The sequence below is a fragment of the Petromyzon marinus genome, chromosome 40, assembly GCF_048934315.1.
Source record: "Petromyzon marinus isolate PM22_M1 ecotype Great Lakes invasive population chromosome 40, UKy_Petmar_22M1.pri1.0, whole genome shotgun sequence".
Classification (NCBI taxonomy): Eukaryota; Metazoa; Chordata; class Hyperoartia; order Petromyzontiformes; family Petromyzontidae; genus Petromyzon; species Petromyzon marinus.
This window is the reverse complement of record NC_133706.1, coordinates 8698846-8770934: the sequence shown is the minus strand read 5'-3', so window position 1 is coordinate 8770934 and position 72089 is coordinate 8698846. Positions and strand designations below refer to the sequence as shown.

General features: G+C 47.4%; 1 protein-coding gene and 1 long non-coding RNA gene across 2 annotated transcripts; both read left to right on the top strand.

Annotated features, from left to right (window-relative positions):
- Positions 1 to 15022: 15022 nt before the first annotated feature.
- LOC116950610 (uncharacterized) lies at positions 15023 to 37737 on the top strand. Its single transcript, XR_004404050.2, has 2 exons — positions 15023 to 17085; positions 34635 to 37737. It is a non-coding gene; the product is annotated as an uncharacterized LOC116950610 (long non-coding RNA).
- Positions 37738 to 54144: 16407 nt separating this feature from the next.
- Positions 54145 to 71781, top strand: LOC116950615 (transmembrane protein 161B). The gene is made up of 13 exons (XM_032968524.2): positions 54145 to 54532; positions 57844 to 57947; positions 59603 to 59689; positions 60738 to 60832; positions 61696 to 61852; positions 63147 to 63298; positions 63782 to 63842; positions 64628 to 64771; positions 65165 to 65281; positions 65990 to 66080; positions 67028 to 67111; positions 68355 to 68451; positions 68760 to 71781. The coding sequence occupies exons 1-13, from the start codon at positions 54530 to 54532 to the stop codon at positions 69083 to 69085; spliced, it is 1518 nt and encodes a 505-aa protein (XP_032824415.2). The 5' UTR covers positions 54145 to 54529; the 3' UTR covers positions 69086 to 71781.
- The last annotated feature ends 308 nt before the right edge of the window (positions 71782 to 72089 follow it).

Below are 72089 nucleotides of genomic sequence, written 5' to 3'. Positions count from 1 at the left end.
GTTTCCCCTCCTTCGACTGCCGCTCCGTCGCCAGTCTCGTAACCGTCTTCCACCCTTGCTCCTATGGCCATGATTTGTTCTGCCCAAGCCAACGTGCTTTTATTAACGGGCAAAATAACGCTTCTTTGTGTGTGTGTGTGTGTGTGTTACGTGTGTGTGTGTTACGTGTGAGTGTGTGTGTGTGTTACGTGTGTGTGTGTTATATATGTGTGTGTTACGTGTGAGTGTGTGTGGGGAGCGGTAGTGTAGCGGTTATCGCGCTGCGCTACGAACCCGGCGCCCCGAGTTCGATTCCCGCTCACGGCCAACACCCAGTGACATTATCGAAACCGGTCCTCGGCCTCCCCTAGGTCGACTCAGCCTCAAATGAGTACCTGGTGTGGTGTGTAGTAAACATCGCCACTGAGGAGACAAAGGTGGCCGGGCGTGGTGTTGGCCACCCACCCCCTCGTGTGCCGTGCCGGCTTTCATAGTTGCGGCTCGCAAACAGCACTTGCCCCAACAGTCTGTTACAGGCTATACGGGTGATCTTTGGCTTGTCTGATCCATGTGTTCTTCTTGATCTCTCTCTCTCTTTTACTCTTAGTGTAATTCCCACCCATGCGCTGCTTGTCTCAGGCAATGGCTCCGTCTTCTTTGTCAGTCAGCGCGTCCCATCCACGCGTCCCATCCACGTGTCACGCTAGCGGGTTCATCGGCACCGAACGCGCGGATCACGCTCTACCCACGTTGCTTTAGGCGGCTTTTAATTTCGGAGTTAACACTCCCACGTGGTCTCGTTTGCTTAGTTCATTTTGATCCCGGCGTGCCTACAATCATTGCCCTAGAGAAATATATACAGTGAGGGAAAAAGTATTTGATCCCCTGCTGATTTTGTACGTTTGCCCACTGACAAAGAAATGATCAGTCTATAATTTTAATGGTAGGTTTATTTGAACAGTGAGAGACAGAATAACAACAACAAAATCCAGAAAAACGCATGTCAAAAATGTTATAAATTTATTTGCATTTTAATGAGGGAATTAAGTATTTGACCCCTCTGCAAAACATGACTTAGTACTTCGTGGCAAAACCCTTGTTGGCAATCACAGAGGTCAGACGTTTCTTGTAGTTGGCCACCAGGTTTGCACACATCTCAGGAGGGATTTTGTCCCACTCCTCTTTGCAGATATTCTCCAAATCATTAAGGTTTCGAGGCTGACGTTTGGCAACTCGAACCTTCAGCTCCCTCCACAGATTTTCTATGGGATTAAGGTCTGGAGACTGGCTAGGCCACTCCAGGACCTTAATGTGCTTCTTCTTGAGCCACTCCTTTGTTGCCTTGGCCGTGTGTTTTGGGTCATTGTCATGCTGGAATACCCATCCACGACCCATTTTCAATGCCCTGGCTGAGGGAAGGAGGTTCTCACCCAAGATTTGACGGTACATGGCCCCGTCCATCGTCCCTTTGATGCGGTGAAGTTGTCCTGTCCCCTTAGCAGAAAAACACCCCCAAAGCATAATGTTTCCACCTCCATGTTTGACGGTGGGAATGGTGGTCTTGGGGTCATAGACAGCATTCCTCCTCCTCCAAACACGGCGAGTTGAGTTGATGCCAAAGAGCTCCATTTTGGTTTCATCTGACCACAACACTTTCACCCAGTTGTCCTCTGAATCATTCAGATGTTCATTGGCAAACTTCAGACGGGCATGTATATGTGCTTTCTTGAGCAGGGGGACCTTGCGGGCGCTGCAGGATTTCAGCCCTTCACGGCGTAGTGTGTTACCAATTGTTTTCTTGGTGACTATGGTCCTAGCTGCCTTGAGATCATTGACAAGATCCTCCCGTGTAGTTCTGGGCTGATTCCTCACCGTTCTCATGATCATTGCAACTCCACGAGGTGAGATCTTGCATGGAGCCCCAGGCCGAGGGAGATTGACAGTTCTTTGTGTTTCTTCAATTTGCGAATAATCGCACCAACTGTTGTCACCTTCTCACCAAGCTGCTTGGCAATGGTCTTGTGCCCATTCCAGCCTTGTGTAGGTCTACAATCTTGTCCCTGACATCCTTGGAGAGCTCTTTGGTCTTGGCCATCGTGGAGAGTTTGGAATCAGACTGATTGATTGCTTCTGTGGACAGGTGTCTTTTATACAGGTAACAAGCTGAGATTAGGAGCACTCCCTTTAAGAGTGTGCTCCGAATCTCAGCTCGTTACCTGAATAAAAGACACCTGGGAGCCAGAAATATTTTTGATTGAGAGGGGGTAAAAATTATTATTTCCCTCATTAAAATGCAAATCTATTTATAACATTTCGATTTAAAGATTTCGTGACTGCAAGGATTCATCTTCTTTGGTTCTTTCGGTAAAGTCACGTAGAATGAGAATAAAATAACTGTCGGGACGACAGCACTGTCGTCCCGACAGTTCTGTTCTTGCACCTGATGAAGGCTGCTTGTGTTGTGGCCGAAACGTCGTGAGAATTTTATTGTCTTATTTTATTTTATGATTTTATTATCATTCTACGTGACTTTACCGAAAGAACCAAAGAAGATGAATTTATAACATTTTTGACATGCGTTTATCTGGATTTTGTTGTTGTTATTCTGTCTCTCACTGTTCAAATAAACCTACCATTAAAATTATAGACTGATCATTTCTTTGTCAGTGGGCAAACGTACAATATTAGCAGGGGATCAAATACTTTTTTCCCTCACTGTATATGTGTGTGTATTTTATACATATGGGGGAGCGGTAGTGTATCGGTTAGCGCGCTGCGCTACGAACCTGGCGACCCGGGTTCGAATCCTGCTCACGGCCAACACCAGCAGTGACGATTATCTAAATCGGTCTTGGGCATCCCCTAGGTCGACTCAGCCTCAAATGAGTACCTGGTGCTGTGTGTAAACATCGCCGCTGGGGAGACAAAGGCGGCCGGGCGTGGTGCTGGCCACCCACCCCCTCATGTGCCGTGCTCGCTAACAGCACTTACCCCAACAGTCTATTACGTCTATACGGGGGATCTTTTTTATATATATGTGGTGGGGGAGCGGTGGTGGAGCGGTTAGCGCGCTGCGCTATGAACCCGGCGCCCCAAGTTCGATTCGTTCCCATGGCCACCAACACGTTGCGACAATGTAACAATCATTCCCTCTGAGTCCGGTAATTTAGTGATGCATGTATTTTGTTTTGCTCACATTGAGTATATCTTTGGCCCCACACTGTAGCCTTCTTTAGTCGGTGTTTCTGTCATTTGCTCGAGTTCGTTTCGATGTATGTGTACATATGTTGAACTTCTTTCGCACCGTACGTAGCCAACCGCGTTAATCGAAGGTGCGAGTTAGTTATAACGTCTGCATCGTCATCCACATAAGAGACGCTTACTCTCTCCTACAATTATCTTTAAGCTTGTAACTTCTCAAATGCAGTTGTCGGGAAATATTTTCTCGTGTCGCAAGGCATTCGCCTTGATGGGAAAGTTATCTCTGTTTCTTCACTTCGCTTCTGATCTGAGATGCTGCCACTTTGAAATCTCTGCTTAATCCTTATACCTGCTTTTAATATTATATATATGTTTCGAATTAAATTCTTTAAGGCCCCGGTTTGCGACTGTTTAGTTTCCACTGCATCGGCTTCCACTTAATCTCGTATATGTTGATATTTTACAACAGCCAATCAATAAAAAGGCAATTTTATATTTATTAGTTATATTTTCCTGGAATCTGATTGGTGGTCTGCACGTGGTCCATGGTAGAAGAACCTTTATTAAAAGCAGCGTAGGTAACATCTCGAGTTTAATTGGCCTATACTATATTATACAGAGCCTGCCCTATTCTAAAACACAATTCTTAATATGCTATGATGAAGGGCCATTGCCCAAAACTTCGCAAATTAGATTTTTGTTAAATTAAATACGTGGGCAATTATATTTATTTATTTTAAGGCAGTGGTGTTGACTATTGTGTTGATTTTTATTTTGCTGTTGATGTTATGACGATTGTTTTAAGCGGTAACAGTTATATACTCAGTTTAACACGTAGGTTTTCGCGACCAATATCCATAATACTGCTTGTTGGGTTAGATCTCGTAAATATATTTCAGCTCTATAAGCTAGTTGTAATTGCTGGCGAAACGTCGTACTTAGATTGTAAATGTTGAGGCTTTGCTCTACAACACACAACGGGTGTAGTCGTAAATAATTTTCATGTTCTGTTTACGTCACAAACCTTACTAGTTGGCTGTGTCGGGTGGTGGCGGGTTTAACGACACATTTATATATTTACGCGATCTAAAACAAACAAAAAAACCCTGTATTGAGTTATATCCTCGCTGCACATTTTACTGAAGCAATGTCTCGTACTGCCTGCTTATATATCGACTTCTAGCTCGAAACACTCCCCTGGAGGCGAATTACTGGGTTCGCTGATGGTCGGAATCGTGTACTGTATATACGTTGTAGCTTCTCAGCACGAGCACTTCGACTCGTCCAGAAGTTGACCATGCCCTTGATGATTGACACCGATCAACTTACCGACTGGAGATGACGAGGGCCCAAACAATACAATGTTTGTTCTGGAATGTTCCTAGAGACGTAGAGCAATCCCTCGCCAGGGTCAGATCCCTCGAAAGGAAACATTTCACATATGTACGCTTGAATCTTTCAGGTATAGGCAAAGCAATCGACTGTACTCATGCCAAATGACAACCGTCTAACCCTTACGTAGAACATGATCATAATTTAATATCAGTCACGATTGCCTCGATGATGTGATCATTATCATCGTCATTATCATCATCATTATCGGCAGTCGTGATCTCTCCACTGCTGGATGGATGTTTGTTGTATGGTCACAGGGGCGCTCCTGGTGGCTCATCTCTCTATGTCTGTTGAACGGTTTGACAGCAGAGGTCTCACTCCGAATCAGTCGGGCGGTATTATCTTTTCATCGGCTGCGCAATGCTGTGTGAAAGCTACCTGGTATGTCGCTCCGCACGAAGCTTCGGGTCTTCTCGCCTGCAGTCATGCCCTCCATTATCTATGCTTGTGAAACGTGGACCCCTCTAATGGAACATCTGCGCGGGTTAGAAACATTCAGGCTGTCGTGCCTACGATCCACCCTGGGTTTAACCAGGCTGGATTGTGCGAGGAGCTCACAAACCATTGAAGATCTGGACACATTCCCGTCGGTGAGCTCCTCCGGCAGGCGAGGCTGCGTTGGCTGGGTCATGTAGCCCGCATGCCCAGCCACCGCATGCCCAAACAGCTTCTGTTCGGCCGGATCGAGGGGGCTAAACGGGCGCGGCACGGGCTGGAGAAGGGATGGAGTGATGTGGTACGGGAGGATGTGGAGCTGAGTGGACCTGCCGATGACTGGTACCAGCAGTGTCAAGATCAGCCTCTGTGGAGGAGGCTCGTGAAGGACGCTGCTACTGGGCAGTTGGAGGCAGTCGCCCTCCCGCAACAACGGAGGGCGGAGGAGCGACGCTCACAACAACGAGCGGAGCAGCTAAAATGCAGCCAGTTGACAGAGTAGGGGGTACAGCTGGTGCATCTACCGGTAGTCATCTCAGTCAGCCAACCCATGCCACCTGGGCCTGTCCCGAGACACTCCTGTCAGCGAGCCTTCGACACTTCACGTGGCCTCAAAGTGCACCTAGCCTGGCACAGGCGCCGTGGTCATGGCCGCCGTCACGTCGTGGCGAATGTCGCTGGGTACTGGTGTGTTGGGCTTCTTTCGCACCGTACGTAGCCAAACCGCCTCATCCACCGGGTCTCGCGATCCAACGATCCACTCGGTACCACCTGAAACACGGGCGGATTGCTGGCAGGACGCTCCACAGCCACACGTGTTCCCGGAATACGCCTGCCTGTGCATCATCACATTGATGTACGCACGTACATACAAGCACACACACACATACACACGTATATAATATATATTGTCTACGGTGCTGTATAGGCTTTATGTACGTGCTGCTTTTTGTGTTTCGTTTGTTGTCATCCCCCCCCCCGCACCTCCGATTAGCAACGTACGGTGCGAAAGAAGTTCAACATACCTTGGTTAGTTTGTCGTCCTTCCCCCGCACCTCCGACTAGCACGGTTTGCAACGTACGGTGCGAAAGAAGCTCAACATACATACACACACATACAGAACAAAGGCGTTGTAAAATTATAATTGTATAAACGCATATACACATCTATTAATATATAAAAAGATAAAGATCCCCCGTATAGCCTTAACAGACTGTAGGGGCAAGTGCTGTTAGCGAGCACCTATGAAGGCCGGAACGGTACACGAGGGGGTGGGTGGCCAGCACCACGCCCGACCGCCTTTGTCTCCCCAGTGGCAATGTTTACACACCGCACCAGGTACTCATTTGAGGCTGAGTCGACCTAGGGGAGGCCCGGGATCGGTTCAGATAATCGTCACTGGTGTTGGCCGTGAGCGGGAATCGAACTCGGGGCGCCGGGTTCGTAGCGCAGCGCGCTAACCACTACACCACCGCTCCCCACTATTAATATATATACACACACACGCACAACATGGATACGTTAGATCATATGTCTCCTGCATATATTCGTATCTCCACATACAAACAAAGTGAAACGACGTTCGTCCACATCCCAACGGCTTCAAGGTCTGGTGGAAGCTTACAATGTCATCAGCATTGCATCAGTCTCAGCAACAATTAACCGGTTTTTAAAATATATATTGTTGAAGCGTCTCATCAGCAGAGTAAGACTGGCGTCGAGTCAATGTTGCTGAACTGTCAGATGTTTATAGGACTCATCATCTCGTTAAGAGTTTAAGAGTCGGCTCGCTAAATTGTACAAGTCACAGTGCAAAAATAATAATCATTGCCATCCTCGTGGAGAATATCAATAAATATATATATTTCAGCAGACAATTATCCTTCATAGTATGTTTTCTACACTTAAAAACAAATAAAGTATTTATATATACAGTACAAAGATTCCCCGTATAGCATTTACAGACTGTTGGGGCAAGTGCTGTTAGCGTGCATCCATGAAGGCCGACACGGCACACGAGGGGGTGGTTGTCTTATATTTTACACACTTGCACCAGTTACTCATTTCAGGCTGAGTCGATCTAGGGGAGGCCTATAATCTGATCAGAAATTCGCCACTGGTATTGGTCGTAAGTGGGAGTCGAACTCAGCACGTACACAGACATGCACAAACATAAAATCATAAATATAGCGTTTCTTAATTATACATGTAGATCGTAAATAATGGTGCATAACTATAAAGACAAAGATCCCCTGTATAGCCTTCAACATACTGCAGGAGGAAGTGCTGTTCGCGAGCACCTTATCCACGCCATGCACGGCACGCGAGGGGGTGGGTGGCCAGCACCACGCCCGGCCGCCTTTGTCTCCCCAGTGGCGACGTTTACACACTGCACCGGGTACTCGTTTGAGGCTAGGTGAGCCCCAGGACCGATACAGATAATCGTCACTGCCCTTGACCGTGAGCGGGAATCGAACCCGAGTGGCACGGGTTCTGAACTTTTGCTCCCCACTCTTTAAACAAAGATCCCCCGTGTAGCATGTAACAGACTGTTGGGGCAAGTGTTGTTAGAGAGCACCTATGAAGGCCGGCACGGTACACGAGGAGGTGGGCACACCCGGCCGCCTTTGTCTCCCCAGTGGCGATGTTTACACACCACACCAGGTACTCGTTTGAGGCTGAGTCGACCTAGGGGAGGCCCAAGACCGATTTAGATAATCGTCACTGGTGATCTCGTCATCAACATTCGTCATGATCAATCTACTGCTGAATGAATGCCTCCTAAATCTGTCGAATCGTACATATTTCGGTGTAACAATATATTTAATAAAACCAGATACAATATTTTCTTCACATATCCGTCTCTCTATGCATAGGCAAATAAAAAGGAGCTTTGACACATCCCATCAGCTGCCCGGCCTTCTGGGAATGCGTTATTTCAGCAGCATCGCTTCAAAACCAGCAAACTGTGGAGCGGCTTCGACACTCAAGCGTCTTTCTTTGGGGGGTTAGATCGTGTAAATATATAGATGTGTCTGTCGTTAAACCCGCCACCACCCGACACAGACAATTAGTAAGGTTTGTCACGTAAACAGAACATGACGATTCGTTACTAGTACAGCAACACCGGTGTGTTGGAGAGAAAATCCACAACATTTATAATCTGAGTTCTCCACAAATCTGGCTGTGCGCTTGACGATGCCGGCTGCAATCACTGGCGAAACGTCGTACTCAGATTGTAAATGTTGTGGATTTACTCTCCAACACATCGGTGTGTTGCTGTACCAGTAACGAATTGGCACGTTCTGTTGACGCGACAACCCTTACTAATTGGCTGTGTCGGGTGGTGGCGGGTTTCACGACACGTTTATATTTTAATCGATCTAACCCCCTCCCCAAACCCCACCCCCCCCCCTCTTATTATGGATAATATTGGTCGCGAAATGCTCCGACGTGTTCGGACTGACTCGTGTCTCGTCGGCAGGGCGTCGTCCTTGAATCGAGAACTAAACGACGCGCACCGAATAGGCTGACGGGATGCGTCAAGAAAATAGTTTTTTGTTTGTATTTTCCGACCAAGAACCCTCTGCAACGGGCAATAGGAGACGGCTGTAGTAAAACAATGACTGACCATGGTTGATGATGATGATGTTAGAACAATGTTCGAACAAACACGTCTCGCATACGGCACGTGTGATGACAAACTCGTTTCTTCAGAACTGCTCTTTGTGTTTCGTTTGTTGTCCTTTCCCCGCCGCCCACACCTCCGATAAGCAACGGTTGACTACGACGTACGGTGCGAAAGAAGTTCAGCAAACTGTGCGTAATTCACGCTCTTCTCACGAACCGCGTGTACTAGGAGCACTAAAATAAAATGGCAAGATAATGCGTATTGTGATTGTTAGGGGATTTTTAAAAAAAATATTCTCTAGGATTTTAATTATTTTGCGGCGAAAGAATAACATTAATTATAGGGAGCACACATTGAACATATGTTTTTTTTTAATTAACCGTGAGGTCAGTCTTTTGTATTCGTTACTGCCACCGGTTTGGCATCTCTGTCTGCTACTAAACCTCTTTCGAGCTTCCCAATTCGACTCAGTGTTCATTTGCTACACGCGAAATCCGCGTGTAACCAGTTACCCAGCTAGCTTTGGTGGCAACGGCCCGCAGCAGCCACGAACAACAAGCGAGCTACTATATATTCTTGGTTCTTTCGGTAAAGTCACGTAGAAGGGAAACAATAAAATTATAAAAATATAAAACAATAAAAATTCTCACGACGTTTCGACTGCAACACAAGCAATCATCATCAGGTTTTCACATTATTTTATTGTTTCCCTTCTACGTGACTTTACCGAAAGAACCAAGAATATGAATCCCTGCAGTCACGAAAGCTTTAAATCAAAAATTTAAGCGAGCTACTGTCGGGCTGGAGGGCAAGAAGAACCCGGCCAGCAGACAGCCAGGAAACTTGAGACATAGATCATTTGTAATCCTGCAGTATTTATTATACGGAGAGACGGCTATGATAATTATTTATCTGGCCGCTGACTAATTGAATGGTGTTTTGTGCTCAAAACGTTGGTGGTCATACGAATAGACTGCTCCCTGCCATGTCCGTTCGTTCGTTTCTCAATCTGCTTGTCCTGGTTTGAGAGTCGCGGGGGCAGCGTGTTGAGTCGTGGCGGTCCAGACCTCCCTATCCCTGGCGACGGGGCTCTAGCACTACTACACTATACACTACTACTACTACACTATATACTACACTATACACTACTACTACTACACTATATACTACACTATACACTACTATACACTTCTATGAACTACACTACTATACAATACACTACTATACACTACACTAAACTACTATACACTATTATACACTAAACTACTATACACTATACGACTATAACTACACTATACACTACTATACACAATACACTACACTACAATACACTACTATACACTACACTACTATACACTATACACTACACTATACACTACTACAGTATCCACTATACACTACACCACTATACACTACACTACTATACATTACTATACACTACACGACTATACACTACTACAGTATACACTACACTACTATACACTATACATTACACGACTATACACTACTATACACTACTATACACTATACACTACACTACTATACCCTATACACTACACTACTATACACTACACGACTATACATTACTACAGTATACACTACTATACACTACTATACACAACACTATACACTACACTATACACTACACTATACACTACACTATACACTACACTATACACTACACTACTATACACGGACACTCGCTCTTCCTGGGGACTTCCCAGGCCAGCCGAGCGACATCGCCCCGCCAGCGTGGTCCTGGACCGGCTCCGGGACCTTCGCCACGTGGGACGACGCCGCTTGCTGCTGCCCTGTGGAGATGCAGGGGGAGTCTACCGGGGGGGGGGGGGGGGCATCCTTACCGGGTGCCCGAACCACCTCGACTGGCTTCCTCTTCGATGTGTAAAGAATACATTGTGTCTGCCTTATCGGTGTTGTTCATATTATCACCAAATGAAGCGAACGATAACTTGGATAGGTGCACGTATGCAGGATGTAACGATGTGATTTCAGTTCGTGGTTAGTGCTTGTCGTGGTTAAAACTTGACTTCGGTTGTGGCTGTACAATGGTTGCACGGGTTTAGCGAAAATACTGATACACGTGGTGTTGAAGGTGACGTAAACATTGCTGTTGTTGCTACTGTCACATTGTTGTTGATGTCTTATTGTTGTTAATGTTGTTGATATATCATATTGTTGTTATTGTCAACAACAATATGATATATCTGCAAGTCGTGGATGTTGTTATAATGTTGGTGATGTATCAAATCGTTTTCGGTGTCCATATGTTGTTATATTGTTGTTACAGATGATTTCAAGTAGACCCAGGCATGGCGTAGGTGTATATGCGTGTGTATAAGTGCACATTCTTCTCATCATGCACACGCGTAATAACAACAGCGACTTTGTCAATACACTATTGGATGAGGACCTCACTCACCGCGCTCGACGATTCGTGGAATGGTATTTGACCATACTTCACCACGCTGGTCAGCGCGGGCTTCGGTGAAGACGTTACGCAATAGTTATTTATATATATATACATACACACGCCTGTGTATACTAATTATATAAGTTAGACAAAGATCCCCCGTATAGTCTTAACAGATTGTAGGGGCAAGTGCTCCTATGAAGGCCGGAACGGTACACGAGGGGGGGAGGGGGTGGTCAGCACCACGCCCGACCGCCTTTGTCTCCCCAGTGGCGATGTTTACACAGCGCACCAGGTACTCATTTGAGGCTGAGTCTACCTAGGGGAGATCCGGGACCGGTTTAGATAATCGACACTGATTTTGGCCGTGAGCGAGAATCTAACCCGGGTCGCTGGGTTCATAGCGCAGCGCGCTAACCGCTGGACTATTAACTGTTAGTGTGCATATGTACACACACACAGTTAATATTCATACGAACTGCCACTAATGCAGACGTACAAATGCACGCACTTACAAAGATCCAACGCGCGCACGTGTTCATTGAAAAAGGGTTAATGCCCGAAACGTCATTTCCATACATTGTACGTGTATTCTGCTGCAAGGCGATGTTTGTCACGGGCGGAGTTAAGTTTGCATCTTCGTTATCATCAGCCATGGTCACTCCACTGCTGGGTGAAGGTCTCCCCAAATCCGTCGCTATCTCTCGCGATCCTGCGATGTAATTCCATTCTCGCGTATGACGGCAGCATGTTCAGAAGCCAAGGTGCCAATGTCGATTTAGGTCTGCTCACCGCGACGAGAGGGCTTCGGGAGAGAGAGTTCGTGTAACGTTGCTATTCCTCCTTCATCGAAGGAGCACATACTAAAGTTGGCTTACGATATTGACCATAGTTTGGGTTGCATGGCCACAATCGCGCTACTGTGGCTTGTCTTTGTATGTACGTATGTTGAACTTCTTTCGCACCATACGTAACCAACCGTGCTAATCGAAGGTGCGTGGAAAGGACAACAAACGCATCTCCATAGGTCTCTATATCTCTACGGGTTTACGATATGGTCCATAGTTTTGGTTGCATGGCCGGAAACACACCACTGTGGCTTGCATTTAATCTATCTCTGTGTCTATTTGGGTTTCTCTGTGTCGCTATGAGTCTCTGTTTCTCTATGGGTTTACTATATGGGTCCATATTTTGGGTCGCATGGCCTCGATCGCACTCATGTGGCGCGTGCCTTCAATTTTCGGTTCGCGAAGGCGATGTGTCCATCGGCCTGGCGTCGATGGACACATGTGGTTTGATGGTTCCACCACCAGTGTCGTCGAGGAATGTCAAAGATGGGGGGTGCGAGGTTTAGGTCTCGAATTAGGTAAAACAAAATTCTGGAGGTCTACGCTGTTCCACTGAGCAGGTGAGATGCTAGGATGGTGACAGCAGCAGCAGCGTTCTTCTGGATCTGGGTGAGATGCTAGGATAGTAACAACAGCAGCAGCGTTCTTCTGGATCTGGGTGAGATGCTAGGATAGTAACAACAGCAGCAGCGTTCTTCTGGGTCTGGGTGAGATGCTAGGATAGTAACAACAGCAGCAGCGTTCTTCTGGATCTGGGTGAGATGCTAGGATGGTGACAGCAGCAGCAGCAGCAGAAGCGCTCTTCTGGATCTTGGTGAGATGCTAGGATGGTGACAGCAGCAGCAGAAGCGCTCTTCTGGATCTTGGTGAGATGCTAGGATGGTGACAGCAGCAGCAGCAGCAGAAGCGCTCTTCTGGATCTTGGTGAGATGCTAGGATAGTAACAACAGCAGCAGCGTTCTTCTGGATCTTGGTGAGATGCTAGGAGAGTAACAACAGCAGCGTTGTTCTGGGTCTGGGTGAGATGCTAGGATGGTGACAGCAGCAGCAGCGCGATCTCTGCACAAGGGATGGGATCGGAAGTCGATTCGGCGGCAAGAAACATTGTTGAAGTCTTGGCTGATGAGTCGGTAGCTGCCGTAATAATCCGCACCTGTTTACGAATCTGCACACGTGCTCGTGAGGTTGTACGTCACAGCAGCAGAATCTCGCATATCCGCAACCGTCGCTGTATCCCGCACCTCCGATGATCACGGTTGGCTACGTACGGTGCGAAAGAAGTTCAGCGTACATCCGCCCTGACCAATAAACCGTGCGCATCTAGTGCCGTATTTGTCAGAGGTGATGTAACTCTCATAGATGTTCGCCAATTTGACTTTTTCCGTAACAAATCCGCCGATAGCTCCGACCCCAGTGGTTCGTGTATGTACATCCAGACACGCGTACAAACCAAAATAGATTTCGCACATGCTTTAATCACATGTATCCTTACACACTACACACACACACAACAAACACGCTTAAACCACACAATACAAGTAATACAACACCATGCACGCATTACTTACGTTAGACATACATGCACATGCTCAACCAGATATAAACATATAATCACACTAAGTTAATATATACTCACACTAACATCACATACACACATTCGAACATAACATACACAGATCACACATGGCTTCAACAATACATCACATATACACTTATACAGTACTCATAACACATAAACACATCAGATATACAAACTATATCATATATACTTAGAACACATACACACAATAAATCACATACACATATACTAACTCACACATATATATACACTAACTTCACAAGACACATTTTATATTCAAATACACACATTTAATGACACACTCACATTAAATAAAATAGTACACACACGAACATCACGTAAAACACATGTTAGTCAGATACACACATACACATTAATTCACACATACACATTAACATTACATTACACACATACGTAATCCAGACAAACAGCATACGTATTAAAGCACATATACATAAACTACACAAACTATATACACAAACTACCATCACATATCACGCATACATAAAAATCACATACACAACATCCACGTATATTAGGACACAAAGACAAAGATCCCCCGTATAGCCTTAACAGACTGTTGGGGCCAGTGCTGTTAGCGAGCACCTATGAAGGCCGGCACGGCACACGAGGGGGTGGGTGGCCAGCACCACGCCCGACCGCCTTTGTTTCCCCAGTGGCGATGTTTACTACACACCCCACCAGGTCGCCGGGTTCGTAGCGCAGTGCGCTAACCACTGCACCACCGCTCCCCTGCACACACAAACACTTAGGGGTACAGACACCACGGCGTCCCATTGAATTATTTTAGACCGTCCAGCCAACTCGAGGCCAGTCCCCATCCACCCAGACCCCCTCCACCCAGACCCCCTCCACCCAGACCCCCTCCACCCAGACCCCCTCCACCCAGACCCCCTCCACCCAGACCCCCACTACCCAGACCCCCTCCACCCAGACCCCCTCCACCCAGACCCCCTCCAGCCAGACCCCCACTACCCAGAACCCCACTACCCAGAACCCCACCACCCAGACCCCCTCCACCCAGACCCCCACTACCCAGACCCCCTCCACCCAGACCCCCTCCACCCAGACCCCCTCCAGCCAGACCCCCTCCACCCAGACCCCCACTACCCAGACCCCCTCCACCCAGACCCCCTCCACCCAGACCCCCTCCACCCAGACCCCCTCCACCCAAATCCCCTCCACCCAGACCCCCTCCACCCAGACCCCCTCCACCCAGACCCCCACTACCCAGACCCCCACTACCCAGACCCCCACTACCCAGACCCCCACTACCCAGACCCCCTCCACCCAGACCCCCTCCACCCAAATCCCCTCCACCCAGACCCCCTCCACCCAAACCCCCTCCACCCAAACCCCCTCCACCCAGACCCCCTCCAGCCAGACCCCCTCCACCCAGACCCCTCTCCAGCCAGACCCCCACTACCCAGACCCCCACCACCCAAACCCCCTCCACCCAGACCCCCACCACCCAGACCCCTATCCCAACCCCCCACGGCCCCCTCTCCGCTGACACAGACCAGACGCGTCTGTGCCGGGCGATTCTCATGCAAATCTGGGTCCCTGCGCGCCGGGACAGCCGCTTTGAACTTGATTCTTACTGCTACTACTGTTGCTGCTTTGCTTTGCTTGCTGCTACTGCTTCTGATGCTGCTGCTGCTCGTGGTGGTGACTCGACAGCGAATGCGGTCATTTCCACGGACACACGGAAGAGCACGATCACTGATATCGGCAGCAGAGGCAGCAGCTTCAACGTCAGTTACGCAGCATCGCGGTGATTGTTGTCGCTGGGTAAGCCACGTCGGGTTTGCGTGCTGTGCGTACGCACACGGAGAGCAGAGGTCCCAGATAGATCGCAGTACATGGTGGATAGGTTTAAGGCACACGTGTGCATACACACACACAGGGAGAGGGACATGCTTAGAGCACGTGTCGACATTAAATCACGCACATGTGTTGCGTACTGAAACACATAGGCCACCTAAGATCAGATGCAGTAGATACATAGACACACACACTTAAAGCACATAATATACTCATGCTAAGATCAGATACACACGTAACAACATGTATTCATTACATACAGCACGTACTTAATACACGCATACTTAAAGAGTGTACACACGCTTAATTCACATATACATGCTTAATCTCACGCAGACACTTAATCCACACATACACATGCTAAATCAGATGCATACCATACTTGAGTTACACACGTACTAAAATACACATATTTTAGTACGTGTCTTAAGTACATAGATACTTAAGACATATACACATACTAAAATCGCATCTACACATATAACACCTCATGCACGTTTGCAAAAATCATAAATACTTTAAAGACATACTAAAATCGCATACATACACACACTTAAATAACATGTACACACAATACTTAGAAAACAAATGCACTTTAATTGACATGCACATACTAAATTACACATTGTAAAAGAGCATTGCATGGAGAACACGCACATACATATACACACTGAACCGCATATATGGTCCCATAGACACTCGCTCCATTTTCGCATACATATACCTACTAAAGATGCACTTAAAATATATCTTCGTGTGAAAAGTGTGAATTTACACCGCAAGTGTGAACTTACACTTGTAAAATTAGGTGAATATAGATCATAACCACATACTAAAATTGTGATATATACTTAAGTCGCTCACATAGACTGAATTCACAAATACATACGCGATATCAGATGAACATCAACGTTAAACATGCATACTTACTACGAAATACTCTCTAAATTCACATTATGCACTTAAATCACATTTATGGACACATAGTAACTTTACCGTATGTACACACTAAACAACATTAACACACGCTTGTAGCACATACACCACTGATGAACCACACACACGTACTAAACGTATATACTAAACAACTCATCAACTTTAAACTAAATTGACAAGTATACACACATGCTCAAGTCACGTTCGCGCAAACCCTTAACATTACACGTACACGTACGCATTGGTAAAATACTAACACGGCCAGATACACACATATACTTTAACTCAATGAATATGTGAACACATAAGCACACATATCCACAATTACAGAGACACATTAAATAACACATATACACACTAAATAATATAGTATACATACTAACTTTGATATGCATAGGCTGCACACGCGTTATTGAGCATGTACGCAGACACCCAGCGAACTTACACGCATACTTCTGGATTATCGATCACTTAACTTAAGACGCATTCATATGATCATATATAACTTAACTCAAGGCACATACGTTAATTTACGCGCAAATGTATGCATTGCTACACTGTCACTTATATCGCTTCTAAGATATCTACATTGTTATACTATAATGCGTAAACACTCGCACGCACTCAACCCATTCGCAGTGCTAACGCGGAGGATTCAATCAATAGCAGTAGGATCTGATACAGTATATACGTTCTATAGTGATTGCATACGGTCCTAAACCAGAAGTGCCTATCAAAAGTCCACCTTCGAAGGATGTCTCCTCTGCGGTCAAACCCTGCACAAGACTTCACCGGCTTTGCAAGGTAATGATCGCCCCGTGTATAGACTGTCCAGCGATGTATCTGCAGCATATCGCTGCATGCGTATTTGCACAACTTCATTCGGAGATGTGTCACTCAGAACGGACGCGCAAGTCACATCAGTAGTGTATCTAGACTCAGTGTGTGACATCGCCTCGACGACTTGTGGCCGAACTCGTGCCGATTATAATGTTCTAAAAGGGCTGGAGAGCCGTGAGTCGCTGGTGTTTATACCATATTCCAGAAGGGCTACAGAGCTGAGTGACTGATGGGTAATTCTAATGATGCTATGGAAGGGTTCTAGAGCTGAACAACGGATTGTAAATTCCTGTTGTGCTCTAGAAGGGCGAGATAACTGAGTAACCGATGTACGTTCTAATGATGCTCTAGAAGGGCCCGAGAGATAGGTGACTGATGTAAGTTGTAATTGTGTGAGAGAGAGAAAAGTGACTGATATAAATCACAGCTATGTTCTAGAAGGGCTGGAGTGCTGAGTTGTGTCAATGTTATTGTTCTAGAAGGGATAGAAAGCTGAATGGATTGCGTGCATCATAATCTTGTCGAAGGGGTAGTGAGCCGAGTGAATAATGTGCATTATATTGATGTTCTCCAAAAGCCAGACAGCTGAGTGATTCGTGAAAATTGTGATAAATGTTCTAGAAGGGCTAGAACGCTGGAATTTGGCACAAATATAGTCTGATTCGGGCCTACAAAATGAAGGCCCTGAGATTGATTCATTTCGTTCAAAGGGCAAGTTCAGCGTAAAGTTCTACTTGGGGGTTCTAACCCGTTTTAAGTTTCCTGCTAAACACTTCAATATATTATCAGCGAAAGCAAGAGAATTCGTCTCCCGCGGAGTGTGGCTCTAAAGCCGTCGACGACGACGACAAAAAAAACACCCGGACCGAAGTCCCCTCTCGATCACGAAGCCGTGTGCGTACGATTCATCACAATCATCACCACCACCACCACCATCATCATCACCACGGGCCATGATGAATCCGCAATTGGTTTGAAGGCCTTCCCCACACCGCGGCAATTCGTCTCGCTCTCGAGAGACGAATCAATCCGTTGAGCGAAACAAAAAGAACCCCCCCCCCCCGCCTGCTGATTTCGCAGCTCCGTCTCCTTGTTGTGTGAGGCTCGTCACACTCCGTTACCCCCCCCCCCCCCCCCGCTGCACCACCCACACGTCTTGAGCCGTGCGATTCCCTCTTCGTTTGTGACAACTTCGCCGTTAGTTGTCGAGACCGGTCCCGCCGGAGCCCGTGTCGTGTGTGGGAAGGGGAGTTGTCTTCTTAACAGTCAACAGGACGATGTTGCGGTAACTTGGGGGGGCGGGGGCACGTCTACTTTAAGGCCACGTGCTCCCCCCCCCCGCCCGCCAGCCGACGGCCCTTGGCGTCGTATAAATAATCTGTTTCTAAAATTCCAAAGTGTGCCCGAGTCTCTCTGCTCATTCTTCAGATTGCGTTCCCTTTTCTCTGTCACTCGTCACCCCCCCCCCCTCTCCCCTTGCTTCTGATCCAAGACGAATCATAGCAGCCGCTACACTTCACTTAAACTTTCTTATTGACACACATTGTCATTGTTTTATTGTTCTATATATATTTTTATTATTATTGTATTGTTTCCCTTCGACGTGACTTTACCGAAAGAACCGAGAATAACACATTGCGATGTTGCTTGTCGGTAACTTTAACTGCGGTTTTCCATAGCGCCCACTCCTACCTGCTCTCGGCGTCGTTCCGCTTATTTATTTTGAGTCACCACTGTCGCAAGTGTCCGTCGTCTGATGGTCTTTCCCGGTTGTGTCCCTGCAACACTGACATCTTAAGTTGCTTCAGCAAACTTTCCCCGTAAACAAGCCAACGTCGGGCGAACGTTGGCACGCGGTAGGAACCGTTGGACCAACGTCGGGCGAACGTTGGCACGCGGTAGGAACCGTTGGACCAACGTTGCGCCAACGTTGGGCCGAACGTTTACGGGGTTTGTTGTGCGTGACTTTTGTTTTTGCTCAAATTTATGCTGAACCCCAACTTTCGCAGCTTCCTTTATTTCTCAGTTCTTTAACCCATTTCGTGTCCTTCAACCCATGTACGCCGGCCATTGTTCTGATGATGATGATGGTGGTGGTGGTGGCGGTGTCATCATCAGGCAATTCTCAGATGCTTGATGCTTGAATACCTTAGCACTTCCTGTGCCTCTGTTGGTTGAACCCGGATGCTTTCTTTCTTCTTTCTGAAATCGCCTTGGAGTGTCGCTGTGAATAACCCTGGCGAAAGCAGTGCGTGTCCCATCGTGCGACCGTCCTTTGCGCATGGTAGTAAGTTGTTCTCATTATTCGTCAATATTTGTTACTCGGGCCTTGGTTGGTGGCTGGTTAAGAGCTTGGATAACTCCATAACAAAGAGGTCTTTTTTTGGGGGGGGGGGGGTTAGATCGCATAAAAATATGAATGTGACGTTAAACCCGCCACCACCTGACACAGCTAATTGGTAAGGTTTGTCACGTAAACAAAACGTGCCAATTTGTTGCTACGTCAGCACACCGGTTGTGTTGCAGAGTACACCCAGAACGTTGACAGTTTGTTGAGTACCGTGACGTTTCGCTGGTGATTACAACAACCAGCATCATCAGGCGACAGCCACAGTTGTGAAGAAGTCCTCCTGCGCCAGCTTGGATGGCTGCGTCCGATTCTACTGCACTCTGGCACTCGACAGTGGCCACAGATTTGAAGCTTTCGTGACTGCAAGGATCCATACTCTTTGGTTCTATTTAGCTACGTGACTTTACCGAATAGAACCAAAAAGTAGTGGCCACAGACAATATTAATTGTAAATCATCAATTGGTCTTTTTTTTCTGACCCAGATGAACGGCATGCGTGCCGGGTCAATGGTAGAGAAACCTTTCTTAAAAAACAGCTTTGCTCCTGTGGTTGGCTGCTCTTTAACCTTTCAGTTATTCTGTATAGAATTTTGCTGGCCGATTTATCTACGTGCGGTAACACGCTAATGGCCTTTTACTCATTCACGTTTACTGTGTTTGTCATCGTTGTAATACCGTACAATAAGAATAGTCTATTTTCAGTTCAGTTAAACTATTTATATGTAATAATGTATGTCCGCTAATTATGTTCCAACAACTGGTCCCGCTTCTACGATGATGTCCAAAGTCGCACGATCTGGACCTGGAGCCGTTCCCTTTCATCGTACCCTCTGTAATGGACAGTAAATATCACACGCGTGTACTATATTTATGATTCACACATTCGTCAATAAGACTGCGGCCTTCAAAGGAAACAAAATATACATATACCCGGCGACGTTTCGGGCAATGGCCCTTATTCACAGCAACATACTGTATATAATAGGTGACGCTCTAGGCAATAGCCAGAAGGACCATTGCCTGAAACGTTGCCCATTTTAAGCGAATGTGTTGAGTTGATTAATTGTGCTTTGTGGACCACTGCCAACGCAGCAGCAGCAGCGTCGCTACATAATGTTGCCATACCTCTGATGCACTTTTGGCATCAACTACATCTTACATTTAAACGCGTCAACAAAAACATTGCTCTTTAACTTCGCGTGAGCTCTTGCCACCGGGCACCGCCGTTAAACTCGGGCGACAGTGCAAGGTGGCAGCGGCTCACGGATAATCGCCAAGAGCCACGCATGGCACGTGCCAATTAATTATCTCGACACATTCACCATTGCAAAATATAGTCTGTTGAAACGCAGACTATTTTATTTAAATTGAGTGCATTTTTTTTTCGTATTCGTACATGTGTATGGGTTATTGAGATGCAACCATATTTGTAACCTTTATCAAACGTATATCGATGGAGAGTTAGGCGTATATATCATTAAGCGTTATAGCCGACGGAGGCTCTAAAACCATATATCCACATCTACATTACTATATCTATATCATTGTAAACTAACAGATTCTAAATTACACGGCATGTTAAATCATCGCGTGTGCTGCTGCTGGGTATATTCCGCACCCTGTAGTGTGGTTTGCTATGTCTAGGTTATGCACACTACGGGTATTGCATTGTATGATACGGACAGATGCTATAAAATGCGCGCATATGATTATTATATACATGTATCGTACCGCATTTATAAAGATCCCCCGTATGACCACAACCGACTTTTGGGGCACGTGCTGTTAAAGAGCACCTATAATGTCCGGTACGACACACGGGGGGGGGGGGGGGGAGGGGGGGCAGAACCACACCCGACCGCCTTTGTCTCCCTCGTGGCTATGTTTAGACACCGCATCAGGGTACTCATTTGAGGCTGAGTCGATATAGAGGAGGCCTAGGACGCGTTCAGATAAGCGTCGCTGGCGTTGACCGTGAGCTTGAATCGAACTCGGGTCGCCGTGTTTCGTAGCCCAGCGCAGCTAACCGCCGCATCACCGCTCCCCATCGCTTATACGACGCCACTGCAGAGACTGCATATATTATTGTTGTTGTGTGGATATGGACTTGCTCGAGTCAACAGCGGCGTGTGTGACGTATGGCAGCCCAAGCAGCGTGGCTGTGTCACGTGCCCCCAGCACCCAGCACATTGAAGCTGGAACCCGTGTTTTTTTGTGTGTGCGTGTGTTTGGTTGGCTACGTACGATGCGAAAGAAGTTCAACATACATGCACACACGCCAATGTAAATAGACACCGCTTAATCAAGCACCCATGAACAGCTACATCTGATTTATGATTAGCTTTTTTTTGGGTTACATCGTGAAATGTAGAATGTATTTACATTTGCATTTATTCACTATAACCCTCTGCCACCCGACATAGGCAATCATTTTAAGTTGTCAAGTCATGGGCGAATATTTGCCGATTTATTTATTTGGTTTTATCAGAATATTGAAACATAAGCAACATTTTGACAGTTATGTACGACGTTTCGCTCTGTTTGGATCTGATTTTTATAAACTATAAAACTAGAAACTATTTATTTTATTTTACCAGGTAAGGCCCATTGAGCTGTACAGCTCTTTTTCAGAAGCGACCTGGCCACAAATGATAGCTCAACGAAGTGGCTTATCACGTGGACATGTATAGCAGCTAAATACTCTAAACGCGTGATGTTGATTCTAAATGTCGAGAGAAAAAACCGGAGGGCCAGAGAAAAATCCACGTGACTACGGGGAGAGGGAGACACACAAACTCAAAATATACAGTAGGCGTCAGGGTTGGGATCGAACCCACGACCTTCTGTACACCAGGCAAGGGAGATAACATCTTACATATTCGCTTTTTTATTTGCTTCGTTGCTGTAGATACTTTATTTTTTATTTCGTTGTTTTGCTTTTTTCATTTTCATGAACGCGGATCACCCGTGCCAATGAGACTCGTATCCTGCTCTCTTGAATTCTCTCTCACCTGGTCGAACCAAATTCACTTGAATTGAACCCATTCTTAGCACCCAACGGCCAGCACACAACAAACCAGCACCTTTAACATCTGGCCGCGTTGTCGAGATGTTAACTACCTCGCCTGGTATGCAGGAGGTCGTGGGTTCGATCCCGACTCTGACGCCTGCTGTATATTTGGAGTTTGCGTGTCTGTCTCCCCGTGGTCGCGTGGATTATTCTCCGGGTCTTCCCATTTGCTTCCCTCCACATTTAGAAACACGCGTTTAGAGTATTTGGCTGCTATAAATGTCCACGTGATAAGCCACTTCGTTGAGTTATCACTTGTGGCCAGGTCGCTTTTGAAAAAAAGCTACATAGCTCAGTGGAGCTTGCCCGGTAAATTTTAAAGTGTAGTTTAGTTTTAGTGTAGTTTAACCCAGCATACATAGTTCATGAACCGTGTAACCTAGCTCCCAGTACATTGAACGCAATAACCACCAAGCTTGAACCAATTATCCAACACAAGCATCCAGCACACTGAACCGAGCAGCCAGCAAACACGCCGAGCTAACCAGCACCCAGCATCTTTAACTCAGCTTGACGGAGCAACCAACTTATGTGCATTGAACCAATAAACGAGCACCTAACACCCAGCACCAAGACCTTGGCCTCAGCACCCAGCAACTATCACAAGTACCTATCACTCAGAATCCAGCACCTATTACCCAGCATCCAACACCACCATCCAGGACCTATCACCAGCACCTATAATTTATCCCCTATCACCAATAACTATCACCCAGAACCAGCAGCTATCACAAGTACCTATCACTCAGAATCCAGCACCTATTACCCAGCATCCAACACCACCATCCAGGACCTATCACCAGCACCTATAATTTATCCCCTATCACCAATAACTATCACCCAGAATCAGCAGCTATCACAAGTACCTATTACTCAGAATCCAGCACCTATTACCCAGCATCCAACACCACCATCCAGGACCTATCACCAGCACCTAAAATTGATCCTCTATCACCAGCAACTATCACCCAGAACCAGCAGCTAGCACAAGTACCTATCACTCAGAATCCAGCACCTATTACCCAGCATTCAACACCACCATCCAGTAACCAGTACCTATCACCAGCACCTATAATTTATCCCCTATCACCAATAACTATCACCCAGAACCAGCAGCTATCACGAGCACCCAGTGCCTATCACCAGCATCTATAATTGATCATCTATCAACCAGCGCCCATCAGCTAGTACATATCACCCAGCACCTAGAATTTAGCACCTATCACCCAGCACCATACATCCATCAAATATCACTTCTCACCCAGCACCCAGTACTTAGCGCCTTGCAACTATCTCCTACCACTCAGCACCCAGTACCCAGCACCTATTACCTAGACACTATCTCCTACCACACAGCAGCTATCACCTGCACCTATCACCAGCACCTATCACCTAGCAACTGTCTCCTACCACTCAGCACCTATCACCTAGCACCTATCTCCTACCACTGGGCACCTATCACTCATGACCCAGTACCCAACGCCCTAACCCTAGCTCCCAGAACCCAGTCTCTACCATCAGCACCTTCACTCCAGCACCCAGCAAGCATCATACAGCACCTAACCCAGCACAAAGCACTTTACACTTAGCATCTATCACCTAATACCTATCACCCATTACTCAACACATATCACCTATAACCAAACACCCAACACCAAGGACCTATCACCCAGCATCCAGCAGCTTTCACAAAGCACTATCAACCAGCACGTGTCAATCAGCACCCATGAGCTAAGCACCGATCACCCATCAACTCGCACCCATCACCGATCACCCAGAACCCAATGCCTTGACCCGAGCACCCTGGACCCATCATCGATTACCAGTGGCCATGACCTTGACCCTAGCACCCAGCACAGAACACCTAGAACCGAATCCTAGCACCCAGTGCCCAGAATCAGCACCCAACACACAGAACACCCAGTACCTATCACCCAACACCCAGCATCTTGACGCCAACACCCAGCATCTTGATACCAACACCCAGCACCTAGACACCAACACCCAGCATCTTGACCCCGGCACCCAGCACAGAGCCCAGCAGCCAGCACCTTGACCCCGGCACCCATCGCCACAGCGCGACGCAGACCGCGGACGAGAGAGAGAGAGAGGGGGGTGGTGGTGGTGGTGTGGAGGGCGTGGGGGAGGGTGCTGCGAGCGAGCGTGAACGCGCGCGCGCGCGTGCGTCGCTCGCTCGCAGCACGCAGGTAATAGCAGTAGGTGAGCCGCTCTGCGCGATCTCGCTCAATGAGTCACCTTACACACGCGGAATGGCATCGTGCACACGCGCGTGCGTCTCTGTGTGTGCGTGCCGTATATGCATAGCAGGCTGCGTGTAGGCGTATGCAACGCTACACATGCAACGGTATGCGCGTAACGCAGGAGGCCTGCCGACGTGCGTAATGCAGGGCCGGTCAGCATATCCGTCGTATCGGTAAGTGTGCAACAATATTCACGCGCCGTGTCTGTGCACTGTCGGTTCACGCTGCGCGAATATCTGATACGCGCGCGCGGTCGCGGTCGTGTTTGTGTTTGTGCTGTAGGGTGTCCGACTGTGTCACCGTAGCTCGATCGTTTCACTCCCCTATCTAGATATTAAGTGATCGCGTCGGACGAGTGGGAGGGTTGCGCGCTCAGGGTATATAAGGCAGCAGGTATTTATATCCAGGTGAGTGCGAGCACACTGATATCCATCGTGACCGACACAGGTGGTCAGTCACGTCAACCAACCGTTGTTTATTTTATATACTTAAAAAAAACCCACAAATCTGTATAATATATGGACTGCGTGTCTGCCTGCCTGCCTGCGTGTGCGTTGATAAGCAACGGCATTGAAGCGATGGGTGGCTCCAGTTACGGTAGCTTTCTATCGGCGCTAACGTCACGCTCCACGCAAGGCGAATTACTCGGTTCACCGACGGCGGTATAGGTGGGGAGGGTGGTGGGGCGTGGGGGGGCCGTGTGGTAAAGTGTTTCGGAGCGTGAGACTTAGCGCATCAAGGTGGAACTTTACGCTGACCGTGCATGCCTGGCACCGCCGTCGCGAATGAACCAAGGCAACCTGGACACCGTCATTGTTTTCGAGGGCTCCAAATAACCCTCCTCCACACCCTCCACACCCTCCCCCCCCCGCAAAAAAAATGTGTGGCTTTATGTAATTGTGTATATCGACACACAACGTGTGTGCGTGTGTGCGTATGCCAAAAATCTCAGCTCCCCAGCCCTTCTGGAACATCATTAGAAGTGACGTCATTCTCCAGGGCTCGCGCTGTGCGCGAGATGCCACGCCTCCTAACTCGGCGAATATCCAGATTCTGGGATTTAGAATTAAAAAAAATCCTTTAACAAAAAAATCCTTTAAAAAAATGAAGAGTCGATTAGCCGTTTTTTTTTGTTTTTTTAAAGAAAATGTATCCCCCTAAACGCATGTTTAATACGTTGTTGAAATAAAATGTCGACTCTTGGACGAAGGCATGCAGCCAACCCACGCCGTTGTTTGTCCTACCGCCGCACCTACGATTAGCACGCTTGGCTACGTACGACGCGAAAGAAGTTCAACGTACACGCGTACGCGTGTGGAGGTGGTTGAGGACAGCGCGGTGGCTGAGACGACACAATCAGGGTCTTCTGCTTCAACATACACACACATCCCCCCCCCCCCACTCTGCCGTGTTTGGTGAATAGGTGGGGAGGCGGGGTGGGGTCTAGGGGGGTTTGACCATACTTCACCACGCTGGTCAGTGCGGTTCGGTGAGGGCGGTGGGAGGAGAGGAGAGTGGGGGTGGGCAGGACCGATCCAGTTATTATTCACCGCTGGCCATGAATGGGACTCATTTCGCTGGGTTCGTGTGGTACATATGCGTTGTTGACAATGCGTGTCCATGCTTAATTTCCTTATTATTATTATTAACCGCGTATCGAGCGCCACTTCGCTTATCATCAGCACCAGCCACGATCTGTCTACTGCTGGATGAAGGTGTCCCCAAGATGTCACCCCATCTTCTGTGTGCGTAAAGAGCTCGGCGTCGATCCCTCTCCACAGTTGGTTACGACAACGACTCGAGTGAACATTTGACTAAAATCACAGGTGAACTAAAAAAGAATAATACAGGCATGCGGTTTTCTATAACGTCACAGAGAGGAAAGGAAGCTCTAGACGTTTCAGCCATCTGGGTCTTGTTCAGGAAATGTGTGTACTTGTGTGTGTGTGATGTAATTAGTTGTGGGGAGCGGTAGTGTAGCGGTTAGCGCGCTGCGCTACGAACCTGGCGACCCGGGTTCGATTCCCACCAGTGACGATTATTTGAACCGGTTCTGGGCCTCCCCTAGGCCGACTCAGCCTCAAATGAGTACCTGGTGCGGTGTGTAAAAACGTCACCACTAGGGACACAAAGGCGACATGGCGTGGTGCTGGCCACCCACCCCCTCGTGTGCCGTTCTGGCCTTCATAGGTGCTCGCTAACAGCACTTGCCCCAACAGTTTGTTAATGCTGTACGGGGGGTATTTGTCTTGATGTAATTAGTAAAGGTGATGATGTGGTAGCCGCCTTCACAAGTTCGATTCCCGGCCATGGCTAACGATCGGTGATAGATACAGTATCTGAAATGGCCTCCGTCGATTCACCAGTCTGCACCGAAGTGACCAGGCTGGTGAAGTATGCTCAAATAAATAAACCCTCGTGACCGACACGGCGTGATGAAGCCTTCGTCCAGTCGTGGGTACGACAAAGGGCGATTGTGCGATTTGGGTGAATTGTGCGATTTGGGTGAATTTAATGAACACGTGTGCGCATACGTAGACACGCTGCAGGGTGACCAGGAGATTGCAGATGGGTTCGTTAACCCATCTGTGTGGACCTTGAGAGTTGTTACCTGGCAAATACACCGACGCACAAAACGCGCGTTCAAAATGCCGAAAATCGTCCCAAAATTTCAAACGTGGCAACACCCACCCGAAGCTTTCGTGACTGCAGGAATTCATACTCATACTATTTGGTTCTTTCGGTAAAGTAAAGTCACCTAGGTAGAAATAACCACGTAATTAATGGTACTCGAACAATTGATTAATGATATTGATAATTATATAAATTGAAACCTCGCGTGAGACGCCATGCACGTGTGTGGTACCCCGCTCACATGCTCGATGCGTCGCGTCAAATGCCGTTCACCACGTGGTTTGCTACGGATCGCCGTAGCAAACCACGTGGTGGTGAGCCCCGTTGCCCTCTCTATGCGGCACGATGCACCCACTAATTTGCAATTAATGGTACTCGAAAAATAATTACGATGATCGTCGTCATTATTTACAGCGCATTCTCAATCCGCTGCTGGATGAAGACCTCCCACCATGGCCATGTCGCTCCGTGGGAGTTGTTTGACCACCACGCTGGTCAGTGCGGGGTTGTGAAGGAGGGGGGTGGGGGCCTCAGGACCACTGATGTTAGCCGTGGTCGGGAATCGAACGTTCAGATGCAGCGCGTGAACGACAGCGTCGTCGATTTGTGCGTGTATGCAATAATTCGTCGTCTGCGCTACCAACCCGAGTTCGATTCCCGCTCACGGCCAACACCAGTGACGATTATCTGAATCGGTTCTGGACCTCCCTTAGGTCGACTCAGCATCAAATGAGTACCTGGTGCGATGTGTAAAGATCGGCACCTGGGAGACAAAGGTGGCCGGGCGTGGTGCTGGCCACCCACCGCCTTCGTGTGCCGTGACGACTTTCATAGGTGCTCGCTAACAGCACTTGCCTCAACAGTCTGTTAAGGGCTATCTGGGGGATTTTGTATTTTTATATTAACTGATACAATATTTTTAAACATTTAATTATCTGGGTATAGTATTTGGCTTGTGCTTAAACTCCCTATAGTGTGAGCGATGCTCAATATGTGTACATGGGGGTGAAGTGTCAATGTGCTGTCAAACACTAATTACCCGATTTTAAGCTTTGGTGACTGCAAGGATTCATACTCTTTGGTTATTTCGGTAAAGTGACGTAGGTAAAATAAAATAAATGAAAACAACTAAATTAGTTGTTTGGTGATGCTGCTGCTACTCCCGTGTTGACAGGTGGTGCACAAGCACAATTAATAAATAAAATAACTCAACACATTCATCAATCACAATGTGGTCTTAAGATAAAATATATACATAATAGGCGACGTTTCGGACAATGGACCTTCGTATGATCTAATATGCGACGTTTCTAGAATTGACCCATATTTATATAACCTTTTTAATAGGGTTTTTTAAAATTTATTTATAAAGCAGTGTTATTGACGTTTGTGTCGAGTTATTTTTTGTTAATTAGGTTATAGGGTGGGCGGGAAGTCCCAATACCCCATTACCGATGAGAAGGCCCATAGCAACCTCGAAGCCAGTAGTAGAGGGACTTCCCGTCCAAGCATATACGTCAACACTGAACCGTGGACATTAATATAGTTGCATTTAAATAGAGAAAATTACACAAAATAAATGTTTATCATAACACAGGACGTAATTACGGCATACATAGTCTATCTATGGGGTGCTGTCACATATATATAGTACTGAAAGTGTGATGTAGACTTGTGTGTTAACCTTATTATTAGAAACAACTGTAAGAATCTTCTTGGTTCTTTCGACAAAGTCACGTAGAAGGGAAATAATAAAAATAATAAAAATAAAACATAATAAAATAAAATTCTCACGACGTTTCTGCCACAACACAAGCAGCCGTCCTCAGGTGAAGAAACAGAGAAACAGAGCTGTTTATTCACCTGAGGACGGCTGCTTGTGTTGTGGCCGAAACGTCGTTAGAATGTTATTTGATTATGAGTTAAACGATGACGTCACCCTGCTGCTGCTCTATTTAAAACCGGGAGCAAGCGAGGGCTTTACCATTCTGGCGAATTGCCCGATGATGCTGGATGTAATTACCAGCGAAACGTCGGTACTCAAACTGTAAATGTTGTGGATTCACTCTTCAACACACCGGTGGGCTAAAGTAGTGAATTATTTGTCTTTTGTCAACGTGACACTTTTTTTTGCTGATTGGCCGTGTCGGGTGGTGGTGGGTTACGACACATTTATAAATAACGCGATCTAACCCAAAAACCTTTATAATGAGTTATTTGATTATGTTTTATTTTTATAATTGTATTATTCCCCTTCTACGTGACTTTACCGAAAGAACCAAGCAGATGAATCCTCCCCCCACTGCAGTCGCGAAAGCTTTAAATCGAAATGTAACTGTAAGAATACCGTGAAATAAAGACGTAACTGTTATTTTAGATCGAATAATAATGATAAGTACGACTCTTCTTTATAGAAGGCATAGTAGTATATTTATACGCTTGAATGTCGCTGTTTATATCGATATACAATAGGCGCGTGCATATGCACATTAAAACGACGTATTAGATTGAACAACATGGATACGACCGGGTGGAGTACCCAATGCAAAGTTCTTGAGTTAATCATCACGGACGGAGCGGAATTAAACAGTGGATTGGTGCTGGATGGATTCAGCGGTCACATTTGCAAATGCGATTTGTAATTTTGATCGTTACCTGTGTAGTGTCGATAGTTCGATGTTAACGAGCCATTTTATCGAAGGGCTACTTCGTGTTGTTATTTTGGTGTGGTTGTTGTTGTTGCTGGCTTGCCTAAGCTTGATCAATCGGAACTAATATGAATTAATAATGTGTTCATTTAATTACTCATCATCATTTCTTCACATTTAGTGACTTGCTTATCAATTTCTCTTTGCATTCCTCTCCTTGTTTTGATGATGTTACTTTCTCACCCGCCCCGATAGGTGCCATCCATTTAGTAGGTACGCAAAAATCTGTCAAAAACTTGACTACCTCCCCCCCCTCTCCCTGTACGCACGCGAACTTTTAAACCCCCCCCCCCCCTTCCCCACCTGCGTACGTACGCTTGACCCCCCCACGCAGAAACGATCAAGGATTAATAATATTAACGTGTTTAGGCAAACAGATCGTTCACCGCCGGACTATCTAACTCATTTGTAGGCCAATGTAGACAAATTATTATCGAGGCTTCACCCCCCCGCCCCGTTTTCTATGCGCACGTACATTGTCAGTAGACCCCCCCCCCCCATACGCAAGCTACGCATTTGGGTTAACCCCCCCTCCCCCCTTCCATGCGTACGGACTAAATGGATGGCCCCATACTGGACATCTGTGAACAAGAGCTTCACAGCTCATCGGATTTCTCCTGCAGTCTAAACATCAACGTTGTGGCTCTGAATGGACGGAAGGGCCGCTACCATCAACGCCTTCGAGAGGGGGATTGTGGCTGAGAGCGAGAGAGGTTGGTCTCAGGCCACGTGCCGATGGAAGTCGCGGACACTCGAATACGCGTGTAGGAGCGGTGTGGTTCTTCACCTCCGCTGCGGCCTTGCACTCCTTAGGTCCTCCATCGTCGTTTATTTTTTTTATAATAAGCACACAGAGGGGTTTTGATGAAACAAAGTAAGTTACACTCACGTGCCCGTGCTTATTTTTGCGTTTCGATGATTTACATCCTAAAACAATTTGGCCACGTCTTGCCACCACCCCCCCCCCCCCCCCCCCCAGAAAGGGCATCTCGCACCACCACGGCGTGCATGCACCTCAGGCTAGGAACCACCAGTGTAGGGCAACGATGATGAAACCGTGCATAATGAGGTTTTTTTTTTTGGGGGGGGGGGGGTTAGAACGCGTAAAATATTAAATGTGTCGTTAGAACCACCACCAACCCGACACAAGCCAATCGGCAAGGTTTTGTCACGTTAACAAAACGTGGCCAATTCGTCCCCTCTTCGGCACATCGGTGTGTTGGAGAGTAAACCCACAAACATTTACAATTCGAGTAGCGTGAGGTGTCGCTGCCGATTACAAAACCACCGGCTTCATCAGGCGATTTGCCAGAATTGTGACAGTCCTCCTGCTTCGGTGACCACGGTAGACGATGGTGATGATGATGATGGGTACACAGTGAAGGTCACAACAAACACGTCTCGCATCCGGCACGTGGATTGAAAATTAACTCATTTAGAAACTGCCTTGTTGCGTGTTCGTTTGTTGTCCTTCCCCCGCACATCCGGTTAGCGCGGTTGGCTAGGTACGGTGCGAAAGAAGTTCAACATAGGGTAACTTACATACGTGTAGCGGCGCGATATGCCGCATATACAAATCACACATGGAACGTCAACATCATTTGCATAAATTCACACGATCCGTCCAGTGATGCGCATATAAATTCACGCATTTTCGGCATCGATTTATTTAGATGTCTAAGTCAAACATCTACAAAGTTAACAAAAAATATATACAGTGTGTAGAATTTGTGAAAAGTTACGACCTAAAAGTAGTTATACTCCTTGAAGAGTTGGATATTTCCGCATTATACCGACCACAATATTTGCTGAAATACTATAAATAGTCATTGTCGAATCGTATGAGTATGCAATATGTATGGATCACCGGTTGTAAAATAACGTTAACAACATGATTTATAATGTACTGTAATACTAATAATACTCAGGGCATTGTCAGTCCACTACTGGACGAAGGCCTCACTCACCGCGTCGGGGTTGTTTGACCCAAGGCCATGTCATCCCCTCCAAATATTCAAATATGCTCAAAATGTCCCCCCCAATATATTGCTAGAAAATGTATTTCTGTTTATATGATTGTGGTTATGGTTGTACTTTATAAATCCCTAATCTCTGCCATTACATACGATGAAACAAGAAAAGGTAAAAAAAGAAAAATAAAGCAATATAATACAATACACTATTAGACATTATTGTTAAAAATAAATAAAAAGTCAAATCTATGTGCTAGTAAATTTTTGAATATTTTAGACAGGAAATTAGTTTTCAAATTTAGATTTTTTTCTGGGGGGGGGGGACCCCCAGACCCCCTGGAAGATTTGGTCCCCCCAAATGTTGACTCCATGGCTACGGCCTTGGCTTGACCACACTTCGCCACACAAGTTGGTGAAAAGGGGGCTACTCTTCATAAGGACCAGATCAGACACCAATCGTTGTGTTTGGGAACCCACTCACGCTTTCTGGTTACGAGTGCCTTGCACAAACCACTGTCCCACCGCTCTACAAACGCCATCATATAATCATCTAATGAGATGCACATAAAGTTAATTGTATCGTTGTACATACTTACTGCAATGTAGATGTTACTGTAATTTTCGGTCGAATATATCGTTGTCACACCGTAAGATATGGCAACAGCATGGGGAGGCCTACATCCAGCAGTAAATTGATCATGGCTGATGGTGATTCTGCATTGTAATATTTTTTCATTTGTGTATGTGTGTTGCATGTTTAAAATACGCTACGCAATATTTTTTCTGATTCAGATTTTTTTCTGTGTTCCAGTGAACAATTAATGCTTTAGATAATTAAAGAGTTCCATTGCGTAATAATAGGGGTTTTCCCCTTTTTTCTGGCAACAAAGCTGAAACCTTTTTACAAGGATTCATGTCTGCATTAACCACAATATCTGCAGCCAAAATGCAAACAAAAAACATGCTATGACAATATATGTATTGTCCTTGAAACTGATTGGTTCACACCAAGGGACGGCTTTCTTTTGAGCCTCGACCCAATTGGTGCTCGACCAGATGACGCCAAAAGGCGTACAGCTCAAAGACAATGCACTATCAAAGTTTGGTTAATGCAGACGTAAAAAAGGTTTCAGTTTTGTTGCCAGAAAAAAAGGGGAAAAACCCTATTATTACATTTTGGTACTGGCAAAGGAGGTCTAATGATGTAGTTCCATTGCGTTTTACTACTTAGAGGTGGCAATGTGGCTCTGAAGGCAGAGAGCACTGGGCCGGTAAAAACTGAACAACTGAGTTCGCAGTTACTGCTACACACACACACACAAGTCGCCATCCACATTTAAATACCACCGTTGGTGTTGCGCTTCAAGCCGGCTAATTCTCAGCTGTGAGAGTAAAAAGAAAACCAAAATGTAATTGCAGGGTGTGTGTGAAAGTGCGCCCCCTACTGTGCGAACTGATTTACAAGGTTCTGCGAGAAAAACCAACCCCTCGGCCACGTGGGGTAGAGCGGCTCTTGCGAGGATGTCCGCATCTCGAGCCTCCCGTCACGTGACCGGTCACGCGCCGCACGTGTGCGCGAGAAAAACACACAAAAAAACACACGAACGCACTTGGAGGGGAGATGCAATGGGAAAATGTTTACGTAATTAAAATTGCGAATTATTTTTTTGTTGCTGCGCATTATTTGAGATTTCGTATATGTTAAACGAATTTAATAATATTATCTCTGGGATTTATTTTTAATGCCAGTATCATAAACACAGGTGTTGAGGTGTTTGAGGTGTCCAAAAAAATACCTATTACAAGGCATCAATTCTGCATTGACCACATATACTTGTTCTTAAACATACAAACAACGTTTTTGTTCACAATTATAATCTTTATCCTATGAAGCGTCTTTCAGCTCGAAATATCTCAAAGTTGTGAACGCAAAAAAGTAGAGTGTAAATAAAAAGCAACGGAACGACAGGAAAAGCAAATAAGAACAATCATGACAACTACACTCGAAATATAGCTAGACTGCTGACAGTCTACGATTAAAACCATTAATAATGCTTGCACTCAGAGTAGAGTTAAATACAATCAATTTAAATCAGGAAAATCCACCAACACCTGTTGGTACTAAACTGGTTCTATTTTCGCTTAGATATTAGAAATGCTGATGATCACGGTGGTGGTGGTGATAATGAGGATTTTAAAGACCAACCCTGGGAGTTCTTGCCGAGGTTGTCGGTGGGATGGGAGGGGGGGAGCAGCATCCCTGTTAAATTTGCACCTCCGATTAACACGGTTGGCTATGTACGATGCGAAATAAGTTCCACATACATACATGCCCATTTAACGGTGTTTTTTTATTACTTATCACAGTATGCCCTTAACGTTCCTCCCCCTCCACCCCCACTTGTAGAATAAACAACATTTAACAAACGCATTTAAAATAATATATTTATAAGCATTATTGTATGTCAAATGCGTCGTTGCCACGCAATGCTAACGTGCTGTGTCATCGCCCCACAGTGACCGCGGATAGACGTGGACAGAGCCGGGGATTGAACTCGCGCCCGATATTGTCCAAGGCAAGAGGGAGAGAGATGGGAAGGAGGGAGAACGACCAGAGCGGAGATGGAGGGGTAACAACAGCAAGAGACCACGTGTGGGAGTGATATGGAAGACACGCCAGCGCTTGATCAATGGCCATCAGGATCGGTGTGGAGAAGGATGAGCAACCCTCCTCCATGATCATCGTGGTGGCGTTTGAAGATGCCGCAACAGCTGCAGGAGATTATTGCTGCTGCTGATATTGACGATGTCCTCGCTTCTCACGGTGCTGGTGATGAATGTATTGATAATGACAATTGCTAATGACGCCGTTGCTACTGATCATGATTGTGTGGTTGTTAGGAATGATAATGATGTTGCTACTGCTCGTGATGACGATGACGATGATGTAGCTGAAGAAGAATTGTGGATTTTGTCATTGCTACGGACGACGACGAAGAAACAGCTTTTTACGTTACTGCCAATGGTGATGATGACGATGGTGGCAAGGTCGACAATGATGACGGTGATGTGACTGGGCCAAAGGGACGGCCCCTGTCTTTGGTTATCTAGCTGTATGAGTGTCAGAATCCCGCCATAAAGCTACTTAACCAAAAGCAGGGATCCGTTCCGCGCGCATCGCTCCACGGAACACCGAGCGGCAAGCCGGAGGGATGGCCACGAAGACGCATACGACAAAGCGAGTAGGCACCACGCGCTGCGGGAACGGCAATCAAACCCCTGGGGTTTTGGTGTAGATCATTGAGACCATGCAGCACGACCCTCGGCTGCTGTTGCACGTGAGTGACGAGGGGGATCTTACCGCACGCTGCTCCTCGACGGCGCCTGTTCCACGTGCCTTTCTCCGGTGATTTTGCAAAGGCTGCTCTATGAGCGGTTCTCAATTAGGGCCCACCAGGAGGCTCCTCCCGTATGCAGGTGTCTATGTATGTTGAACTTCGTTTGCGCCGCACGTAGCCGACCGTGCTAATCAGACGTGCAACAGCCTCCTCAATGAGATTCCTCCATGATGCTACTCTATGATGCCCCTCCATCCTTGGTCCTCCATGATGCTCCTCCATGATGCCCCTCCATCTTTGGTCCTCCATGATGCTACTCTATGATGCCCCTCCATCCTTGGTCCTCCATGATGCTCCTCCATGATGCCCCTCCATCTTTGGTCCTCCATGATGCCCCTCTTGATGCCCCTCCATCCTTGGTCCTCCATGATGCTCCTCTTGATGCCTCTCCATCCTTGGTCCTCCATGATGCTCCTCTGTGATGCTTATCCATCCTTGGTCCTCCATGATGTTCCTCTGTGATGCCCCTCCATCCTTGGTCCTCCATGATGCTCCTCTGTGATGCCCCTCCATCCTTGGTCCTCCATGATGCCCCTCCATTCGCTTTTCACTTAGATTACTCATCCATTCTCCTTATTGACGCTCCTCCACGAATCTGCTCGATGAGATTCCTCCTCAATGTGATCTGTTTCCTTGTGGTTTGATTAATCTAGTTACTCCTCAATGTGGCTATCCCACGTGGTTCTATTAATCTGCTTCCTCAATGTGTCTGTTTCACGTGATTCTATTAATCTGCTTCCTCCTCAATGTGGCTGTTCGACGTGGTTCTATTAATCTGTTTCCTCAATGTGGCTGTTCCACGTGATTCTATTAATCTGGTTCCTCAATGTGGCTGTTCCACGTGGTTCGATTAATCTGCTTCCTCCTCAATGTGGCTATTCCACGTGGTTCTATTCATCTGATTCCTCCTCCTCAATGTGGCTGTTCCACGTGGTTCTATTCATCTGGTTCCTCAATGTGGCTATTCCACGTGGTTCGATTAATCTGGTTCCTTCTCAATGTGGCTGTTCCACGTGGTTCTATTCATCTTGTTCCTCAATGTGGCTGTTCCACGTGGTTCTATTCATCTGATTCCTCCTCCTCAATGTGGCTGTTCCACGTGGTTCTATTCATCTGGTTCCTCAATGTGGCTATTCCACGTGGTTCGATTAATCTGGTTCCTCCTCAATGTGGCTGTTCCACGTGGTTCTATTCATCTGGTTCCTCAATGTGGCTGTTCCACGTGGTTCGATTAATCTGGTTACTTCTCAATGTGGTTGTTCCACGTGGTTCTATTCATCGTGTTCCTCAATGTGGCTGTTCCACGTGGTTCTACTAATCTGGTTCCTCTTCAATGTGGCTATTCCACGTGGTTCTATTAATCTGCTTCCTCAATGTGGCTGTTCCACGTGGTTCTTTTATTCTGCTTCCTCAATGTGGCTGTTCCACGTGGTTCTATTAATCTGCTTCCACCTCCTCAATGTGTCTGTTCCACGTGGTTCTACTAATCTGGTTTCTTCTTAATGTGGCTATTCCACGTCGTTCTATTAATGTCCTTCCTCAATGTGGCTATTCCACGTGGTTCTATTCATCTGGTTCTTCCTCAATGTGGCTGTTGCACGTGGTTCTATTAATCTGATTCCTCCTCCCCAATGTGGCTGTTCCACGTGGTTCTATTCATCTGGTTCCTCAATGTGGCTTGTCCACGTGGTTCGATTAATCTGGTTCCTTCTCAATGTGGCTGTTCCACGTGGTTCTATTCATCGTGTTCCTCAATTTGGCTGTTCCACGTGGTTCTACTAATCTGGTTCCTCTTCAATGTGGCTATTCCACGTGGTTCTATTAATCTACTTCCTCAATGTGGCTGTTCCACGTGGTTCTATTAATCTGCTTCCACCTCCTCAATGTGTCTGTTCCACGTGGTTCTACTAATCTGGTTTCTTCTTAATGTGGCTATTCCACGTCGTTCTATTAATGTCCTTCCTCAATGTGGCTATTCCACGTGGTTCTATTCATCTGGTTCTTCCTCAATGTGGCCGTTGCACGTGGTTCTATTAATCTGCTTCTTCAATGTGGCTGTTCCACGTGGTTCTATTAATCTGCGTCCTCCTCAATGTGGCTGTTCCACGTGGTTCTATTTATCTGGTTCCTACTCAATCTCCTCTGGGATCTTTGTAAGGCCTCCGGGCTCCTCTGTGAAGCTCCTCTCTCATGAAAAAATAAAAAATACATTTGCATTCTAATGGTTTCAACGCTGCCACGTTTTGTTCCCATTGGCAACTCGCACCTTTTGTGGGCAGGAAGGAGACGCGTTTAGCTTGAACAGGGGAAATAAGCCTTCAGAGGCGCCACGAAGCGGCCTGAGTTCGACCACGAGGCACGGTTGGAGCCGGTACTTCTACTGTCACTGCTGCTGCTTGACGTTGGTGGCGCTGTTGATAATGGCGCTGCTGCTGATGATTGTAGACTGTGTTGGCGATGATGATGAAGGCGGTGTGGTGGTGATGATGGTGTAGATACTGGCGCAGTTGATGGTGGTACTGCTGCTACTGCTGCATACCCATCCTTAGACCCGCATAGATTCCCCCTACCGATGTTAGCGACGAGGCTTCCGATTTTCAAAGCTCTTTTACCGCATTCCGATTTAAAATGCAAAGGAAAAATCTTTCCAACAGCAATTTTTGAAAAAAATGAATCAGCATAATTAGCTTTGGTCGATAATCGGATTGTGGTGAAGGGGTTAACAGTCTGCCAGTCATATCCCTTATATCGGTAATGATTGGCAAGTATGGGGTGTTGTTACTGCTCCTACTGCTGTTGGTGGTGGTGATGATGATGATTATATGTATTGTGTGGGTGTGATGATGGTGGTGGTGATGTTGATGATACTGGGATTGGTCGTGTAGCGGATAGCGCACTGCGCTACGAACCCGGCGACCCGAGTTTGATTCCCGCTCACGTCCAAAACTACAGACTATTATTTGAACCGGTCCTGGGCCTCCGAAAGATCGATTCAGTCTCATATGAGTACCTGGTGCTTTGTGTAAACCTCGTCACTAGGGAGACAAAGGCGTGATGCTGTCCACCCATCCTCTCGTGTGCCGTGCCGGCCTTCATAGGTGCTCGCTAACAGCACTTGCCCCAAAAGTCTAACGAGGCTATACGGGAGAATCTTTGTCTTTGATGATGCTTCTGTCGGCCAAAATGATGTCCGTGTGTTTCTTCTTCTATTGGTGGTGTGGATAATAATGCGTTTTTATTTACTCACGAAAGCCTCACTGAGTCTCAAGACTCTTTATTCAAGAGGAGGCCATATATTGGCGATGCTTAGCAGTGTCGAGGGTTTGATTCGTGGATGGAAACCAAAGAGCCCAGAGAATCGCTGCCGTGCATACGAGGGGATACCAAACAAAGTCAACGATCCCCCGTGTAGCCTTAACGGACTGTAGGGGCAAGTGCTGTTAGCGAGCACCTATGAAGGCCGGCACGGCGCACGAGGGGGTGGGTGGTCAGCACCACGCCAGGCAGTCTTTGATTTCCCAATGGCGATGTTTTTTACACACCACACCAGATACTCATTTGAGGCTGAGTCGACATAGGGGAAGCCCAGGAACGGTCCAGGTAATCGTCACTGGCATTGGCCGTGAGCGGGAATCGAACTCGGCTCGCCGGGTTCGTAGCGCTCAACCACAGCACCACCGCTCCCCACACTCGCAGCCTCAACGCGGGCAGATTTGGGGCTCCATTGCCTGCCTGACATCTCCTGACCACCTGACAATTTCCAGGCAATGTTTGTACGACATTTAATAGCCAGGTTTAACCCTGCTTAGCCTCTGAAACCCAGTGATGTTCCCGGTGTTCCAATGTGGTGTTGTTGTTGCTGCTGCTGATGATAAAGTGTCATCATTATTTGGCTGTCGGTGCTGGTGACAGTGATGTTGGTGGTGGCGCTGCTGGTGATGATGATCATCAGCATCATAATGATGCTTCCGTCGTTGCCGGCAATGTTGATCTCTGTGGTGTTTAATTCTTATAATGGAGCTACTGCTGATACCGGCCACTGCTGCTGATGATGATGACGATCAACGCCATTCTGTGGCGCCCATAATGGTCGCAATAATTGTTCTGGTTGTCCTTGGCAATGTTGATGTTGTTCTTGCTGATGGCGGCGGTTGATGGTGGTGGCAGTGGCGGTGATGGAGAGCCATCTCGTTGTGATGTTTGTATGCAGAGGGTAGGTGGGGGGGGGTCATGGCGGGGGACGTGGAATGCCGTGGATGTGGAAGGGTATTGCATAAGACCGTGGCTTTGTCCTCAGAGATTAACAAATCTGACGCCAACACCAATGAATGCTCACTCCATATTCCCCTCTCTCTCTCGCCCGCTCACTAATTACGCACCATGGGGGACTTGGAGGAGAGAGAGATAGAGAGATGGAGGGGGTGGTGGAGGCTGGGACGGGGTGTGGGGAGGGATAGGGGTTAGCGGGAGAGGGGGGATGAAGGGAGGGAAGGGGGGTGGTGGATGTGAACTCTGTGGGTGGAGCTTTCCCACGGCCCACAAGACAGGAGGTTGTCACGAAGGGCGGGCAAGCCACACTATATGTCTGCCCGTGTGTCTGTCTGTGCCTGTGCGTGTCCGTGGGTCAATGCGCCTGTGTGTCTGCGTCTGCGCGTGTCTGTGTCTGTGCCTGTGGGTCAGTGAAGCCGGGTGTGGTGCTGGCCACCCACCCCCTCGTGTGCCTTCATAGGTACTCGCTAACAGCACTTGCCCAAACAGTCTGTTGACGCTATACGGGGAATATTTGTCTTTGCGAGTACGTGTGTGAGAAGCGGTGGTGTAGCGGTTCGCGCGCTGCGCTACGAACCCGACGTCCCGAGTTCGAATCCTGCTCACGGCCAACACAAGTGACGATTATTATCTGAACCGGTCCTGGGCCTCACCTAGGTCAACTCAGCCTCAAATGAGTACGTTGAGCGGTGTATAAACACCGCCACTAGGGAGACAAAATAGGTGCTGGCCACCTACCTCCTCGTGTGCCGTGCCGACCTTCATAGGTGCTCGCTAACAGCACTTGCCCCAACAGTCTGTTAAAGCTACACGGGGGATCTTTGCCTTAACCGTGCTAAATTCAAGGAACGTGTTGTGTGTATGTATATTTAACTTCTTTTGCAACTGACGTAGCCAAACGTGCTAATCGGAGGTGCGAAGGCAGGACATCAATCAAATGTGGGGGAAGTCAACAGTGGTTGTCCTGTGAATAGAATCGCCTCTGCCTTAGAAATGTGGATTTTCCACGAATGGCTCAGGCCTGTTAATCTGAGATGAGCACCACATTAATGCTCACTTGAACAGAAACTCGCTTTGACCTTCATGAGCAGTTCTGAAGAAATTAAGTTTTTAAAATCTAGATTTAAAAGTTCCAGCGGCTTTCTAATATCGGAAGAAGGTAGGCGCTGTGTCGCCCCACCCGAGATTACGACAACAGGATTGAGAATTCGGACGAAATGCGTTGCTCTGTACAGCAATGGTGATTGTTCGGCGTCAAAGTGAAACCCCCACGCCTCCTCGTCACACCACCTGGAGGAGCATCGATCCTCTCCCCCGTCTACGTCAAGTTTTTGCTTGTCCCTCGCGTCAAAGGATCGACTCTGCTCGTGATACACGCGAGGGCACTGCACACGCCGTTCGTCCCAGCAGAAGCCGCAGCTGCCGTCGGTCGAAGCGCGCGGTGGCCTCTTTTCGGGCTTCTTGCGGTCCAGACCCTTTGGAGGCAAGGTTGTCTCCCACGTGGAGCGACGCGCTCGTGAACCGAATGCAATGCAAGAGCCCTGCTGGCAGAGAGTCAAACGCGGCTCGGTGGCACGCTTTCGCGCACGCACACAGATCCCTCATCCCTGCAATAAACCCATTTTGTATGAGAGAAATCCCGCACCTTCCGCGAGGTCAAGCAGCACAAGGCCGTGCCGCGAGTGGGTTCGTGAGCCTGGCTGTGCGGAACCTTTGAGTGGTATCCCGGAGTTTCTTCCCCGCGTAGAAGGAAAGCAGTCATTATCTCTACGTTTTTTTTTTATATAGCGCGTGTTGTTCGGTATGTTGGTCGCAACGTGAACACGTTCCCGAATAAGCTCTCAGCAGGGACGTGGAGCGAAACGTCGGACATCGTGCCGAACAACACGCGGTACAGTCACCGATTTGAACAAATTGGCCGTGGATCTCGATGCAAGGCCCTCCAGAAAAAAAAGCCATGGGCCTCGGTGAGACATCTTCTGGATGAACACTGGTGGGTAGCAGTTCTCTGAAATTGTACTCAGTTGAAGCACATTACTTTATTCGTACATGATGATAATGTCTTTATCTTGAACTTCTTTCGCACCGTAGGTAGCCAACCGTGTTAATCGGAGATCATAATAATCATCAGCCACGGTCAATCCACTGCTGGATTACATATACACGTATTAGCGTGCATGCCGAGTGGTGGAAATTTGAGCCGGCACAGCTGAGATAGCCAGGGTTCGAATCCGGGTTCCAGCCAAACGTGGTCAAACCAGGTTGATAAGGTATTTGTTGGTATTTAAATTTTCGTGCCATATCTTTTTTTGTTCATTAATCTTTTTTTGTTCATTAATCTTTTTTTACTTTGCTTGGTAGTAATAATAATAATAACTCAAATGTATAATTTGGCATTCCATCCTAGGATCCCAATGCGCAATGCGTGAAAAGCAGTGAAACAAAAAAACGGAACGAGAGGCGACCGACCAAACTGAAGAGGTAGAGGGCACTTTTAAAGAGATGGGTTTACAATATATCTACAGACTTTCATTGCCTGATTTCATGTGGCAAGGCGTTCCATAGTTGTGGTGCCACGCTAACAAAAGCCCGATCACCAAAAGAGCACACGTGTGCGTGTCGGGATTCTTTCACGCCATACGTAGCCATCCGCGCATATGGGGATTTGGTTCTTATATTCACAATTATTGTACAGCGTTGCGGGACGCTGTTGGCGTGAATGACGCCGTGATATAAATGCAAGTATTCTTATAAAGAAAATTGGACGACAAGGGGCGCTCTAGAACAATCCCGTCTGGCCACGCGGACTCTCACGGGCGGTGACGGCTCCTCCAGACACCGGGCGAGCGACGTGTGTGTGTGTGGGGGGGGGTGGGTATATAGAGAGAGCCGGGTGGGGAAATGCAAGCTTCGTGGCCAGAGAGTTCCCGGTGGCTCTGGTGAATTGGTTGAGGAGGTGGAGGGGGGTAGGGGAGTGGCTATTGAGGGGGGGGGAGGGAGGGCCGGGGGTGGTGGCTGCCAGAGACGGGGTGAAGCTGTCTCCACAAAGGGTTGTTTGAGAGGCGGGTCAAATGTTTTCGTTGTCGCTGCGAAAAAGGGCGGGGGGGGGGTAAAGAAAGAAAGAGAGAGAGAAAAAAACGTCGCCGGCTAAAACTTGGCAGAGTGCGTGGTGGACACGGAGGGACCATTAATAATGCCACGTTTAGGCGGGCAAGGGCGGGCAAGAGAGAGTGAGAGATGGGAGGGCGAGAGCAGTAGGAGGGGGGGTGGGGGGGGTGGAAGCCGTGTGTCTGGGGTCTTCATCATGCCGAGAGGGGGAGAGTGCCAAATAAATTGTAATTCATCGAGTGCCAAACCCAGTAGGAGGCTGCCCACCAGAAGGAGTGACAACTTTGGACTGACGCTTGCCATTATAATTCATTATAATGGCAAGTGTCACTCTATAGATTTGGTTTATTGTTATGCTTTTTTTTTTAGAATAGCAAGTGTTGGTCCGTAGTTTCTCTGCTTCTTAAGCCCAACAATTTTTTTTAACCGAATGTGAGGCATTTTGTTCTTATTTCGTATCACCGACTGAACACTAATTACGGTAGTTAATTCATTGCCAGCGTTTCACTATTAATCGTGCATCATCATGAATGCCTGTATTGTCACGTGATGAAGATTATTACGGGCAGTGAAATACATTTGAATACTTTTCAGCCCTTTGTCAATCCACTGTTGTGTGAGAAGGCCTCTCCTATGCCATTTCGGTCATGATGAGGTTGTTTGACCATACTTCACCACGCTAGTCAGTATGGGTTGTATGCATGTTAAACTTCTTTTACACTGTACGCAGCCAACCGTGCTAATCGGAGGTACGGGGAAGGACGAACAAACTAAAGACAAAAAGCATTTCTGGAGAATCGAGTTTTCAATCGGTCCAAATGTCACTGGCCACTGATGTTAGCCGTGACCGGAAAATTAATTCACGATGCCACATTCATGATAACGCACTGCGCTAATCACTGCACCACCGCTCCACCCTATTACACGTCTGCACATGTACACAGCTCGTTTGTGAATCCACTGCCGGAGGAGGGCCTCCTCGTGCTGTGCAGGCACTGAGGGATTCATTTGACCATATTTCACCACGCTGGTCTGTGTGGGTCGGTGAAGGAGTAATACGAAACAGAAAAATATTTTCCTGCGCCGCCTTCTACCGCCCCACAACGCCTGATGTGAGCGCGCTGTTGGCCAATCCAAGGGCTATCCAGGTTCAACACATCCTTAGCTTTCCACCAGTGACATTCTGGGCGATGTAATCACAGACATTGCCGGACATCTGTGAAACTACTGGACATCTGTGTAAAAGGAGCTTTATAGCTCAGCGGATTCCTCCAGTATAAATGTAAATCTTTATTCTGATTGCACTCATACGTAGTCCCAGTCCAGTCCAGCACTATCCGTGATCTTGAATCCCACTCAAGTCCACCTCTGAAGTCCACACTTTTCAGAGATCCAATGTCAGCCCCTCACATTTCCCTCCCCCCCCCCCCCCCCCCACACACACTGCACCATCCACACCACGTACAGCACCCCCGACATTAATAAGCAAGAGACTGTGTGAGCGCCAGGGCTTCCCCCCCCCCACCCACCCCCCCGACCGGCACAATGCGGGAGACGCAGCCGCCCCGTAACCCGCGCGGTGCACTCCTGACCCATGCTGATCCCTCACGCGGGCCGCCCTCGCAGGTATCAATGCCCGCTTTGTCGCCGTTCCCGCTTGCTGCCGGCAGTGTCTGCGCCTTGACCATTGGTCATCTCGGAGGGGGCATTGTCTCCACACTCGTGATGACATTTTCTGGCTCTGCCCTATTGTCACGCTCGCGGCCTGTGGAAGGACCTCACCCCTTGCTGCATTAATGAGGCCTCATCTCTTTGACGAGTCGCCTCATTTTATTTAATTTGGGGGGGGGGGGGGGGTGTGGTGAGATCTGGCTGGTGTACTGCACAAAAATGTATTGAGATTCAAGCTTTCTGGGCGAAAAAAGTCAGAAGAATTTTTTTTATTGTAAATTAGAAAATGTGTATTTGTTTTTTTTACGTATTCACAGGAATGTAATACGTTGGTTGCAACACAAACCCAGCTGACTCTTGGTCATCTCGAAGGGGCCCGTTGTCTCCGCTCTGGTGATGACATTTTCTGGCTCTCCCGAATTGTCACGCTCACACTTTGTGGATGAACACCGTGAATCAATGAGGCCGAATCTTTTTTTTTATATTAACGCAGTTGCTGAGCACAGCTTTTGCCCCAAACGCCCCGTGCAACATCAAGCGGCGGGCAACAAACAGCACTCAATCAAATGTGCAATAGATACGACGCATTGAACATGTTTCTTGAATCGAGCACGGTCATTATGCGAACTTGGGAAAAGAGACGACGATGGGAGGGAATTTTCAGAATCGAGACGGTGGCACAGAGTGACTGCAGTGAATCGGTGAGTGCTGGATCATCAATCACCCTGACTGCCGCTTTACGTTGGAATCTATAAACTGCAGTGAGGTAGGAGCTGGGTGCCCCGCCCCAGATATGGCAACAGAGGTTCCAACCGCATCCGAATTTGTGCTTTGTATAGCACAAGGGGGTCGGAAAGCCTGCGGCTTCGGAGCCACACGCGGATCTTTGACGGACTTTTTCGTAACGAATATATGTGTGTGTATGTGATGTATTCACCGTGCATTGCAGCTCTTGAAATATTGAGTTTTGTACCGAGTTTTACAAATTTTTAAATCTATTTTTGTAATTTTGAATGCCAACCCCTGGTATAGCAGCAGTCACAACTCTGCTCCGTAGATTGTGTAATCGTTTTATTCTCATTCTACGTGACTTTACCGAAAGAACCAAGAAGATGTGTAATCGTTGTTGGGGGTTAATGACAAAGGCTTTGGCACGGTAAAGAAAACCCCAACTTCGTCGATGCCTCCTGAGACAGATTAGTCTTCTTCTTTCGTATGACGGGAGAAGCTAACAATGGGACATCTAGTTTGGCGATCCGCTCAGTGGCTTCCTGAGATGCTAAGGGGAGGAATGAAGTGGCTCCTGCAACGGATTAGTAATCCAGCCGTTCCATGACAGGTCACGTGAGATTATTGGGCCATGCAGATCCATGGTTTTACGATGACGGACCACCAGAACAATCGGGTTGATATTCGAATCTCCAGATTTTTGTGGTGAAAAAAACCCATGATAATAATCTCCAGATGATATTCTGAATGCCCTGAGAAGAGTGTACTTTTTTTATTGGGAAACTTATAAGAAACGTTACTTAAAATGTAGCATATTAACGTTTAAAACAAATCAGTTGTGCATGCACGCACACATGCATGCTTTTGGGTCTCATGAATTCCAATAAAAGCCAACTGACCATTGGTCATCTCGGAGGCGCCCATTGTACCCGAGCTTGTGATGACATTTTCGGACTCTCTAGAATTCACGCTCACACTTTTGTAGATGGCCCCTCTGAATTAATGAGGCCTGGTCGACTGACGAGACACCGCCTTTCATTAAAAAAAATCTGATTGTTGTTAAATCATGTGTGCTGGTGCATTTTAATATTATACGCTTTAAAAAAAAAGTTACTCGAGAGAGTGGTTAAAGTTAGTTTTGCAGGCGCGTAGTCTCAATAATGCAAATATGGCGTGTAATTGTGTTTTTGCTATGTGCATGCGTACACTACAATATGGATATTCATCACTGTCTAAACACGCGTTTAAGACTTCTTGACACTCTTTTGCTCTCACAACCTGAAAACATACACCACGTATTGCTCTCTAAGTTGTCTTCGTGAGTCTGGTTCTATGAGCTTCACCCATTAACACTGAATCTTAAGAACCCTACATTTATCTTAGTCTGGCTCTGCCAGTTATAAGCATGAACGATGAACCCTAACAATCCTAAAAGTGACTTAGTCCGGTTCTCTGAGCCAAGAGCATGAGCAAATAATCCTAAGCATCATGGACATATCTTTAGTTGCCCTTATTTAAAACTTATCTTCAACGAACTGGTCAATGGTGCCAATGCAGGACTCTCCTGATGAAGAGCCATGAGACTCAATGAGGTGTTCTGAGATAAATGAATGAAATGTATGAATATGTCTGGGTCATTGTGCATAACTTGATATACACAGAATTCCCGGCTTGCTATGCATGTCACTCACTCGTATAGATATCAACTGTAAATATGAAACGACCATTAAAATGGAACTCTGTGGAAAGATGTCTGCTGTGCTTTGTGATGTTATAACGTTCCCCGTGCGATTGCCTTACAGGCGACAGATGCAACCCACGAATATAGATATTGCTTTACTTATCATCATCAGCCATGATCAATCCACTGCTGGATGCGGGTCTCCATTATGCCATGGCCATCTCTCACGGTCCAGCGATGTAACAATCCACCCGGCACACGAGATGATTTCATCGCTCCGCGGTGGACGCGATTTTCTCAGGAGTGTTCATCGCAGCAGCAGCAAACAGCTTTGAGCGGGACAAGTTACAATACCGCGTCGAGCATCATCAACGGCAAACATAACCGTGGCAAACGTGCAGATTCTAAAATGCAATACGTTGAAGGGCAGAGTTGACATTCAACAAGGGTGGTATAAAGTGAATAAGGATACACACGGCAAAGTTCAATCGATTTGAACATTTTAAATCGAATTTTTGCACGTGCAAAAGGTATTTAAACGATAGCAAACCTTAAATTAAGACGAAACTAACATATATGATACCAAAAACAAACACAGTACAGTCCATATATATAAATGAAATGCAATCACGTAGCTTGGAAATCAATTGGACATTCAGGTGAGGTGGCGATTGGGGATGAGGTCACTCCCAAATTGCCAAATAGGATGAAAGAGAAGTGTCATTGACAAAATGCGGTAAAGTTTTGGTTCTCTCTTCACGTCTGCTTTCAGACGAATACATGTGCACAACTAGAATGGAAAGCCATGGGAACATTTACAGTTGCATTTGAAAATCGTACTTATGAGCAACAGCAGGTTATGAGTGGGCGCCACGGTGGCGAGATGTTAACTACCTCTGCTGGTATATAGGAGGTCGTAGGTTCGATCCTGACCATGATGCCGGAATATTTGGAATTTGCATGTTCTCCCTGTGGTCTCGTGGATTTTTCTCTGGGTCCTCCGGGTTTTCCCTCCAACATTTAGAATCAACATCATGCGTTTAGGGTATTTGGCTGCTATTTAATGTTCGCGTGATGATAAACCACTTCATTGAGTTATCATTTGTGGCCAGGTCGCATCCGAAAGAGATCTATAAAGCTCAGTGGGGCTTACCTGGTAAAAAAAGTGTAGTTTTAGTTTCATTTTGTAACACAATAAATGAGTAGACACTACCCATCATTCTCCTTTCCTTAGTTTCTCCTGACCAGTCGTGGCCTCCGAACTCTGCGATGTCATCTCGCTGCTGCCGTTCCTCTCCGCCGTGTGTATGTTGAACTTCTTTTGTACCGTGCGTAGCCAACCACGCTTTTCGGAGGTGCGGGGGAAAGTTCAATAAGCTAAACATGAAAAAGAAGCTCTAAAGAGATGAGTTTGTCAATCGAGATTTAAAAGTGCGTACCTCCGGTGGATTCCGAATATCGGAAGGAAGAGCGTTCCTCTGCTCTGCCTACCTCCTCTCGGTCTCCACTCCATTGTAAATGTTGTCCCTGAACGTGCCCTATCTAGTAAAAACATATTTTAAAAATATGCAAACAAAGTACCATCTGTCATTTAAAATTGACAATTAAAATAACACGTGTATATATTTGAATGGTTTTCCATATGTTTAAAGTATTTGGCTGATGCACATTTCCACGTGATAAGGCACTTCGTTGAGCTATCAGTTGTGGCCAGCCATATAGCTCAGCCGGGCCTTACCTGGTAGAATAAAATAAAACATAGTTCAGTTAATATTTTCTGACATGGTGAACATCTAAAACAGCAGTCCCCAAGTATTCTAATTGCCGCGGAAGCACCATCAACCCTCAAATTATTTTCACCGATCACCACGCACGAATAACATATATATTCTTTTCATAACCGAAAACTACTATAGAGTAAGCGCTGCACAGTAATAAAAAAAATCCAACAAAACAATCACCTTGATTTTCGATTTAAAGCTTTCGTGACTGCAATGATTCATCTTCTTTGGTTCTTTCGGTAAAGTCACGTAGAATGAGAATAAAATAATAAATTGTGTTATTTTATTTTATCAATTTATTATTTTATTCTCATTCTACGTGACTTTACCGAAAGAACCAAAGAAGATGAATCACCTTGATGTTTCATTGACTAACCTATTTAGGTGTGCAATTGGCATTCATAAATATGGTTTAATTGTGGCAGAGGAGCAGGAAACACATCCAACCGTTGCATCTCTGACAGTTCCGCGGGGACCACCATTCACGCGTGGTCTTTGCGGGGACCACCACTGGTCCACGGAACCAAGGTTTGGGAGCCACTGATTCTCAAACGTTTGCCATTCACACGCTCGCCAATTCGGCGACAGAGAGTTATGCACCCGACGGTCGTTTTGCTGGTGGTGGCACCTCCCCATTGCAGAATGCATACTCGAGCAATGCGTCCGTCTATTATTCATGCACACACACAGCCACACACACACGCCCGTGTGTGTGTGGCTGTGTGTGTGCGCGCCGTCTGTATTATGCAAGGAGGTGGCGAATATTGTCAAGGCCGTTGAGAAAAAGGAGGCACGGGGGTAAAGGATGGGACGGGCGGTGGGGGGCGGAGGGGGGGGGGGTGATGGTGGGGAGGGGTGAAGTTGGTGGGAGGGGGGTGGCCGGGTTAAGCTCCAGGGATTGAGGGGGGCATCGTGGTGGCGTGGGAAGGCTGAGCGTGCCAGTGCCGGAGCCTCTCATCCCAACGTAACCTTTGTGCGAGGAGGGGACGTGTTGGTGGGGTGGGGGGGGACAGGGGTCAGACTGGTGGGGGCATTGGTCCAGGGGTGGAGATGGCAGCCGCACTGTGGCTAGACAAGGCAGCACAATGGCTGCCCCCGCCGTGACCAATGGAATTCAGGTGAAGATGGAATTTGCGTTTGGCTTCGTTTCGTATCTCGCTTGGTTGTTTTTTCGCCAGCCCACCACGTGTGTCTCCACCGTGGCTGACGGTCGCCCAGGTCGCTGCTATATCTCTCGTGGGTATAGGGTGGCCCATGCATGTGCTGCGTGTGGTTGTGTTCATCGCAGCAATTTAAGAACACTCATTGCAGCAATTTAAGAACATTGTGCTATGCGTTATCATCATCGTTATCAGCGATGATCAGTCCGCTGCTAGATAAGAGCCTTCCCAAGCCACGGCTATCTCTCATGAGCCTGCGATGTAATAATCCAACTAGCGCCTGCACGCAAGCTGATTTAATCGCTCCATCTCGACAGCTGACATCCTCTGGGGACGCGTTTCACTCTCAACCCTTCTAGCTAAATGCCCTGTCCAAACCCACAAACTGTTTTTGACCGTCAAAACGATGCATTTAATCGGTATGTTTAACCTACTAATTATACTGCCACTGAGTCACCCACGGAAGCCTCACTTGAGTCTTAAAATATTTGTTTTCAGGATGGTCGAATATTATTGGGATGTTTGGCCAGCTGATGAAAAATGTTGGCTTTCTATCGCATTCAGACACCGCACAACGGCAGTTGTCCACCAACAGGCTATGATCAACTTATGAGTGTCAAGAATTCAAATCTGGTCCAAGTCGGTCGTGTTTCTCAAATGCGCCACGGTGACGAGATGTTAATTACCTCGTCTGGTTTACAGGAGGCCGTGGGTTCGATCCCGACTCTGACACCTGTATATTTGGAGTTTGCATGTCTCTCTCCCCGTGGTCGCATGGATTATTCTCCAAGTCTTTGCGTTATCATAGACCCTCCACATTTAGAAACACGCGTTTAGAGTATTTGGCTCCAATCAATGTCTACATGATAAGCCACTTTGTTGAGCTATCATTTGTGGCCAGGTCGCTTCTAAAAAGGACCTACATAGCTCAGTGGGCCTTGCCTGGTAAAATATAAAATATAGTTTAGTTTAATAGTGTACATATAAATGGAACAGGGGGTGATCCATTTATAGATACCACACTGGTTTATCATGACTCCATTTACTTTATTCTCAACAGATGATTGAGTGTTGTGACGGAGACGGCTCTGAATCTCACAGGGGAGACTGTTGGTAGATTTAAGGAGTGCATTGAGATTGGTGCGAGACGGGTAGAGGCTTCGGTATAAAACGAAAGTTTTCGCTTCAAATCCTACATAGTATGGAGTGGGGTGTCTATAAATGGATCTCCATGTATCACCGATGACCGTGAGCAGAAAGGTTCATAATAATCCTTTGATTTGATATAATTAAATATTAACTTAATGTTCGTTAACAAGTTTATATATTTTTTACCATTGTCCCTTCAGCTCAAACGAAATAACAAGTGCCAAGGATTGGGCCTGGCCTGCCCCAGACAGCCATGCTGTTATCGGTTTAATGACAATAATTGTACCATAAAACTACCACGTAGCCAAACCCAAAATCAATTGCAGATCGGTCCAGGAGTAGTAAGCCGGCTTCAAAACAAATGGCTGTGGAAGTATTCATTGGTGTAAGAAGGCTACTCAGGCCTGTGGAAGACATTTGCTGCTTTTATTGTTATTTGCTGTTACGCGTGATGAACGGCCCTTGCCTTGCAAGGTAGGGCGCGTCTCGCCTCGCTCGCAGTGCCACCGCATGTATGAACATTGCTACTGCAAGGTGTCAGTGTCAGTTTTGTTGCCAGATAAAAGGGTAAAAAGAACAATTATCATATTTTGCTACTGGCAAAGGAGGTGCCAATGATGATTGCTACTGCAGTTGAAGTGGTGCACAAAGCGCACGCCGAGTCGACGGCGAGGTCATGGATGAGGTCACAAACACGACGTCCTTGCTCAAATACGCGTCGAGGCATTTGACTGCTTATCTCTCATTAAAGAGGGTTTTTTTTGGGCGGTTAAATCCGCTACCACCTCGACACAGCCAATTAGTAAGGTTTGTCACGTAAACAGAACGTGCCAATTCGTTGCTAGTACAGCAACAATCTTGATTTGAAGTTTTCGTGACTGCAGGGGTCAATACATTTTGGTTCTTTCGGTAAAGTCACCGTAGGTATAAAATAAAATACATTAAATGACGACGTTTCGGGCGCAACAGAAGCGTCCGTCATCAGGTGGGACAACCACAGCAAGGAACAATTACGCCCGAAACGTCGTGATTTAATTTGTTTTATTTCATACCTACGTGACTTTACCGAAATAACCAAATAGTACAGGAACACTGATGTGTTAAGAGAGCCAAGCCACAACGTTTATAATCTGAGTACGACGTTTTTCCAGTAATTACAGCTAGCTTCATCAGGCGGACAGCCAGATTTGTGAAATGTTGTGGAGTCCGTGGGTAAGTCGACAACTGCTGACCACTCGTTCGTGGAAACTCAATCTCATCGACCATGGAGGGCCTTGAGTTAACCAACAACAACAACAACCAGGACTTGAACTCGCAACCCTCCAATTAGAAGTCGCTCGCTCTAACGTAGAAGCACATCGCATGGCATTAAAAAAACACGATTAAATGGTGCGAACCCATTGTTCAAATGTTTCTCTTCAGCAGTGGCACAGTGTTGTGAACAATGACACGCGTGATACTGCAGCTGGTTACGTTGCGAATGGCGTTGTGAACAAGTGACACGGTGATGTTGACACTATTGCCAATGTTAATAGTCACACTTGTGGTTAGTGCCATCGTGAATGGTGGCACGCTCAGGTGACACTATGGACAAAATATAAATACTTACGCTGTGAATAGCGACGCGAAAAGTGACACACTGTAGTGATAGTAATAGGTTTTTACCATTTTTATCTGGCACAAAAAACTGACACCTTTATACAAGGCATCATGTTTGCAATAACCACAACACAAGTAGTCAAAATGCAAACAAAAAAGACAACTCTGATAATAGGCACTGTCACTGTAGTGACCTTTTGATTTAAAGCTTTCGTGATTGCAGTAATTCATATTCTTAGCTCTTTCGGTAAAATCACGTTGAAGGGAAACAATAAAATAATAAAATATATATAAAACAATAAAAAAATTCTCACGACGTTTCGACCATAACGCAAACGGTCGAAAGGTCGTGAGAATTTTAATTGTTTTATATATATTTTATTATTTTATTGTTTCCCTTCAACGTGACTTTACAGAAAGAGCTAAGAATATATAGTGACCTTGTTAATAGTTACACTGTGAATAGTGGCACACTGAAGTCAGCCTGTGCATAGTTACACTGTCAATAGTGACGCTGTCAAGTGACATTGTACATTCACCACCACGTGGGCAGTAGGGGGCGACAGAGATACGTGCGCCTGTGATGTCTATGATGTGCCAGTGATGTGCCAGCGATTGTCCAGTGACATCCCAGTGATATGTCAGCAATGTGTCTGTGATGGGTAAATTATGTGCGAGTGATGTGCTAGTGATCTTCCAGTGATGTGTCAGTAATATGCTCGTGATTGTATAATGATCTGCTTGTGATGTGCCAGTGATGTGCCAATTATATTCCAGTGATCTGCTAGTGCTCTTTCAGTGATGTGCCAGTAATAGGCTCCTGAGCTGCTAATGATCTGCCAGCGATGTGCTAGGCATGTGCCAATGATGTGCCAGTGACGTGCCAATTATACGCCAGTGATCTGATAGTGATGTGCTAAGTGATTTTCCAATGATGTACCAGTGATGTGCCAATGTCAGCCACGTCAGCCCCGCCCACTCTTGCAATCCCCGCCTACTTTTACATAACCACGCCCACTCAATTATAGCACTGTACACTACTGTACGATATACCTTGTGGAAATTAACATGTTGATTAAATTAGCATGATGTTAATTTACTGTAGGGTGAAATATATTGATGTAATACAGTATAACAAACTGAGATATATACTGCAGCAGCTGGATGTCATGCAGCAGACAAATATAAATTTATTACGTGATTCCAATACTTGATACAATAATATTTAAATAAATATTGAAATATTATTAACTAATATGCTAAATGGAAACTACAGTGATGATGGTGTTTAACTTAAAATAAATTTAATCAGGTTAATTTATGTACGAGAAGTATATATTTTAATCAGGCACTTCAGCCAGCTTTACGGACAGCCCCGCGGCAGTGGCTGGGGGGGGTGGGGCGAGAGAAGAGTTAACCGCGGGTCCTACGCCCCTCGCGCGACCTCCAATTTACAATTCCCAACACGTATCAGCAAATGCGGCTCTCCCATTGGCGCGGGCGGACGGCACGCGGTGACCGGCGGACCAATAGCGCCGGGGAACCGGGCCGCCCCGCGCCTATGCATGGTGGGAGTTGCGGTTCTGTGTTGAAGGCCCAGGGACAGGTGGAGGAGGAGGGAGGACACGGGGAGAGAGCGGCGCTGGGCACGGGGAGAGCGGCAAGGAGAGAGCGGCACGGGGAGAGCGGCGCTGGGCACGGGGAGAGCGGCGCTGGGCACGGGGAGAGCGGCGCTGGGCACGGGGAGAGCGGCGCTGGGCACGGGGAGAGCGGCGCTGGGCACGGGGAGTGCGGCGCTGGGCACGGGGAGAGCGGCGCTGGGCACGGGGAGAGCGGCGCTGGGCACGGGAACGCGGGCAGATAGATCATGGTGAGACCAGCCAGTAGGAGCTGCAGCATGCAGCAGCAGGGTTAGACTGGCGGCTGTCTCCCTCCGTGTGAGTGTCGAAGTGTAGGGGTGCGTGCGTGTGTGTGTGTAGGTGCAGCGGTGATTGTATTGGGGTGGGTGGGGGGATGTGTGATAGCGTAGGTCAATGAATGGCCGTGCGTCGATGCATGGTGATATGTTGAGGTGTGTGGATGTGTAGGGGCCGTGTAGGTCAATGTATGGGCGATGTCTAAGTTGTGTGGCGTAGCGGAGTCGCTGTCGGTATACGAGGGACTGTCTAGGTGACTGAATGGGGGATGTGTGAAGGTGAAAGTATGGGGCAATGTGTGGCAGTGGAGGTCAATGTATGGGTGTGTCTGTGTGGCGGTGTATTTGTGTGTGTGTGTCAATGTACGGGGATCTGTGTAGGGGTGTGTGTGGATATGTGTCGGTCAATGTATTGGGGACGTTAATGTTTGTAGCCGAGTCGGAGTCAATGTATGAGGGTGGAATTGTGAAGGGGGGTTTGGGGGGGGGGGTGTTTTGGTGAACGTGAATGGGGTATGGGGGGGATGTGTGATTTGTGTAGGTCAGTGGTATGGATCTGTGTTATTGCACGAGGTTGGTCTGTAGCAAAATAGGAGTGTGTTTAAGTAATTGTATGGGCATGTTTGTGTGTAACTATAAAGGGGTGTAGGTGTGTAATTCGACAAGTGAATGTGCATTAGGCGTGCAATGCGGGGGGGGGGGGGGTAGGAGTGCCGGCATGAATAGATGCCTGCCATCAGCACTTGGCCCAACATCCTGTGTGAGTGGAGGTGTGTGTTTTAGATGCTAAGGGTACGTGTGGCTGTATGTAAATATATGTAAGTCATTGGCTGCTTGGAAATGTATTTCTACGTTTAGCTCTTTATATATACATGTAATTCCTGTTCTGTACATGAATGTATCTACATATTATATGAGTGGCATTGGCCGTGTTCAGCTCCTGTGTTTAACTTAGCGGCCCACTGCACGTCCGTGTGGCTGTACAGTGTCAGTCGACTCGCTGTGTGCACTTTGAGTGATGGTGTCTGCGTGTGCCAGCGTGTGCGTGATGACTGCAACGTTGATTTTTTTTTGTTGCGCTGAACCTTCTATCTTATATCTTTGCGTACAGGTGCCAACACCCAAATGCAAAACACTCCTTTGTGTGGGATGCAAAATCTCATTGCTTGAAAATAGATGTAGCTGTTCCCAGTTTAAAAACAGCAGGGTTATACTCTTGAAATGGGGTAGAATGGTCGCACAGTTGTTGGTGCACTTTGCTATGATCCGGTGGTCCAGGTTGGATTCCCATCTTACGCTTTACGCACCTCCGATGAGCACGGTTGGCTGCGCACACTGCGAAAAAAGTTCAACATGAATGCATGCACACAATTTCTATTTAAAGCTTTCGTGACTGCAAGGATTCATCTTCTTTGGTTCTTTCGGTAAAGTCACGTAGAATGAGAATAAAATAATAAATTGATAAAATAAAATAACACGATAAAATTCTCACGACGTTTCGGCCACAACACAAGCGTCCTTCATCAGGTGAAGGGACGAGACTGTCTGTCCTCCAGACAGCGCTGTCCTCCAGACAGTCTCCTCCCTTCACCTGATGAAGGCCGCTTGTGTTGTGGCCGAAACGTCGTGAGAATTTTATTGTGTTATTTTTTTTATCAATTTATTGTTTTATTCTCATTCTACGTGACTTTACCGAAAGAACCAAAGAAGATGCATACACACATTTAACACGAGTGGTGAGTGATGTGAGAACCGGTCCTGTCCTCCTCCCCCTCTTCACCGGCCCGCAGTGAATAAGCCTCCACGGCCGACATAGCATAGCGAGGCCTTCAACCATTTGGTGGATTGGAAATGGATATAATTTAATCTAGATTTTAAAGCTTTCGTCACTGCAGGAATCCATACTCTCTGGTTCTTTCGGTAAAGTCACGTAGGTATGAAATAATATAATTTATATTTACTCGGAACATTTTTAGGCGACTGCATTGTAAGTGGTGTACAAACGCGTCCAACTAAAACTGACCACATTTGCCGTTTATGCGAATTAACACGGCCTTATAACCAAATCGAGTATATAAATGTGGATAGCATTTTAGGCAGTGTTTCTCTGCAGAAGGGTAATTGCCTATAATAGCATTCTACTATGTCCAGCATTATTCTCTTTTAAGAATAATATTGGAGGAAAATGTATATATGTGTTCACAAAAGTTTTACAGTAATGTAATCGGCGAAAAATAATGTCTTTATTGGGCCTGGTTTCAAAGAGCTCCTGTTTAAAATTCCAGGTCTGCTTTGCAAAATACACATGGTGTCTTTTGCTGGGCTGTCACCTTCGCTCGTGTGTGGTTTGGCGCTTTCAATAGGTTCTCACTAACAAACACTTACTCTGATACGTACACCGGTATCATGTGACGATGCTGATCACATTGTACACGTGCCTGGTTGACCAAAGCGTAAACATTGTGACGGAACTTTCACACCTTCAGCAGTCACGTGTAATTGATCAAAACTATTCCTTCTCGTTTATTATTGATACAAAAAAAATGAGCCACCAATTTGCCTGTGAAAGAGTAGGCTGTGAAGTCTTCACAGAAACTTCGTAAACGTCAAGAGGAAGAAAGGTTAAGAACACCCTCGCTGAATCTCCTAACATTTTGCTGAAACTGCTCCGCTCATTGAACCCAGTGTAAATCTGCAGATTGTAATCACGCCCCTGGAAGCCCGTATACAGGGTTGTTTCCATAGTTGTGTTTTTGGAAGGGCGAAGGTAAAAGCCACCGTTGTTAGGTGTGTTTCTGGGTTTGTATGGTGCGGGCGAGATCCTGTGGCAGGGCGAGTTGAACTGGCTCACGCTGGTCTCAGAGGGGAGTGGTATTTTCTTGTTTTTTGTGACAATAGTACAGCGTTAGTGAGGAGATCATCTACAGGTAGTAGGGGGGGAGGTGCACAGTGAATCGTGTGCTACGGTAAACCGAGTTCGGTTCCTGGCAATGGATAGCACCAGCGATGATTGGTGTCTGAACCTATCCTGAGCCTACCCTAGGTCAACTGAGCCTCAAATGAGTGCCTGTGCTGTGTATTAACATCAGCACGTGGGGAGACAATGTTGGTGGGGCATGGTGCTAGACACACCATCTCCTCGTGTGCTGTGCGCAGACCTTAACAAGTGCTCCTCAAAACAGCACTTGCCCGAGCCAGTCGGTATGACTAAACCAAGGAATCTGTGTGCGTGCGTGCGTGCGCGTGCGTGCGTGTGTGTGGTGCAGGGTGTGATAGGTGTGCAGCTCGTGTTGAGCATGGTGGTGGCAAGCCTCCTGCAAAAGTTCTCCCCCTACTTCTCATTCGCCCGATGGTTGCTCTGCAATGGCAGGTGAGAATCGCCGACCGCCTTCCCCATCCTCCCTTCCCACCCCCCGTGGCCCATCGTCTTCGCTTCCCCAACTCTTGCCGCAATAATGAGAGAACCGCCCACCTCCGAAGTCAAAGCGACACGCGTAGGGCAACGCTTTTACCGCGAGGAAAGTTGGAGCGGACTCGAGCAGGATGCACCCGGCAGGAAAATAAACGGAGGGGCGGCATCCACTTGAATATATTTTGCAACGCTCGGGAAGTGAGGTGCATTGGCGTTGCCGCACGAGACCAGAGGGCATTGAGAAAGCTCCTTGAGCCAGGCCAGCAGTGGATTGAGAATGGCTACAAGAGGTGAAGATGCTCGATGGGTGCCAGGCAAATGTGGCCCCCCGATGTTCGCTTTGCTCACGCTTGCAGATTCCAGGCAAGAAGTTGGCAGCTGTGGTGAGCGTCACAAACTGTCAGCAGACGCATGCCACCAGGTGCTGGTTACGCAGCGCTCATGAGGAGGGGGGACCCCTTAGAAATCCTCGGAAGTTCCTGCGGTGGCTGCTCGTTTTTGAAAAGAAAAAATAAATTGTCCGCCCATTTTCGTCACAGTCGGCAACGCGGCTTTGTAATCTGCAGCAGCGCGCGTGTGCGTGTCTTCGTAGTTGCTTTGCTGAATATTACACATCGTTTTGGATGGGGGGGGGGGGGGTGTTTGTCGTCGCGTATTTTTTGTTGTTTTGTGCTGGCGTGTAATGAACTCCGATTTGCCGTCCATCAAACTCCTGTTCTCGTGCACACACGCATTCAATGCGAGAGATCCACAAAAAGTAGCAAACCCTATTCGGTGCGTGCAGAATCACACCCGGCTCATGTTTGGCCTGGTACACGATCTCTAGCTTCTCACGTGCTCATCATAAACTGTAATAGAAGGGTAGCGAGTAGTGGTAGGGTGCCACTCAATTTCAGTTTTCTTGGAATCGCACGCTTGCAATTTGTTACGTTTGCTGCTACAGTCGAAAATGTCATTTCAAATTTGATAATATTTACAGGTTTGCTCAGGGATCCCCTCCACATCTTATCTGCATCTATGCCTATACCATCACTATGTATTGACTGGAATTCATGTTCAAACATTTTTGAGTGTCCAGCAAATATTTAGATATTGCATTTAAACTCAGTGCTAAATCCAGGATGCGTAACCTTGAATAATAGCAAACCTGAATTTCGAGTGGCGCCCTCGTCGGTAGCTTGTTTAAAAGTAATGTTATTACTCTGTGTGCACCCGTGGCCAAATCAAGCTGAATGATGATCAATATAATCAAGATCTCTGAAACCAAGAGGGGTTGAGCCTGGGTGTTGTGCTTGCATGAGTGACCACCATGCGCAGCAAGTTGATGTAGCTAACGTGGTGGGCAGCAGAGAGCAGTCCCACAACATCTGTTGCTTCACTGAACTTTCTATGCGTCCTCCTTTGCTAACTCGCACTCACCAGCATGGTGAAGTATGGTCAAACGACCCGCACAGCTTGCATGGTGTGGGTAGGCCCTCAGCCAACAGTGGAGTGACAAATTGGACATGCGTACGTGTACACGTATTGTATGTACGTACTGTGGGTGTCTTGCTATTACAACTGTTCCATTCCTTCTTGCACGCACACACACACACGTGCACACACACGTGCAGCCTGGTGCGTTACCGACACCCTTCAGACGAGGAGCTGATGAATTTGGCCGGGAAGCAGGTGCCCAAGGGAAAGTTCAAGAAGGACAGGTACGGAGAGAGTGTGTGTGTGTGCGCGCGTGGGTATTTGTGTGGGTTTGTGGGAAGCGGTAGTGTAGTGTTTAGCGCTCTGCGCTACGAACCCGGCGACCCGGGTTCCATTCCCCCAGTGACGATTATCTGAACCGGTCCTGTAAGCATTGCTACTGAGTGGACAAGGGCAGATGGGCGTGGTGCTGGCTACCCACCCCCTCGTGTGCCGTGCTGGCCTTCGTAGGCGCTAATCGTTTACAGCACTTGCCCCAACAGTCTGTTCACGCTATTAGGGGGGTGGGGGGGGGAATCGTTATCTTTGTGAACTTGTTACTGCAACCCATTGGATGAATTCTCCTATCCAATATACCTCTGGTGGCTTAGGCTCCTGTGCCAGGTCAAGACAGTGCCCCCGTTTTCTTAAGTGTCTTTTTTTTCCATATATATATCGTTTTTATGCATCCTCACTCCCTGTGGTGCACAATGGTGTGTTCGGAATCTTGTGATGCTCTCAAGTTTGGATTGGGGCCAGAGAATCTCTTTCCTTATGGTAGGCTCAATGGGACTTTCAGATGATCCGATAACGGCACGAAGAATAACATCTCTGTCGACGGAGTATAAAGAGTCCCTTGGAGTGACGGAAGAGACTGAGCGTGCTTCACTTAGAAACCCGGTTTCATTGGAAGGAAAAAATTATATCCTTCGAGTACCCAATTAGTGCAGATAAGATGCTCGCAGCGACAAATGAATGTGGTTGGCAAACGTTCAGAGGTGGGAAGCCTTATGTGGTCACTGACCATCTGAAATGAAATCTCATAGGGCCTAGGTTCCCCACCTCTACCATGAGGCTAAACGTGGGACATTTGTCTAGTGTGTACTTGTCTGTATATATATGTGTATGTTTACACCTCACCGCCACAATGAAGAATCGTGGCTGTTGATGTTGTGCATTTTCCACAACACCCCGTCAGGGTAAACAGGAGATGTTTGTCTTGTGTGTGTATGCCACGTGTTTTGTCTTGTGTGTGTATGCCGCGTGTTGCTGTGTTTGTTTACACACGTGCAGGAAGGAGAATGGGACTGCCGGGAAACCAGCAACGGTGCCCAAGGACATTGAGCTGCAGCTGGAAACGAAACCCGTGTCTCCTATGGACGCACTGGGTCAGTCCAAATAAACACAAATGTTCTCTGTGCAGCCATGCAGACTCAAGGGACACGTGCTGTGAGCAAGCACCTGTTAAAGTCAACCATAAGGGGGAGTCTGTGTGTGACCAGGTGCACATCTGGCCAACTCGCACACTGCACCAGGTACTCATTGTTGAGGCTCGGTTGCCCGGGCCAAGTTAAAGCTGCTACCCCTTGCCGCTCATGCTGTGCATCGCCAGAAGTTTTAATGCGGGTTGCTATGATTATTGCACACACGCCCGCACGCAGGCAGATATCACTCTCAACTGATGTTAGTCATGACCGAGATTGTAATGAGTGTGCTCACCACTGTGTTCTAACCACTGGTCCCCATACACATTATACAAATATTGTTCATTAGCCATTTAACAGGCTGGTGGAGCAATAGCTGTTTTTTTCGTGAGCATCTATTAAATCTGGCACGGTGCATCGAGGGGGTGGGTGGATGTTGCTAGCAACATTCCTGGCTGTGCACGCACGTCCTCGCACATGCACACGTACTCACACACCCACACGTACTCACACACCCGCACGTACTCGCACACCCACACGTACTCACACACCCACACGTACTCGCACACCCGCACGTATTCACACACCCACACGTACTCGCACACCCACACGTACTCGCACGTACTCACACAGCCGCACATACTCGCACACCCGCACGTACTCACACACCCACACGTACTCGCACACCCACACGTACTCACACACCCACACGTACTCACACACCCACACGTACTTGCACAAACTGACCCAGTGTGAGTGGAGAGAGAAGAGTGCATCTAACTAAACACTCCCCCCCCCCCCGCCTGCCACTCTGTACCCCCGTTCAGTGCTGCACTACTACTCCGAGTACCAGTGGCTGCTGGACTTTGCGGTGCACGCGACCCTCGTCTACGTGCTGACCGAGGCCTACTACACAATCGCCGCACCAGCCGGCGAGCTCAACCTGGGCCTGGTCTGGTGTTTGCTCAGCCTCGCGTTCTGCCTGTATCCCCGCCTACAGTCGACGGCCTCTGCACTGCCGTGGACTCTTTACACCCTGCCGCGGTGCTCTGCGTGGTTTGAAAAGCTTTCACGTCGTGATTTACATCGTCGTCGTTATCGTCACCTCTGACCTCCACCGACGGGCAGTAGCCTGTACGTACATGTACAGCCCATTTGTAAATCCACTGCTGGATGAGGGGGCCCGCACCACACCGTGTGGACCGTAGGTGTTATTTGACCACGTATCGGGTTGGTGAAGGTGGGGAGCATGGACGTACAGTACACCAATTGAATTTGTGGCATTGCCATCTGCTCCCCCACGACGTAGCCCAACAGCCTCTAACGCCTGTTACTGCATGGTGGTTGCTCATCCAAGTACAGCCCAGGCTCAATCCTGATGAGGTCAGGCCAGATGGGGTGGTGTGGTCAGAAGCAAATCTCATGAAACGATCTTTGGCAGAATTGGATTATAATTGGAAAAAAAAATGACTTTCAAAAAGGAAATGTAGTGAGATACGTAAAAAAAGGGTTTTCTACTGACAAATAGCTAAACTATACGATGGTAATAATGTTGGTGCACACAGGCTGAAATTCAGAAGTTTACATGTAACCACAACAAGAAGCATCCATGGCTTTTAAATGCAACTCTCAATATTTTTCACAGAAATGAGGGATAACACCTTAAGCATAATATGAAAGAATGTTTCAACGTGCAGGGCGATGGCCTGATAGTGCCCGGGATGAGAATTTGGAATCGAGGAGTTCACAGGCTTGGATACTTTATGAAAACGATGGACAGCACCAGAAAATAATCTGCAGCAAGGGAGTAGTGGGGAGGGAGACGGATCTCGTGGTGTTCGCAGGGTTGAGAGATGTCGAGTGTAGGAGGTCGGGCGATTATAGATGTTTTGGTCTTGTGTCGTGGGGATCGCAGGGTCGCAGTTGGCGCCACGGTGGCTAGGAGATGTTAACTACCTCGCCTGGTATGCAGGAAGTCGTGCGTTCGATCCCGATCCTAACGCCTGTACATTTGGAGTTTGCATGTTCTCCTTGTGGTTCGTGAATTTTTCCTCGGGTCCTCTGGTTTTCCCTCCACTGTCATGATCGACGTGCGTTTCAAGTATTTGGCTGCTATAAATTTCCACACGGTAAGCCACTTCGTTGAGCTATCAATAGTTGCCAGGTCACTTCTGAAAAAGAGCTGTACGGCTCAGTGGGCCTTACCTGGTAAAATGACAATGTTTTTAATAGTTTAGTTGTAGTTCTTGCATCTTCCTTGACGGTGGGGGGGCGGCAGGAAGGTGCTCTTCTCGTTGACGGGGCAGTACTTCGGGGCGGAGGGTGGTGGCGAGCGATCGCTGTGCGTCACCTTCGGCTTTTTCTTCTTCGTCAAGGCCATGGGTACGCTGATCGTCAGTGAGCGCTTCCTGGAGTTTGGGCTGGACGAAGGTACACACGCACACATACACGCACGCATACACACGCACACGCACGCATTCACAACAACAACTTGGACACGTGGTGGTGAGGTTACCACGGGGTTCGTGCTAGTTTAGGTATACTCGGAGGCCACCTAAAGTGTCGAAGGAGGTCACGGAACAGGCGCAGGTGTTATGTCCACTTCCACCTTGCTGTATTTTAGCCCCCTGGCACTCTGTTCATTTCGAGTATTGCTCCTTCGCCTCCCATTGTTGGAGAACAGCTGCCGCCAACACTGCATAAACGTCTTGCACGAGCCCCATCCACAGGCCGATGTTGAAATTGGAAATTGGCAAATTGTCCTGATGCAGGACCCTCTTTAAAAAGGCTTGAGACTTTCCACATGGATAATTAACACGGACATTATGGCTATCGTTTCCACACCCAATCCTTGTTTGTCTGTTCCACTTTGCAAGAGGCCTCTCTGTGAGTGACGTATTCTACTCCTTGCAGGTTTCACAAACTTCTCGGAAAATGCCATTGGATTTCTGCATCAGCAGGGCCTGGAGTCAGCGTGAGTGCAAAAAAGGGATTTGTGACTTGTATATCACTTCTTTCGTACTGTACGTAGCTAACCGTGCTAATCGGCGATGCTGGGGAAGGACACCAAACTAAACACAAAAAGCAATTCTAAAGAAATTGGTTTTCAATCTAAATGTAAAAGTGCATAGCTCTAGTGGCTTCCTAATATCAGAAGGAAGAGCATTCCAGACAGCCGCAGAAGCGAAGCGCATTTGAAAGTGGGCGATGCAGTAACCTTTGTTCTATGGCTAGACAAATCTTCTGCGAAGAAAACCGGAGTTTATGTAATCGTCTGAGCCAAAACCCATTAATCAGTCTCCCCTTGTCTCGTCTGCCCTTATGGCCTTGGGCCCTCAATGCCAGTCCTTGAGGCCAGCTCTAATTTTTTTTTCAGTTCTCGTTTTTGACCTTGGCTTCAGGGGGTCTTCGGTCCAGGGACTATGAAGACTCAGGCCGTGATTGGAACTAGTCGGGTGTAATTTGCCAAAATAACAACCCGCCATACAAACTTCTAAACGTTGATGGGATTGCTTAATTTATCTGCGAAAAAATATATTGCTTTCTAAGAACTTTATTGTGGGGAGGTTTCATAGTTCTGTACTGCAACCTGAACGTTGCTCGTTGTAGTCGGCCGGCCGAAAGCACTGAGGCCATGACTGGCCTTGGCACTGGCTTCTACTTGAAAGGCTTTCAGTCTGAACCTCAGCCTTGCCCTCCTGGGTACTGCCCTTCAATCCAAACCACTCGCACCCCCGCCCCTCCCATCCTGCTGCTCAGTGGACCCATTTCCAAGCTGACCTTCAAGGCGGTGCTGGCCGTGTTCTGCGCTGTGATTGGAGCGTTTCTCACGTTCCCCGGACTCCGATTGGCCAAGATGCACCTGGACGCGCTCACCCTCTACGCCCATAAGCCGTTCACGCAGTAAGGGTCTGGGGTCCGGGGGGGATATTGTGGAGTGAAGTCGTTTGAAAGCACGTGTGCATGTTTGTGTGTGTGTGTGCGCATGTGTGGAGGGGGAGCAATGGTGTATTAGTTAGTGCATTGTGCTACGAACTGGGAAATCTGGGTGAGATTCCTGTCCGCAGTTAACTCTTTGTCTCCAGGTCTCTCATCTGTCTCTTGTTTATCTCTCTTTCCAATCGATAACGTTAGTTGTGTCTACATCTGTCTCGTTTCTCTCTTTTCATCTCACTAATGTGGAGCTGTACGTCTTGCTGGATCGTATTGCGGCGATTCACTTCGAGAACCTTTGCAGGCCACATCTGGGTTGTGGGCCACCTGTTGATGTATTGTTGCCTGCGTGTGTGCACATAGGGCCATGCTGCACCTGAACTTCCTGGCGCCGCTGCTGGTGGCATTGCTGTGGGTGAAGCCCATAGCGCGAGACTACCTCATGAATATGCCCATGGGCCGAGGACAGAGACTGCATCTGTGGGTACCCTCGCCACTCACGCTGTCAATGCAATGGTAGCACGGTCGTAATTCTTCGTAGGCGGCACGTGCCATGGACCCGGTGACTTGACACTCGCGTGACACTCAACTGAACCTTGTCGGACGTTCACCCCCCGTTGCCTAACGCTCGCCACCCATCAATTCGTCGAGCTCTCGCCACACGAAACAATTTTACTGCGAAACAAATGACGATCGGGCCAAAAGCGTTTTCGAGCACGTAGGAACGGAAACCGTCACGGCGAAGTCCATCCGTCTCTTTAGTGGCGGACGGCCATCGTGAGCCGGGATGCAGCACGAGGAGCCGGGCCCGTGTGAGTGAGCTGGCGCTGTAGTGCAGTACAATCAAATCGGACCCCCGGCGAAATCGCCGATCAGAGATCTGAAAGTAGGCGTGATGTTGCCCCAAGGGGCATGACTTTTTGCCCATATATGGTATTGTGGATCATGAATCGAGGTTAATTGTATCCATTCTACCCAGTCGATCTGGAAGCCAGCTCAGAGTCGATTGTAATTTGCGGGTTAACCACTGCGTTGATTCATTGTGAATCGATCCATGGATCGAGTAATCCCCCACTGGTTGTGACATGCCCCCTTTTTTTGAATTGGCCAATATTTGCATGATAGGCGATTCCGTCGCAGTGCGTTTTTTTTTATCGTTTCACAGCGCCCATCTTTTAATTCCGCCAGGTTGACGCCCGAGGGCTTTGACTCCGTCCGTCTCTGGGCCGTCGTGCTGCTGTGTGTCCTGCGGTTGCTGCTCACGCGGTCACACCTGCAGGTACCGTGAGTGAAGCCCACCTTCGGAGCGTCTTCGAGATCACGTGGGCCGATCGAGCACGTCCTCCCCGATTTGGGGCGCCACGGTGGCGAGATGTTAACTACCTCGCCTGGTATACAGGTGTGCGTGGGTTCAATCCCGACCCTGACGCCTGTATATCTGGAGTTTGCGTGTCTCTCTCCCCGTGTTCTCGTGGATTTTTCTCCGGGTCCTCCGGTTTTTCCCCGCACATTTATAATCAACATGCACTTAGAGTATTTGGCCGCTATAAATTTCCGCATGATAAACTACGTCGTTGAGCAATCCTCTGTGGCTAGGTCGCTTCTGAAAAATAACTATATAGGTCAGTGGGCCTTACCTGGTAAAATAAAAATAGTAAGCAATTTATTATTGGGCGTACCGAATAACGCACGGTACAACAATCCCGTAAGCATTGCATTATTTTTATACAATTGGTTTGTGATTTTGTGGATTAAGTTGGATTTTTTTTAAATAGCTATCAGAAATATTTTTTAAAAATCTTTAAATAACGTAAGCTGTAAATGTGCTTTATTTGGTCCTCATGAAAATATGTTTTTTTAATTATGGACATGGATATACCACGATAATGTATCATTAGCTTGATGGTGAACAACCAATATGGTCATGTCTGTAGAGGCCTTCATAATTTTATTGTCAAAAGGCTGATGTTGAAAGCATTTTATGTTTTCATTTGCTGAGACTTAGCTTACACGAGGCATGTTTTATTATCACTTAAAACTTTAATGGAAACGTTTTGAAGAACAAATACAGCAAGAAGGGCACTGATTAACAAAACTTGCAATGGAGTGGCAATGAAGATAGAAACACAAGGGACAAAATGCGATCGCATGCCAGAGTGATGGAATTTCAGCACTTGAGCGGCTTTTCGTACGCGGTAGTGGATTGGTTGTGGTGGTTGTGTGCAGGCTTACCTTGACCTGGCGCGGGAGAGAGTGGACCGGATGAAGCGCGAGGCTGGCCGCATCGGGACGCGCGACCTACAGAAGATGGTGCATTAGCGATCATCGACCCCCTGATTAGGGGGTGGTGGAGCAGGGTGGGGGTGGGGGAGGTGGCGGGGGGGGCAGCTTGGGAGAGTAGCCCTGATCATGAAGTCGTGAGGTGTCATTCGCTTAAATCTGTCCTTGCTTTGAACTTGCCTAAGTGCTGATGAGACTTTGTACTTTCCAAGCTATGACATTTGCCCGGCATTTGACTGTTTTGCACAGAATATAAATAAAGCTATTCATTGTAATCTCTTAACAGGCACGATGCAACACGCTCGTCAGTGACTCGGGGCTAGAAGGAAAAATGTGGAGTAGATGACGTCTCTGCAGCCCGGCGATGCCATTGCCGAATCCTCGGCATAAAAAAATGACCACTGGCCAAAACATCACCTGTGATATATTTTTGATCCTTTTAGGGCAGTGCCAAAGTATGATGAACTTCTTTTGCGCTGTACGTAGCCAACCGTGCTAACTGGAGGTGACATTGACGAGTGCGGGTTTTTGTTATTGGTTGTAGATTTGAAGCTTTCGTGACTGCAAGGATCCATACTCTTTGGTTCTATTCGGTAAAGTCACGTAAAAAACTACAAAAAATAAAAAAAGTCACGTAAAAAACAAAAAATAAAATAAAATTGCACTATCACAATTATAATGTTTATTTGATGGCTATCGTGGATTGTTTCGGCCTGGATGAATCTGTTGTTTTAGCAAGTAGTTTGTCACCCATTGACAATAAGCCTGTGACAGATCCTAGGTTTGAGTACCGGCTGGCCAGCCAATACAACTGCCATGACCATAAACAGACCGCCTATTTATAGGGAGTGTCGAGGCGTGCGCAACTCCGTTAACCAACAGCTGCACGGTTGGGGAATCGGCCCCTTCTTAAAAGACAGGTGGAACAGCGGAGCAGTTGTTCTTCCTCTCCACCATGAACTCTGCCACCAGTTCAATACCCGGCCATGGCTAATATCGGCGGCGAGTGATATCTCAACCAGTCCTTAAAAACCCACCCCCCCCCCCCCCAAAAAAAACCTATCTCTTAAAATCCACACTTGACAAGAGTTGGATAAGAGTGGAATGAAATTAGTTGATGCCCTTTCCCTGCAGCGGAATGTCAACGGGCGTGGTGCTGGCCATACCTCCGCCCTCGTGTGCTGCAACTTGCCTTAATGGAACAGCACTTGACCCAACGGTCAATAAGGACTACACGGGGGGGGGGTTGCTTTTGTCCTGTTTGTGAACGCAGGTGGCGCGCGTGTTCTACTACCTGTGCGTCATAGCCTTGCAGTACCTGGCGCCACTCGTCCTCTTGCTGAATCTTGTCTTTCTGCTCAAGACCCTTGGTATGTGTGAGCACACACAGCGCATATAGACCTACTCTACTTGCTGTGCTGCCTTTTATTGTTACCACCTCCCAGCTCTTCAGTTAAGTATCCCGTGCACGTGACCGCTTCCATCTGTGTGCGATCCACCAACCCTGCTTCAGGCATGCTTACTAGTCTGTGGTTCTAGACTCGTGCAGTTCATGTCAGTGGGTCTTGAACATTTCAGTTTGATTGAACCATTGTCCTTGATTTAGCCAAGCAATGCCGCATTGAGATTGAATAGCACTTTGAATTCAACATTGGCCTCAAACTTTCCTCGTGCACAGGTGGTCACTCCTGGGTAATCCTCCCGGAATCCTTCACTGCTGCCACCCCCGTGGGCCCCTCCTCCGTACCTGTGGCTGCAACGACCTTGCCGCCACTTCCCTCATCCGCGTCGTCATCGGCGGAGGCCCCGTCGTCGGAGAGCTTGGCGGACGATGCCGGTGCGGCAGTCGCCCAGGTGGCGGTGACGATGCAGAGCTTGCGCGCCGTGTTCGCAGCTCCGCTCTACCGGGGCATCCTCTCCTTCCTCACGTGGTGGACATGCGCCTGCTGGTTCACCACCAGCCTCTTCGGACTCATGTACCACCAGTATCTGGTGGCCGCGTGACCGGCCCCAACCGTTTCCCCCCCCCACCCACACATTTCCTCCAACCATCTTTTGCCACTGCCGGGCTGGTGGCGTCCGTATCAGCGTGCACGGTCTCGACTGCCTCGACTGTCCGGACCGGCTGCCTGTGGTGGACATCGAGCTCGTCGTTGTTGAAGTCTTCTGTCTGCTCGTAATGTCTCGTTCTGCCGGTTGTCAGCTGTTGCAGAAGCCTTGCGTTGTTGTAAAATGGGTCAGCCGCAATATTATCACTCGGTTCTACGTGATTTTATTTTTTGTGTCGTCGCCCCTCCACCGCGGCTTGTTGGCCCCCTGTGTTTCCTGCTGATGCTTAACACGTAACGGACTAATGAAGAGCCAAGATGGGAATGTCATGCGCGCGGTCCCCGTCGTGTGATTTGAGACTTGCTTTATCACCCCGGGAAGCGTTCCGTAAGTGTGAACTGCAGCGGTGGTCGTGATGAAGATGGCAGTGATATGCCTGGTATCGATCGGCACAAGCGCGGCACGTGAAGATGAACATGCGCTTGCCGATGCTGAGAACGATGATAACGCGCATGCAGATTTTTCAGGTTGCAAACGCGTGCGGTCATGTAGCCCCCTCCCATCAATGATCATACAGACTCGAAGCCTTGGACGTGCCCGACACTGCAGGTTTTACTGCCGCTATTGGATGAGAGGACGGAAGGACTGATTCACCGTCCCCATTCTCCCGTGTCGTCCTCTCCTCGTAGTCCTCTCCTACACACGGTTGTCAAATATGGAATGCTGTGAATTTGGGGGGAAACGTGTTTCTGTTCATTTCTGCAGCTGAAATGGCAAGATTTGAGTTGCATATTCACAGTGACAAACTTAAAGGTAACATCCCTCCTTTTGCGCGACTACGTGTGTTTATCAGTTCACGCCTATAACCGAGTGTTTCACTTTTAAGTGCAAAGCTGTGTCGCTAAAATCAATGGGGCGGTGGTGATTTAATTTTTGATTCTTGCTTACATTTTTGGTTTCACACTTTGAACATTTCGACTCGCAGTCTGATACCTAGGCACGTTTTCTCTTCATGCATTTTGTTTCCGTGAACACACTTTTCAATACTATTGATTCTGGACTTTAAGAAAACTAGAAAAATAATTTTGACAACACTACCTTCATGCTTCTACACACTGCAGTGCTGCGTGTCTACCAATATTAAGCGTCACTCAAGATGAGTCTTACATTTCAGCAAACTTTCTGCTTGCCTGTGAACGCTGCATCCACGAACATTTTCACGTCAACCACTCGCTTGATACATTGGATGAAGGAACTGTGGCCGTGTCTTTTGATCGACCGACCTGGAGAGTTAGTCGTGAGCCAGTGAGTGGGGACACTTCTAAGTTTTCCCATCCCTGCCCTGGTCTGATGCATGAGCGTGTGTTCCATCTGAACTTTGAGTGCTCGCACTGTGTTCGTAATTAATGGAGCAATATCAAGTCTATGCATGGCCAGTGTTGTGTGCGTTTGAATCAAGATAATTATTTAATTTGTTTTCTGGTCCTTGTTGCTATCGCAGAGGTGAAGGTGTATTCAAAGGACTTTGTACTATCAGACACCGTCCTATTTCCTGCCTGGTATCACTATAGTCAAGAGATCAATGCTACCATGTGGAGCAGGCTTTGCACTTGTGGTGTAAACATGTATCATTTAATCGATTATTATCGATTCCTAACCTCAACGCGTGCATTTTATTCACGTGCGTACGAATCTTAGGTGTTTTTATCTCTTTGTATGTCGGCCAATGGGGTTGACGTCATCCTCGTCAGCCAGTCTTGCCACTGAATTCGCCGCAATGTAAAAAAAACGACTCCTCTCGAATTGAATCGCGGTACATGTTCATTGACTCGCCAGGGTTGGGGGGGGGGGGGTGAATAATTCCACCCCTCTTTTACTGCACACTAATGTCTCGATGTGACCGAGAACAAGGAGTTGTGATCGAGGTGAGTTCCTGCGCTAAGAAATTTATTTTGCACGTCTGCTTTAGCTCGAAAAACCATTCGCTGTGCCCGCACGGAAGCCGTGGGGTTTGGGACGGCCACTTGAAAGATTTCCCAACGCCGTGTGGGGATTTTCGTGTGACGGGTAGCCATGGAATTGTGCCAGACATCACCCTGCGTCACTTTCTGTAAAGTGTGGAGGCGGGGGGGGGAGACCCCCGTCAAAGAAAGCAAAACATGTGGGCAAACATTCGGCGGACGTTTCCATCTCTCTTGAGTTGGTGGTCTGGACAAGGCTTGAGAGCGTTGTACAACCAAATTGTGGCGGTGACGTGGCACGTACACAAGGCGCGAGTGATTTGGGAGTCGTGCCTTTTTTCTGGGATGTTTTTACGTGCAAGCACACCTTTTGGCGTGGTGTCGACATTTCCCCGCCTGTGTTCCCTTGGCGCGGTAACGTGGAGTGACGATTTTTAGGTGGCGCCGTTAAAGAATCGAAGGCGTTTGTCGGTGTTTGTGTTCGGTCGAGATTGCTCGTGACTGATTGAGCGATTTCCCCCCATTTTGCACACTGCCCAATAGATTGTACGAATGTGCGTCTGGAAGATATCCACGAGCATTTTTTTGTTTTTAAGTGTGTGTGTGTGTCTGCGACGTGATGATAATTGAGTTTAGTTTATTTGATGTTCATTTGCCTGCATGGTTTTTAAAATATATGTTTTTGATTTCCTTTGGTGCCAAACATGACTTTTTCTTCTGCCTCCTTTGTTGTACGTTGTGTTTTCTAAACAACTCGACTTGTTTTTAAATAGCACTTTGTGGCCAATGAAGGAGAACGCATGTATATCCAGTCTATTTAATAGGTTTACGTTTCATAGCACGTAAGCAGAGTGGCCAGAGAGAAAGATTTTACATTTCGGGTCCATTATTTTCGTCTCCCCCCCTCCTCTTCCGAACATAGATGGACTCGTCCATCTGAATATACTGTCAAATCGCTCTCCGTGGTGCTAACGTAAAAAAAAACCCGCCACTTTTTT

Coding starts and splice junctions, on each gene's coding strand:
- LOC116950615 (XM_032968524.2), top strand. Junction 59,690..60,737: donor GGAAAGTTCAAGAAGGACAG/GTACGGAGAGAG, acceptor ACACACGTGCAG/GAAGGAGAATGGGACTGCCG. Junction 60,833..61,695: donor GTCTCCTATGGACGCACTGG/GTCAGTCCAAAT, acceptor ACCCCCGTTCAG/TGCTGCACTACTACTCCGAG.